Here is a 72,089-nt window from a genome sequence, read left to right as displayed (position 1 = left end):
AAGGATGTAACATTTTCAAATGTTAGTAGTCCTATTTAATTTCTAACTGGAATCTTTTCATTCTAAAGAGTATTATACTGCATTACCGGATCATATGCAAAATATTTTGTTAACAAAATTGGTTATGTAATTGAAACATAGTTTTGGATACAAAATCTAAATAAATTACTTTGTTTCTGCGTTTAATGTTCTAGTGTGTTTGGCTGGCTGGAAGGGCGATTCATGTGATCAAGGTAACGTTTCAGTTGTTTAGACCACATATATGTAGCAAAAATATTATTGATTTTGAGGATGGACGATATTTTTACATGGACAATACGGAAATACTGACATATTTAGGTGATGTTTTCATATAATTGCATCGGTTAAACAGAAAATCTAGCTTAATGTGGTAAAAACTATCTTACGATAAAAACTCACTGTTTCGATACTGCAATGCAAATAATAATAAAAAAAATCAAATATTTCTCATAATAAGAATTCCGAAAAACCCGAAGAAATCCAAAAATAAAATGGTTTGATTTTATGGAGGGGGGGATTAATATTGGAATCGGGTTGTCTGTTCATCTGTCTGTCGGAAGAAACATATTGTCCGGATATCTCCTGAACCGACGGGCTGATTCCAATGAAATTTCAAATATATATGGGGCGATTTTGACGTGCTTGTATGCCGGTATGCTGGCGGAAAACGGCAAAATTACTTGGTTGTGTCCGGAATATGCGCGTGCAATTTCGGCTCGTACCGATCGGCGTTATTTTGCGCCGGTTTGGAAACACCGGCACATCGGCAAAAACAAGGCGATTTCTTCAACAGAAAGGTGAGATTAAGTGAAAAGTTATAGAATTCATTTTTTTTTTTGCATTTTGTCATATTTATTGAAATATTTGATTGTATCGAAATAGTCATAGCATACAATATACGTATACAGTGGCGTTCAGGAAGCTTGTGCACACGTTAGAGGCGTTAATGTTGAATTTTATGTTGTAAATCGTGGTAAATTGAATCCAGACACAACGTTCATTACTTACATGTGTAGATATCAGCTTATCTAAAATATTTTTGTTTTGTGAAATAGTTACAATAAAACATTGTATTGGTGTTTATCTATGTGATGCCAGGCTTGCTTTTGTTCAAAATATCAAAATAGTGTTGTATTGATAGTTTTCGTTATTCAATCTATGTAAAACCATATAAACTGTCTGATTTGAGCTTTTTCGCATTGTTTGTTTTAAATGTCTATCACATTTGTAGATGATGATCAACTTGATCTATACGTCCCTACAGTGAATACGGATCACGCATCTACAGCTGATTAGTGGACTACACGAGCAGAAACAAATCTCCTGAGCGTGTATGATGAGATGGAAGCACTAGGACATCAAGTCAATAACGTGTCGCTTTGATGAGAGGCATTTATTAAAGTACTTCTGTTGTTTCGTTATGTTAGCAGTATGGCGATACGGGGTAAGAAGCCATCTGCTTATGGGATATGCTCCGTCTCCAATGGGGTGGTAATGGCTTTGGTGACAGAGTTCGTCTCTTTAATAATCACAGCTGAGACTTGCGTAGTACTTTAGAATCGTGTACTATTCCTGACCACCCATTGTTTACGTTCATGTATTGCATGTCCTGTTTACATCACCTTGTAATATTACTGAATGAAATCTGTGGATTGGTTGATTGAGGTTCGATTGCAATATGACAGCCATATAAGCATCGATAATGTTTGGGAAATTATGCGCTCCTATCTCATCAACTTTGTTGGCTATTTCTTAGATTTCATTGTATGCTGAAAATCTAATAAATTTGTCCATAACGCGGTTATTGAGGACATTTATCACGGTTAAAAAAATGAATTCGGTTACACCAAACCTGTCGCGTATTTCAAGGACCGTCTCTTTGGATGCGAAATACCTGTTATCAAAATTGCTTTTCATGAGGACCTTCCGATCGACCTCCCTGGTAAAGTCTGCGTGCAATCGGGACATTCGAAACGTTTGAAGGTCTCTGGTAAATACTGATGCATTGTGGATTCAAACAATTTTCAGTCTTGTTACGCTTTTTCCTGGATCTGAAGAGACATACATACAATATTTTAGCTCACCTGGTCCAAAACACCAAAGTGAGCTTATACTATACCATGGGGTCCGCCGTCCGTCCGTCAGTCCGTCCGTCAACCATTACCTTGTGACCACAAAAGATGAGTAAACATCAACCAAATTTGATGAAACTTTGTATGCTGGCAGATGTTGTCAGGGATCACGGACGAGTTCGAAAATAGGAATTATTCAACCGTAACTTATATAATTATTGCCTTTTGTCATACTATCATTATTGGACCTTGTAAACACAAAAACTTTAGTATATATCAACCAATTTGATGAAACTTTTTATGCAGTCAGATATCGTCAAGATCACGGGAAAATAGGAATTATTTAACAGTAACTTTTAGAATTATTGCCCTTTGTAAAATATCATTATAAACAGGAATGACAAGATCTAATTAACCTGTAGTTTGAACATAATTGCTGGAAGAGACAGTTCAAAAGTAGGAAAAGATTTGAAATATATAATTTAAATTAAAGTATTTTGTCATAATATCATCACCACACTATTAAAACGTATTACCATTATCATCATCATCAACACTTTATGACGTCAATCTAGCAAATATAAGAGTTACAGTTGTAAAAACGTGATTCTTATGACAGTAGACTACTGAATTCAAATACAATTCCCCATTGTATTTGAGCAGATACATTGGTATTTTGTGTAATGAGCACTTAATAAACTCTTTTTTCCAATATGATTTCAAGACTTGACGGTTTGATTTGACATCAATAAAATAAATGTATGCATTCACCAAACTGCTTTACATTTCTGATTATTTTCTTCCTGTCGTCATATTCCTGAAATATGGGAATGGATATTGCATAAATACAATTGATTGTACCCCAGTGCAAAATCGTTAAAAACTGGCTTTCATGTGATAAAGTGAAAAGTTACTAGATTCTACATCAACTTATTTTACTCTTCTTTACAATACTTCCGCTATATAAACAACATGTTAGCTGTATATTAAGCATATGACATCGACAAGCATCTCCAAAGCAGTGTAAACATATCTTCTTCTTCACCTTCCTCACACAACTCCTCTATACAAACTTAGGAAACTACGATTGTCCAAATCTGGTCTATGTCGGCCATATTGCAAGTGAGCCGGAATGTACGTGCCAGCGGCAAGCTCAAAACCGTCATATAAATGATCATGTAAAGATGTGCTTGCAGCTTTTTTCCCTCAAAAAAAGCGTTGCTTTGGTAACTTGTCACTGTGAACAGGTTTTCTGATAATCATTTTGACCACACAATAAAATTTTGTGCACAATCCAATTTGACCCAAACTACTAGATGTTATTTGTAGTACCTTTAGAGTTAGGTTTTCATCCAAACCTGTATCAAAATATTATCTTATGTAGTCTGTTTTATTTTCTAAGGAGTATGATTTGCTGCAAATTATGAATCAAAATATTCAGAGAAAATATACTCCATGGATATTTAACATCAAATTAAAAACAAAAACGTCGAATTGTTTAGTCACATTTTTAGCCGTGATAGATTTCTTTTGCAAACGATATACCCTTTTACGGTCCTTTTGGACCAAAAATATCTTGTTATTAGTTGGGTCATTATGTAAACTTAATATGGTAAAAATTTGGGAATGATCTGGGTCAGGTAATTGGTAATCTAAAGGTCAAATTTCCAGATGATGTAATTTTAGTAACATCACGTAACAAATACTTTAAAAAATGAAAAAAAAAAGAAAAAAAAAAGAAAGAAAGTTGTGACCTCAAATAAAGTGATAAAGAATTCGCAGTAAATATGTTACGCAAATTCAAAGATGCAAAATGTCGAAATTTCGAGTCATATTGTTAGCTGTTTCAGATTCCCAAGGAAGTGAAAAACCTACTTCCGATTCTTGTGCACCAAAATCATTTTGAAACTTGTAGGCGCATAATGTTTTCTTGATTTATTGAAAATTTCAAGAAATTTAATGACAAGTGAATTTACATGTAAAACAATATTGTATACAGTATTTCGAAAAAGCCATATTCAAATACAATGTTATTGATACGCTGTTTTTGGAATTTATCTTTAGTTTCTGATTTTTCAAATGATGATATAAATATTTTGATGAAAATTTTAATATGGTGCACAAGAACCGGAAGTGGGTGTATCATGTATATATTTTCTTTATCCTTTCAGTATAGATCGCCATGGTCAATTGGTTTTCTGTGTATTGTGAACAGATTACCAAAACCTTACGATTATAGAGTCAATCAATCCCATAATTTATGATATCAAGTAAAACTGACGACCTGAATAGGAATTGTACACACCTTATCCATGTACATGTATGTCTCTTGTCAACCCGTCAGTTTGATTATATTCTATTTGGAACGGAGTAAATCGATCTTTTATATTACTCTTCTTTTATTCACATGACATCTTTTTTTTATCTCAACGTATTTTATTGCTAAACACCTTATATAAACATATTTATATGGAACATATCGTAAAGTAAGACATTGTTAAGGTTGGTTCTCTGATCTCTGAAGCACTTTATGCCACAAATGATTTGGAATTCGCAAATAGATCGATGATGCAACTTTGCGGTCATATAATGACACATTTTTAGCAAATAACAATATTCAGATGTTACAGAAGTATGGTTTTTACTCAAATCTCAATTTTTGACATATATATATACTTCATTAAAAACCCGATCTTGTTTAGGTCGAAACATAACAATTTGCGCCATAGATCTTTATACAAAAGGTATTTACAATGCTTTTCCTTAAAACTGATGAATATCTCACATTTGATCATATACATACACTGTATTTCTGATGAACTTATCATATACAAATGTAATGTTATCTGTACAGTCAGTATAGGCTACACTGATAACAGGCCTTCTGTTACCCAGTTTATATCACATTTACACAAGTTTGGTACCTTGTGTATTACATAGGTTGACCCCTGAGAACAATGTACATTGTTATAAAAGCAAAATCACTTCAAAATACTAAAAATTCTAATAATTTGTAAACTGTTTTGGTACAAGATAGATTAGATGAACATTTTGTAAGGGAAATAAAACCTAACGATCGATATACCTAATCATTATGAACAAAAGTGTGCCACCTTGAAGTTGTAATAAAAGATTTTGTTTGATATTTTGTCAGTTTGTGATGAACGTAAATTCGGACAAGGCTGTAACCAGACCTGTCACTGTGCTACGTCTGACTGTAGTAAACAAAATGGAACGTGTATCAGTCCAGGGTGCTCCTCTGGCTGGCAGGGGGTTGCTTGTGATAACGGTAATTATTCTGCTGTTGTTTTTGTAGGTAAATGTACATTATATCATAAAGTTACATTTCGATTAAGAAATGTAAATAGTCCAATACTTGTGCCATTTCAATATATTCAATATCTGGGTAAGGCGTGTAAGATATTGTTAAGATATTTTTACGTTAATGATCGTACTGATTTCACCTCTTATTATACTATAGTTACACCGACTTTGATCTCATCCAAAACTCCTAATGAAAACCTTTGTTAGTTGTTCTCATGTAAAATCACAAACGTGACTCAATTCTTGTGTTTTGTACTTTGTAATATACAACTATTATTTGTTTGCAAAAGCTTGTGACCACGGGAAATATGGACAAGGCTGTAACAAGGACTGTCATTGTGCTAAATCAGACTGTAACAAACCAACAGGAACATGTACATCGCCAGGATGTTACGCTGGCTGGAAAGGCGATACATGTGGTGAAGGTAGTGTCAATCATAAAGAGTTAAAAACCAAACATATTTAACAATCGTTAAAAAAATATGAAAATGTTTATAACGGACAATTATGCAGACATGCATGCAATATTGACAATATGAAATTTTCTGAATTTCTTGTGAGTCTTCTTTCCATATATTTTCAGTCTAAGATAACCGCACAGGTACATTCGAACAAGGCCGTAGTAGACCTGTAAATGTGCAAAATTTGTTCGTACAAACAAAATGGAAGTTGAATAACTCAAGGGAGTTACTTTTTCTGACAGGGCGATGTTTGTTTTAAAGGTGGTTTTTGTTTAGAAATAGCCCCAATGAAAATAAAATACGATATGTCAAGTTACTGTTATATCTGATATACGTGTTAATAGCAGCACCGAAAATATTTTTTTATTAGTTGGCTTATTATGTAAACTTATTATGGTAAAAATTTGGGAATAATCTGGGATAGGTAAATTTGTAATTTTAAGGTCAAACAAGATGCTCTAATTTGTGTAACATCGCATAAAGATTGGATATCATTACTTCAAGTCAAAAACATTTTATGTGGTTGAATGAACTTATTGTCTAAAACGTATGATTTAGTGCTAATTATGACCTCGAATAAAGATATAAAAACTACGCAATAGATATGTAACACAAATTCAAAGACACACAATGTCGAAATTTTGAGTCATATTTTTAGCTGGTTCATATTTCCAGGAAAGTGATAAACCTACTTCCGGTTCTTGTGCACCAAAATATTTTGCATCTTTTTGGCACATAAAGTTTTCCTGATTTATTGAAAATTTCAAGAAATTTTATGAGAAGTGAATTTGTATATAAAACAATATATGCAAAGTGTCAGTATCTCGAATTCGCCATGTTCAAATACAATGTTATTGATACGGCTGTTTTTGAAATGTATCTATAGTTTCTGATTTTTCAAATGATGATATAAATATTTTGATGAAACTTTTGATATGGTGTACCAAACGCGGAGGTATATCATTAACATCTTTTCTTTATCCTTTCCGCATAGATAACCATGGTCATTTGGTTTTCTGTGAACTGTGAACGGATTACGAAAACCTTACGTTTATATAGTCAATTATTTTAGTATACTTTCCCTATTTATAACAAAAAACAAACAATGAATTTGGATTTAAATGACCGCAGCCTCATTTAATATGAAACGTATACAGCCTCAGAATATGGCGAGCAGGCTTATCAATTTATGAATTTAGTATGACAATGGCCGCAGCCAAAACTTAGTATTACAATTGCATGCAAAGGCAACGACACATGTTAAATGTCTACCCGCAGGTACCCGGACATAAAGCGCCTTGCCTTCTGACCTAGCAGATTTTGCCAGCACTTGTAAAAAACCTGTATGGTACATAAATGTATATGTATATATATATCTTATTTCTGTACTCACAAACATACAAACAAAAACAAACATAGATGTTCATACACATGGCACATGGACACACACCACCTCGCACACATACTTACGCTTGCAAACATACATACACATACACTTTCAAACACACGCTTACATACATAATTAATTTGTACATGTAAACAAAGATAAAAAACAGAGAAAAGAAGGGAAAGAGAAAGGAGAGGGGGAGGGAGATCCAAAAATAGTGATGTAGATATCAAAGTAAAATAATTTAATTCGAAAACTGCTTTACGAAAATTGAACATAGATTCGACACTGCCATGAAGAAAATATTCAGTATAGCTCTAATAATGGCATCCGTTTCTTCCAATTATTTTCAAAAATCATTTTTTGTGTACATTATTCCCTTCGTTGATATATTTTTGAACAGTAAAATGATCCTTGATATCATTAACAAGAGCTGTTAGATTTAAAGCTTTGTTGAAGCATCTTTTTTTTTTTATATATATAGTATTTAATTATGATAATGATTTCATTATCAACAGGGTTGGCATATGAAGATAATAAATACATGTAGAAAAAGCAATAAACAATATATCAACTAAGTTTTCAAATTCCTGTAATAATTCTTGTACACATACACATTCCCAGAGCAAATGCGTTACTTTCTCTGGTTCACTATCACAGAATGAACATAAAGGACTTGCACTTATATGTGTTTAAAATGGAAAAGCATTTGTGACTAGAATATCGTGAATAATTCTCAGTTGAAACCATTGTAACTTTGAACTGCGGGAAACATTAAACGGAATTTTATAGATTTTTTCCCAATTTGTCTTCATTCAAGTAGAAGTGTTGTTCCTGCCATTTCCTAACTCCGGTTGGTATTTCCTAACTCCGCCATAGATATTTATACAAGCGGTATTTACAATGCTTTTCCTTAAAACTGATGAATATCTCACATTTGATCATATACATACACTGTATTTCTGATGAACTTATCATATACAACTGTAATGTTATCTGTACAGTCAGTATAGGCTACACTGATAACAGGCCTTCTGTTACCCAGTTTATATCACATTTACACAAGTTTGGTACCTTGTGTATTACATAGGTTGACCCCTGAGAACAATGTACATTGTTATAAAAGCAAAATCACTTCAAAATACTAAAAATTCTAATAATTTGTAAACTGTTTTGGTACAAGATAGATTAGATGAACATTTTGTAAGGGAAATAAAACCTAACGATCGATATACCTAATCATTATGAACAAAAGTGTGCCACCTTGAAGTTGTAATAAAAGATTTTGTTTGATATTTTGTCAGTTTGTGATGAACGTAAATTCGGACAAGGCTGTAACCAGACCTGTCACTGTGCTACGTCTGACTGTAGTAAACAAAATGGAACGTGTATCAGTCCAGGGTGCTCCTCTGGCTGGCAGGGGGTTGCTTGTGATAACGGTAATTATTCTGCTGTTGTTTTTGTAGGTAAATGTACATTATATCATAAAGTTACATTTCGATTAAGAAATGTAAATAGTCCAATACTTGTGCCATTTCAATATATTCAATATCTGGGTAAGGCGTGTAAGATATTGTTAAGATATTTTTACGTTAATGATCGTACTGATTTCACCTCTTATTATACTATAGTTACACCGACTTTGATCTCATCCAAAACTCCTAATGAAAACCTTTGTTAGTTGTTCTCATGTAAAATCACAAACGTGACTCAATTCTTGTGTTTTGTACTTTGTAATATACAACTATTATTTGTTTGCAAAAGCTTGTGACCACGGGAAATATGGACAAGGCTGTAACAAGGACTGTCATTGTGCTAAATCAGACTGTAACAAACCAACAGGAACATGTACATCGCCAGGATGTTACGCTGGCTGGAAAGGCGATACATGTGGTGAAGGTAGTGTCAATCATAAAGAGTTAAAAACCAAACATATTTAATAAATCGTTAAAAAATATGAAAATGTTTATAACGGACAATTATGCAGACATGCATGCAATATTGACAATATGAAATTTTCTGAATTTCTTGTGAGTCTTCTTTCCATATATTTTCAGTCTAAGATAACCGCACAGGTACATTCGAACAAGGCCGTAGTAGACCTGTAAATGTGCAAAATTTGTTCGTACAAACAAAATGGAAGTTGAATAACTCAAGGGAGTTACTTTTTCTGACAGGGCGATGTTTGTTTTAAAGGTGGTTTTTGTTTAGAAATAGCCCCAATGAAAATAAAATACGATATGTCAAGTTACTGTTATATCTGATATACGTGTTAATAGCAGCACCGAAAATATTTTTTTATTAGTTGGCTTATTATGTAAACTTATTATGGTAAAAATTTGGGAATAATCTGGGATAGGTAAATTTGTAATTTTAAGGTCAAACAAGATGCTCTAATTTGTGTAACATCGCATAAAGATTGGATATCATTACTTCAAGTCAAAAACATTTTATGTGGTTGAATGAACTTATTGTCTAAAACGTATGATTTAGTGCTAATTATGACCTCGAATAAAGATATAAAAACTACGCAATAGATATGTAACACAAATTCAAAGACACACAATGTCGAAATTTTGAGTCATATTTTTAGCTGGTTCATATTTCCAGGAAAGTGATAAACCTACTTCCGGTTCTTGTGCACCAAAATATTTTGCATCTTTTTGGCACATAAAGTTTTCCTGATTTATTGAAAATTTCAAGAAATTTTATGAGAAGTGAATTTGTATATAAAACAATATATGCAAAGTGTCAGTATCTCGAATTCGCCATGTTCAAATACAATGTTATTGATACGGCTGTTTTTGAAATGTATCTATAGTTTCTGATTTTTCAAATGATGATATAAATATTTTGATGAAACTTTTGATATGGTGTACCAAACGCGGAGGTATATCATTAACATCTTTTCTTTATCCTTTCCGCATAGATAACCATGGTCATTTGGTTTTCTGTGAACTGTGAACGGATTACGAAAACCTTACGTTTATATAGTCAATTATTTTAGTATACTTTCCCTATTTATAACAAAAAACAAACAATGAATTTGGATTTAAATGACCGCAGCCTCATTTAATATGAAACGTATACAGCCTCAGAATATGGCGAGCAGGCTTATCAATTTATGAATTTAGTATGACAATGGCCGCAGCCAAAACTTAGTATTACAATTGCATGCAAAGGCAACGACACATGTTAAATGTCTACCCGCAGGTACCCGGACATAAAGCGCCTTGCCTTCTGACCTAGCAGATTTTGCCAGCACTTGTAAAAAACCTGTATGGTACATAAATGTATATGTATATATATATCTTATTTCTGTACTCACAAACATACAAACAAAAACAAACATAGATGTTCATACACATGGCACATGGACACACACCACCTCGCACACATACTTACGCTTGCAAACATACATACACATACACTTTCAAACACACGCTTACATACATAATTAATTTGTACATGTAAACAAAGATAAAAAACAGAGAAAAGAAGGGAAAGAGAAAGGAGAGGGGGAGGGAGATCCAAAAATAGTGATGTAGATATCAAAGTAAAATAATTTAATTCGAAAACTGCTTTACGAAAATTGAACATAGATTCGACACTGCCATGAAGAAAATATTCAGTATAGCTCTAATAATGGCATCCGTTTCTTCCAATTATTTTCAAAAATCATTTTTTGTGTACATTATTCCCTTCGTTGATATATTTTTGAACAGTAAAATGATCCTTGATATCATTAACAAGAGCTGTTAGATTTAAAGCTTTGTTGAAGCATCTTTTTTTTTTTATATATATAGTATTTAATTATGATAATGATTTCATTATCAACAGGGTTGGCATATGAAGATAATAAATACATGTAGAAAAAGCAATAAACAATATATCAACTAAGTTTTCAAATTCCTGTAATAATTCTTGTACACATACACATTCCCAGAGCAAATGCGTTACTTTCTCTGGTTCACTATCACAGAATGAACATAAAGGACTTGCACTTATATGTGTTTAAAATGGAAAAGCATTTGTGACTAGAATATCGTGAATAATTCTCAGTTGAAACCATTGTAACTTTGAACTGCGGGAAACATTAAACGGAATTTTATAGATTTTTTCCCAATTTGTCTTCATTCAAGTAGAAGTGTTGTTCCTGCCATTTCCTAACTCCGGTTGGTATTTCCTAACTCCGCCATAGATATTTATACAAGCGGTATTTACAATGCTTTTCCTTAAAACTGATGAATATCTCACATTTGATCATATACATACACTGTATTTCTGATGAACTTATCATATACAACTGTAATGTTATCTGTACAGTCAGTATAGGCTACACTGATAACAGGCCTTCTGTTACCCAGTTTATATCACATTTACACAAGTTTGGTACCTTGTGTATTACATAGGTTGACCCCTGAGAACAATGTACATTGTTATAAAAGCAAAATCACTTCAAAATACTAAAAATTCTAATAATTTGTAAACTGTTTTGGTACAAGATAGATTAGATGAACATTTTGTAAGGGAAATAAAACCTAACGATCGATATACCTAATCATTATGAACAAAAGTGTGCCACCTTGAAGTTGTAATAAAAGATTTTGTTTGATATTTTGTCAGTTTGTGATGAACGTAAATTCGGACAAGGCTGTAACCAGACCTGTCACTGTGCTACGTCTGACTGTAGTAAACAAAATGGAACGTGTATCAGTCCAGGGTGCTCCTCTGGCTGGCAGGGGGTTGCTTGTGATAACGGTAATTATTCTGCTGTTGTTTTTGTAGGTAAATGTACATTATATCATAAAGTTACATTTCGATTAAGAAATGTAAATAGTCCAATACTTGTGCCATTTCAATATATTCAATATCTGGGTAAGGCGTGTAAGATATTGTTAAGATATTTTTACGTTAATGATCGTACTGATTTCACCTCTTATTATACTATAGTTACACCGACTTTGATCTCATCCAAAACTCCTAATGAAAACCTTTGTTAGTTGTTCTCATGTAAAATCACAAACGTGACTCAATTCTTGTGTTTTGTACTTTGTAATATACAACTATTATTTGTTTGCAAAAGCTTGTGACCACGGGAAATATGGACAAGGCTGTAACAAGGACTGTCATTGTGCTAAATCAGACTGTAACAAACCAACAGGAACATGTACATCGCCAGGATGTTACGCTGGCTGGAAAGGCGATACATGTGGTGAAGGTAGTGTCAATCATAAAGAGTTAAAAACCAAACATATTTAATAAATCGTTAAAAAATATGAAAATGTTTATAACGGACAATTATGCAGACATGCATGCAATATTGACAATATGAAATTTTCTGAATTTCTTGTGAGTCTTCTTTCCATATATTTTCAGTCTAAGATAACCGCACAGGTACATTCGAACAAGGCCGTAGTAGACCTGTAAATGTGCAAAATTTGTTCGTACAAACAAAATGGAAGTTGAATAACTCAAGGGAGTTACTTTTTCTGACAGGGCGATGTTTGTTTTAAAGGTGGTTTTTGTTTAGAAATAGCCCCAATGAAAATAAAATACGATATGTCAAGTTACTGTTATATCTGATATACGTGTTAATAGCAGCACCGAAAATATTTTTTTATTAGTTGGCTTATTATGTAAACTTATTATGGTAAAAATTTGGGAATAATCTGGGATAGGTAAATTTGTAATTTTAAGGTCAAACAAGATGCTCTAATTTGTGTAACATCGCATAAAGATTGGATATCATTACTTCAAGTCAAAAACATTTTATGTGGTTGAATGAACTTATTGTCTAAAACGTATGATTTAGTGCTAATTATGACCTCGAATAAAGATATAAAAACTACGCAATAGATATGTAACACAAATTCAAAGACACACAATGTCGAAATTTTGAGTCATATTTTTAGCTGGTTCATATTTCCAGGAAAGTGATAAACCTACTTCCGGTTCTTGTGCACCAAAATATTTTGCATCTTTTTGGCACATAAAGTTTTCCTGATTTATTGAAAATTTCAAGAAATTTTATGAGAAGTGAATTTGTATATAAAACAATATATGCAAAGTGTCAGTATCTCGAATTCGCCATGTTCAAATACAATGTTATTGATACGGCTGTTTTTGAAATGTATCTATAGTTTCTGATTTTTCAAATGATGATATAAATATTTTGATGAAACTTTTGATATGGTGTACCAAACGCGGAGGTATATCATTAACATCTTTTCTTTATCCTTTCCGCATAGATAACCATGGTCATTTGGTTTTCTGTGAACTGTGAACGGATTACGAAAACCTTACGTTTATATAGTCAATTATTTTAGTATACTTTCCCTATTTATAACAAAAAACAAACAATGAATTTGGATTTAAATGACCGCAGCCTCATTTAATATGAAACGTATACAGCCTCAGAATATGGCGAGCAGGCTTATCAATTTATGAATTTAGTATGACAATGGCCGCAGCCAAAACTTAGTATTACAATTGCATGCAAAGGCAACGACACATGTTAAATGTCTACCCGCAGGTACCCGGACATAAAGCGCCTTGCCTTCTGACCTAGCAGATTTTGCCAGCACTTGTAAAAAACCTGTATGGTACATAAATGTATATGTATATATATATCTTATTTCTGTACTCACAAACATACAAACAAAAACAAACATAGATGTTCATACACATGGCACATGGACACACACCACCTCGCACACATACTTACGCTTGCAAACATACATACACATACACTTTCAAACACACGCTTACATACATAATTAATTTGTACATGTAAACAAAGATAAAAAACAGAGAAAAGAAGGGAAAGAGAAAGGAGAGGGGGAGGGAGATCCAAAAATAGTGATGTAGATATCAAAGTAAAATAATTTAATTCGAAAACTGCTTTACGAAAATTGAACATAGATTCGACACTGCCATGAAGAAAATATTCAGTATAGCTCTAATAATGGCATCCGTTTCTTCCAATTATTTTCAAAAATCATTTTTTGTGTACATTATTCCCTTCGTTGATATATTTTTGAACAGTAAAATGATCCTTGATATCATTAACAAGAGCTGTTAGATTTAAAGCTTTGTTGAAGCATCTTTTTTTTTATATATATAGTATTTAATTATGATAATGATTTCATTATCAACAGGGTTGGCATATGAAGATAATAAATACATGTAGAAAAAGCAATAAACAATATATCAACTAAGTTTTCAAATTCCTGTAATAATTCTTGTACACATACACATTCCCAGAGCAAATGCGTTACTTTCTCTGGTTCACTATCACAGAATGAACATAAAGGACTTGCACTTATATGTGTTTAAAATGGAAAAGCATTTGTGACTAGAATATCGTGAATAATTCTCAGTTGAAACCATTGTAACTTTGAACTGCGGGAAACATTAAACGGAATTTTATAGATTTTTTCCCAATTTGTCTTCATTCAAGTAGAAGTGTTGTTCCTGCCATTTCCTAACTCCGGTTGGTATTTCCTAACTCCGCCATAGATATTTATACAAGCGGTATTTACAATGCTTTTCCTTAAAACTGATGAATATCTCACATTTGATCATATACATACACTGTATTTCTGATGAACTTATCATATACAACTGTAATGTTATCTGTACAGTCAGTATAGGCTACACTGATAACAGGCCTTCTGTTACCCAGTTTATATCACATTTACACAAGTTTGGTACCTTGTGTATTACATAGGTTGACCCCTGAGAACAATGTACATTGTTATAAAAGCAAAATCACTTCAAAATACTAAAAATTCTAATAATTTGTAAACTGTTTTGGTACAAGATAGATTAGATGAACATTTTGTAAGGGAAATAAAACCTAACGATCGATATACCTAATCATTATGAACAAAAGTGTGCCACCTTGAAGTTGTAATAAAAGATTTTGTTTGATATTTTGTCAGTTTGTGATGAACGTAAATTCGGACAAGGCTGTAACCAGACCTGTCACTGTGCTACGTCTGACTGTAGTAAACAAAATGGAACGTGTATCAGTCCAGGGTGCTCCTCTGGCTGGCAGGGGGTTGCTTGTGATAACGGTAATTATTCTGCTGTTGTTTTTGTAGGTAAATGTACATTATATCATAAAGTTACATTTCGATTAAGAAATGTAAATAGTCCAATACTTGTGCCATTTCAATATATTCAATATCTGGGTAAGGCGTGTAAGATATTGTTAAGATATTTTTACGTTAATGATCGTACTGATTTCACCTCTTATTATACTATAGTTACACCGACTTTGATCTCATCCAAAACTCCTAATGAAAACCTTTGTTAGTTGTTCTCATGTAAAATCACAAACGTGACTCAATTCTTGTGTTTTGTACTTTGTAATATACAACTATTATTTGTTTGCAAAAGCTTGTGACCACGGGAAATATGGACAAGGCTGTAACAAGGACTGTCATTGTGCTAAATCAGACTGTAACAAACCAACAGGAACATGTACATCGCCAGGATGTTACGCTGGCTGGAAAGGCGATACATGTGGTGAAGGTAGTGTCAATCATAAAGAGTTAAAAACCAAACATATTTAATAAATCGTTAAAAAATATGAAAATGTTTATAACGGACAATTATGCAGACATGCATGCAATATTGACAATATGAAATTTTCTGAATTTCTTGTGAGTCTTCTTTCCATATATTTTCAGTCTAAGATAACCGCACAGGTACATTCGAACAAGGCCGTAGTAGACCTGTAAATGTGCAAAATTTGTTCGTACAAACAAAATGGAAGTTGAATAACTCAAGGGAGTTACTTTTTCTGACAGGGCGATGTTTGTTTTAAAGGTGGTTTTTGTTTAGAAATAGCCCCAATGAAAATAAAATACGATATGTCAAGTTACTGTTATATCTGATATACGTGTTAATAGCAGCACCGAAAATATTTTTTTATTAGTTGGCTTATTATGTAAACTTATTATGGTAAAAATTTGGGAATAATCTGGGATAGGTAAATTTGTAATTTTAAGGTCAAACAAGATGCTCTAATTTGTGTAACATCGCATAAAGATTGGATATCATTACTTCAAGTCAAAAACATTTTATGTGGTTGAATGAACTTATTGTCTAAAACGTATGATTTAGTGCTAATTATGACCTCGAATAAAGATATAAAAACTACGCAATAGATATGTAACACAAATTCAAAGACACACAATGTCGAAATTTTGAGTCATATTTTTAGCTGGTTCATATTTCCAGGAAAGTGATAAACCTACTTCCGGTTCTTGTGCACCAAAATATTTTGCATCTTTTTGGCACATAAAGTTTTCCTGATTTATTGAAAATTTCAAGAAATTTTATGAGAAGTGAATTTGTATATAAAACAATATATGCAAAGTGTCAGTATCTCGAATTCGCCATGTTCAAATACAATGTTATTGATACGGCTGTTTTTGAAATGTATCTATAGTTTCTGATTTTTCAAATGATGATATAAATATTTTGATGAAACTTTTGATATGGTGTACCAAACGCGGAGGTATATCATTAACATCTTTTCTTTATCCTTTCCGCATAGATAACCATGGTCATTTGGTTTTCTGTGAACTGTGAACGGATTACGAAAACCTTACGTTTATATAGTCAATTATTTTAGTATACTTTCCCTATTTATAACAAAAAACAAACAATGAATTTGGATTTAAATGACCGCAGCCTCATTTAATATGAAACGTATACAGCCTCAGAATATGGCGAGCAGGCTTATCAATTTATGAATTTAGTATGACAATGGCCGCAGCCAAAACTTAGTATTACAATTGCATGCAAAGGCAACGACACATGTTAAATGTCTACCCGCAGGTACCCGGACATAAAGCGCCTTGCCTTCTGACCTAGCAGATTTTGCCAGCACTTGTAAAAAACCTGTATGGTACATAAATGTATATGTATATATATATCTTATTTCTGTACTCACAAACATACAAACAAAAACAAACATAGATGTTCATACACATGGCACATGGACACACACCACCTCGCACACATACTTACGCTTGCAAACATACATACACATACACTTTCAAACACACGCTTACATACATAATTAATTTGTACATGTAAACAAAGATAAAAAACAGAGAAAAGAAGGGAAAGAGAAAGGAGAGGGGGAGGGAGATCCAAAAATAGTGATGTAGATATCAAAGTAAAATAATTTAATTCGAAAACTGCTTTACGAAAATTGAACATAGATTCGACACTGCCATGAAGAAAATATTCAGTATAGCTCTAATAATGGCATCCGTTTCTTCCAATTATTTTCAAAAATCATTTTTTGTGTACATTATTCCCTTCGTTGATATATTTTTGAACAGTAAAATGATCCTTGATATCATTAACAAGAGCTGTTAGATTTAAAGCTTTGTTGAAGCATCTTTTTTTTTTATATATATAGTATTTAATTATGATAATGATTTCATTATCAACAGGGTTGGCATATGAAGATAATAAATACATGTAGAAAAAGCAATAAACAATATATCAACTAAGTTTTCAAATTCCTGTAATAATTCTTGTACACATACACATTCCCAGAGCAAATGCGTTACTTTCTCTGGTTCACTATCACAGAATGAACATAAAGGACTTGCACTTATATGTGTTTAAAATGGAAAAGCATTTGTGACTAGAATATCGTGAATAATTCTCAGTTGAAACCATTGTAACTTTGAACTGCGGGAAACATTAAACGGAATTTTATAGATTTTTTCCCAATTTGTCTTCATTCAAGTAGAAGTGTTGTTCCTGCCATTTCCTAACTCCGGTTGGTATTTCCTAACTCCGCCATAGATATTTATACAAGCGGTATTTACAATGCTTTTCCTTAAAACTGATGAATATCTCACATTTGATCATATACATACACTGTATTTCTGATGAACTTATCATATACAACTGTAATGTTATCTGTACAGTCAGTATAGGCTACACTGATAACAGGCCTTCTGTTACCCAGTTTATATCACATTTACACAAGTTTGGTACCTTGTGTATTACATAGGTTGACCCCTGAGAACAATGTACATTGTTATAAAAGCAAAATCACTTCAAAATACTAAAAATTCTAATAATTTGTAAACTGTTTTGGTACAAGATAGATTAGATGAACATTTTGTAAGGGAAATAAAACCTAACGATCGATATACCTAATCATTATGAACAAAAGTGTGCCACCTTGAAGTTGTAATAAAAGATTTTGTTTGATATTTTGTCAGTTTGTGATGAACGTAAATTCGGACAAGGCTGTAACCAGACCTGTCACTGTGCTACGTCTGACTGTAGTAAACAAAATGGAACGTGTATCAGTCCAGGGTGCTCCTCTGGCTGGCAGGGGGTTGCTTGTGATAACGGTAATTATTCTGCTGTTGTTTTTGTAGGTAAATGTACATTATATCATAAAGTTACATTTCGATTAAGAAATGTAAATAGTCCAATACTTGTGCCATTTCAATATATTCAATATCTGGGTAAGGCGTGTAAGATATTGTTAAGATATTTTTACGTTAATGATCGTACTGATTTCACCTCTTATTATACTATAGTTACACCGACTTTGATCTCATCCAAAACTCCTAATGAAAACCTTTGTTAGTTGTTCTCATGTAAAATCACAAACGTGACTCAATTCTTGTGTTTTGTACTTTGTAATATACAACTATTATTTGTTTGCAAAAGCTTGTGACCACGGGAAATATGGACAAGGCTGTAACAAGGACTGTCATTGTGCTAAATCAGACTGTAACAAACAAACAGGAACATGTACATCGCCAGGATGTTACGCTGGCTGGAAAGGCGATACATGTGGTGAAGGTAATGTCAATCATAAAGAGTTAAAAACCAAACATATTTAATAAATCGTTAAAAAATATGAAAATGTTTATAACGGACAATTATGCAGACATGCATGCAATATTGACAATATGAAATTTTCTGAATTTCTTGTGAGTCTTCTTTCCATATATTTTCAGTCTAAGATAACCGCACAGGTACATTCGAACAAGGCCGTAGTAGACCTGTAAATGTGCAAAATTTGTTCGTACAAACAAAATGGAAGTTGAATAATTCAAGGGAGTTACTTTGTTCTGGCAGGGCGATGTTTGTTTTAAAGGTCGTTTTTGTTTAGAAATAGCTCCAATGAAAATAAAATACGATATGTCAAGTTACTGTTATATCTGATATACGTGTTAATAGCAGCACCGAAAATATTTTTTATTAGTTGGCTTATTATGTAAACTTATTATGGTAAAAATTTGGGAATAATCTGGGATAGGTAAATTTGTAATTTTAAGGTCAAACAAGATGCTCTAATTTGTGTAACATCACATAACAATTGGATATCATTACTTCAAAGTCAAAAACATTTTATGTGGTTGAATGAACTTATTGTCTAAAACGTATGATTTAGTGCTAATTATGACCTCGAATAAAGATATAAAAACTACGCAATAGATATGTAACACAAATTCAAAGACACACAATGTCGAAATTGTGAGTCATATTTTTAATGGTTCATATTTCCAGGAAAGTGATTAACCTACTTCCGGTTCTTGTGCACCAAAATATTTTGCATCTTTTTGGCACATAATGGTTTCTTGATTTATTGAAAATTTCAAGAAATTTTATGAGAAGTGAATTTGTATATAAAACAATATATGCAAAGTGTCAGTATCTCGAATTCGCCATGTTCAAATACAATGTTATTGATACGGCTGTTTTTGAAATGTATCTATAGTTTCTGATTTTTCATATGATGATATAAATATTTTGATGAAACTTTCAATATGGTGCACAAAACTCGGAGGTGGGTATATCTTTAACATCTTTTCTTTATCCTTTCCGCATAGATCGCCATGGTCATTAGGTTTTCTGTGAACTGTGAATGGATGACCAAAACCTTACGTTGATATAGTCAATCAATACCATATGATATCAAGTAAAACTGACGACCTGAATAGAAATTTTTCACACCTTATCCATGTATGTCTCTTGTCAACCCGGCTGTTTGCTTACATTTTTTTTGAAACGGAGTAAATCGATCTTTTATTTTACTTCTTGTTTTATCTACAAGACATTTGTTTTATCTCAGCGTATTTTTATGCTAAACACCGTATGTAAAGTATATCTTTATTGTTGAAAATATTATTCAAATATAACCAGAAAAAAAATGTAAACCAGCGCATCAGAGGACCACTTTTAAGGTATAGGATTCTAGCTGTCTTTTGGAACATATAATAAAATAAGACATTGTTAAAATTGGTTCTCTTATCTCCGGAGCGTGTTTTTGGTCACAAATGATTTAGAATTCGCAAAAAGATCGATGATGCAACTTTACGCTCATAAATTGAAATATCAAATGCAATTGACGAACCCATTTTTCGCAATTAACAATATTCACATGTTACAGATGTATGGTTTGTACTCAAATCTCAGTTTTTGACATATATATATATGCTTCATTGAAAACCCGATCTTGTTTATTAAAGTTTTTCAACAATGAACATACGATACAATTACTCTTTTACAAACTCACAGAAATATACACAAAAACCTTATTTATATATATCAATTGCTTGCTCTCACATACAGAAACATTATGATATTCTCATGCATATATTTGTATTTTGTAGTTTAAAATGATTTTCAATGAATAGGTCTAATACAACTATTATTTGTTTGCAAAAGATTGTGACCACGGGAAATATGGACAAGGCTGTAACAAGGACTGTCATTGTGCTAAATCAGACTGTAACAAACAAACAGGAACATGTACATCGCCAGGATGTTACGCTGGCTGGAAAGGCGATACATGTGGTGAAGGTAATGTCAATCATAAAGAGTTAAAAAAACAAACATATTTAATAAATCGTTAAAAAATATGAAAATGTTTATAACGGACAATTATGCAGACATGCATGCAATATTGACAATATGTTGTATTAAAATTTTCTGAATTTCTTGTGAGTCTTCCTACCATATATTTTCAGTCTAAGATAACCGCACAGGTACATTCGAACAAGGCCGCAGTAGACCTGTAAATGTGCAAAATTTGTTCGTACAAACAAAATGGAAGTTGAATAATTCAAGGGAGTTACTTTGTTCTGGCAGGGCGATGTTTGTTTTAAAGGTCTTTTTTGTTTAGAAATAGCTCCAATGAAAATAAAATACGATATGTCAAGTTACTGTTATATCTGATATACGTGTTAATAGCAGCACAGAAAATATTTTTTTATTAGTTGGCTTATTATGTAAACTTATTATGGTAAAAATTTGGGAATAATCTGGGATAGGTAAATTTGTAATTTTAAGGTCAAACAAGATGCTCTAATTTGTGTAACATCACATAACAATTGGATATCATTACTTCAAAGTCAAAAACATTTTATGTGGTTGAATGAACTTATTGTCTAAAACGTATGATTTAGTGCTAATTATGACCTCGAATAAAGATATAAAAACTACGCAATAGATATGTAACACAAATTCAAAGACACACAATGTCGAAATTTTGAGTCATATTTTTAGCTGGTTCATATTTCCAGGAAAGTGATAAACCTACTTCCGGTTCTTGTGCACCAAAATATTTTGCATCTTTTTGGCACATAATGGTTTCTTGATTTATTGAAAATTTCAAGAAATTTTATGAGAAGTGAATTTGTATATAAAACAATATATGCAAAGTGTCAGTATCTCGAATTCGCCATGTTCAAATACAATGTTATTGATACGGCTGTTTTTGAAATGTATCTATAGTTTCTGATTTTTCATATGATGATATAAATATTTTGATGAAACTTTCAATATGGTGCACAAAACTCGGAGGTTGGTATATCTTTAACATCTTTTATTTATCCTTTCCGCATAGATCGCCATGGTCATTAGGTTTTCTGTGAACTGTGAATGGATGACCAAAACCTTACGTTGATATAGTCAATCAATACCATATGATATCAAGTAAAACTGACGACCTGAATAGAAATTGTTCACACCTTATCCATGTATGTCTCTTGTCAACCCGGCTGTTTGCTTACATTTTTTTTGAAACGGAGTAAATCGATCTTTTATTTTACTTCTTGTTTTATCTACAAGACATTTGTTTTATCTCAGCGTATTTTCATGCTAAACACCGTATGTAAAATATATCTTTATTGTTGAAAATATTATTCAAATATAACCAGAAAAAATATGTAAACCAGCGCATCAGAGGACCACTTTTAAGGTATAGGATTCTAGTTGTCTTTTGGAACATATAATAAAATAAGACATTGTTAAAGTTGGTTCTCTTATCTCCGGAGCGTGTTTTTGGTCACAAATGATTTAGAATTCGCAAAAAGATCGATGATGCAACTTTACGCTCAAAAATTGAAATATCAAATGCAATTGACGAACCCATTTTTCGCAATTAACAATATTCACATGTTACAGATGTATGGTTTGTACTCAAATCTCAGTTTTTGACATATATATATATATACTTCATTGAAAACCCGATCTTGTTTATTAAAGTTTTTCAGCAATGAACATACGATACAATTACTCTTTTACAAACTCACAGAAATATACACAAAAACCTTATTTATATATATCATTTGCTTGCTCTCACATACAGAAACATTATATGAAATTCTCATGCATATATTTGTATTTTGTACTTTAAAATGATTTTCAATGAACAGGTCTAATACAACTATTATTTGCTTGCAAAAGATTGTGACCACGGAAAATACGGACAAAGCTGTAACAAGGACTGTCATTGTGCTAAATCAGACTGTAACAAACAAACAGGAACATGTACATCGCCAGGATGTTACGCTGGCTGGAAAGGCGATACATGTGGTGAAGGTAATGTCAATCATAAAGAGTTAAAAAACAAACATATTTAATAAATCGTTAAAAAAAACACCAAAACCCCGAAAATGCTCATAACGGACAGTTACAAACAACTTCATGACTCGTGCCCTGACCGCGGGCCTCGAACTCATGATCTACCTTACAGCGGACGAGGGAAACTCCCATTTGGGGAATTCCCGCCTTTTTCTACCTGTTGTCCATCCTATTTTAGTAGGGATATATATGTTTGTTCTTCAAACCTTATTACGCTAATCTATATTTTTGCTTATAGAAAGTATAGCCACCCTATAAGTTTATTAATGAAACCCACCCCTGAATACCTCGGGGCACATTCCCTTGGAGAGTTGGTTTGCATGAGGCAGCAGCCGATTGACTGCAGCTGTTTGGCTGTATGGTTTGTGTGAGTGCATTTTGTCGGTTTGTGACGAGTCATCCTGGTGCAGTCACCCGGTTGTCGTTGCCCAGGTGGAAATTTTCGACCGCTATTTTGTTTTGTTTTTAATGTTTATATTATGCATTCCTGCATAAATACATTTGTATTGTTAAGATGTTTGTTCGATTTCATTAAAACAGGCTACTTTTGGTCAGTGTTGTGGGATTTGCCACCCGAGATTGTCGCTGCTGCCCATTGTTTGGGCTGAAATTTGCGGGACGAGGTGAGCCTACCGCGTTCAAAGGCGGGAACAAAGTCTTTCACTGCATAGGGCGGGTGCCGGAGCACCGGTTCAACTCGCGATGTTACTTTGTTAAACCCTTTCGCTGTATTGTTTGTTTGTTTATTTATTTGCTTTTGCCGTCCGTGCACTACCAGGGATGTGTTCTGGTTGATTTTGGTGGTTGTTTTTGCAGCATGATTATATCTATTGTTGTTGGTGCCCACTGTGTTTGTGTAGCTGCTCCATGTTCTATGTGTGTGTGTGATTGTTTGCAGTTTGCTTGTGTCCTGATGAAGGGGTAGATTGCTTCAAAAATTCGACAATTCACTTGCCTGTACTGTCGTTATTACTACTTGACAAATGATCTATTTCTAGTAAGTCGCATCGAATGAACATCTGTTTGTTAAGATCCAGTACCTATATAGGATTATATCGTAGTTATTACTTACCAGACTGTACAAGGCTGTAATAAGGACTGCCATTGTGCTAAATCAGACTGTAACAAACAAACAAACAAACAGGAACGTGTACATCGCCAGGATGTTAAACTGCCTGGAAAGGCGATACCTGTGGTGTCTATCATATCGAAGAAATAAAGGAAATAACACAGAGAAGTCAAAACATATTAGAACAAAGGATATAATATATATTTATATATATATCTAAAACTTAGCAACACAAATGACGAAGGAAGACAACTTTTTGACTCCAGCCCTGACCGGGCCTCGAACCCACGATCTACGGCACCCAATCGCCTAGTAGCCAGAAATAACCGCAGCTTCTACCGCCGCGCCACATCGGCGTTCTTAATAAAAGAACGTTTCAATGGCGCAGTGATGGTCCGCCCGATACCCTGACATGATCTTTGTGGAAGTCGTCTATAAATTGATATGAATACCTGGATCGCAATGTATTTACATGCATGGATACGAATTGTACATATATTATATATATATTTCTCTCGGTAAAACTACATATATATATGCATACCATTAAGGTTGCGATTTTTTTTTGAAATTACCTTAATTGATTGTTGGTTTTCTTACCATATATTTTCAGTCTGTGATAACAGTACATTTGGACACGGTTGTAACCAGAGATGTCACTGTGCTTCATCCGACTGTAATAAACAAAATGGAACGTGTATAACTCCGGGATGCTCATCTGGCTGGACGGGTGATGCTTGTAATAAAGGTGACTTAATTGATATTGCATTTAAGGATGATACATTGTAGCTCTAACAAAAAATCATAAGATATGAAATCTGTTGTTAGATCTTAAACACCATTTAGTATTAACATTAATTCTACAAACACTAAAAATGAATGCAACTGTATCCGCATTAAGGTAATCACCGTATCACAGACAAGTATTTTCATATTTAAAATGAGACTATTAATGCATGCATTTCAGTGCTTTACTCTAGCATTCTGCCTGAATAGGACTTTATTTCTTCATCAAATCAACCTCCGCAATTGTAAATACTCATTCGACCTTTATCGTCGCATGTGTCTAAGTGATATTACATTGTAGGTATGATTAATGATATTTATATCTACATAAATCGTTAAAATTGCTTCCAATAGGAACATTACAGGTGTAGTTTACCAAATGAAATAAGCCCATACATAATTTTGTTTTCTCATAACTGCGGGTGTATTACTGTTTTATCTTAATCTCAGCAATGTTTTCCGTGGTGGTATTGCTCAGCTATCCATGAAATCAAGCCTTCAAATATGATTGTGGCGTCACAATGAAAAAATATGAAGTGACTTCATTAAATGAACAAAATACTGTACTCCAATTAAGAATGAACGTCATTTTATGAAAACATGCTGATCTATAATTAAAAAAGGAAAACAGGAAATTTTGCGCAACCATAATGTGCTTTTTAGGGATATGGATTTATCTATTTCCTGTGGAGTTTTCTTGGAAATCAAAGTGTTTTTTTTTATGAATTCTCGAAATAACGTTATGTGTGAATGCATAATAAGCAAAATTGAGATATAGAATACTTTGTAAGAAAAACAATACTTTTTATGTGGTTATGAAGGATATGACATACCTCGGGGTGCCTACCTTGGGTAGATTGCCTATATATATAATATATAACTGTTATCTGTTATGTAAAGCTTGTGATTACGGTACATTCGGACGAAAATGTCAACAGAACTGTCACTGTGCTACATCTGACTGTAACAAACAAATCGGAACGTGTATAACCCCGGGGTGTTACTCTGGCTGGAAGGGTGTAACATGTGGTGAAGGTAAATAAAATTTAAGCTTTATTAAGTCTGATGTATACAATGATTTCCTTTTGCAACAGCTGTCTAGAGAAAGATGCATAATATAGGTATACTCTGGTGATAACTTTTAACGAAATATTGAATTCTTTCTTAAATAGATTGGTCTCTGCAGTTATTTGAATTTATTACCCAAAAGGTCTCTTCCATATGTTTTAGTTTGTGATAACGGTACATTCGGCCAAGGTTGTATCCAGAAATGTTACTGTGCCTCATCAGACTGTGATAAACAAAATGGAACGTGTGTAAATCCGGGATGTATCTCTGGCTGGACGGGTAGTGCCTGCGATCTAGGTATATACACATTTAATTATTTCCATATTAATATAAACTAACATAAGTTTATATGAATACAATCATAAATAGTATACTGAAACAAAAGACCAATGTCCAGAACGAATATTTTTAAATGTATAAAAATCATTAATGATAAGAATGATTACTTAGTATCTCTACTAAAATGAAATGCATCAAAAGTTCGTTATCTACACAAGGCACAGACATGTGTGCTGCTATTTTAAAACTGATTTCAGAAACATGTTTTTGCCTGTTTGAAGCCGATGAATATGCTTTAATGAAAGTCTCACATTGTTTTTAGTTTTGTAAATTCAAAAGTTTTATAAGCTGGTCTTACTTGAAACATATACAAATAGAACTAAAAATTGTTCTGAATGAATGAGACAGATATTACTTAATCTATATATTATAACGGTTATTCTCAAATTATACAAAACATACATTTATAACACAATTTTGACTTGTTTTGTAATTGACAGAAACTATGGTCGCTGACAGGGTGCCAATATTCTGTTAATCTAAAAACTTTATTACACCGGTTAAACGCATATCATCGTTCTCTAGGTTATCGAAATTTTAAGCTATCCATGCATGGGGTGGGGGTGGGGAGAGGTTAGAGTGGGGGTTGTTATCCAATGTCTTCTAACTAATTCAATGATTTATAATTCATTCAATACTGCATGCAGGGCCCAGTTATTCAAAACGTGATAAGGCTAATCACATTTTAACAATTTTTAAATCCTGATAAAATTATTTCTGGTAAAACTAACTTGACACAATTTAAGGAAACTATGACAATCCTCAGTTTTTTATTACTTGTATTTTCTTACGCGCGCGCACACACAAACACACACACACACACACACGCACACACACACACACACACACACACACACACACACACACACACACACACACACACACAGGATTGAAGTAAAACAATGATAATAATTTCACTAATCAAATGAATAAGTGAATCACCTTTTGAACGACTGGGTTCAGGTAATTGCAAACTAAATGATACCGAGATATAGTTTCACTTGTTTAGAAATGAACCAATGTTGTAATAATCCAGGACTGTCTGCGGATAGCATGCCAGATAACAGTGGCATCATAGGAGGAAGTGTTTCTGCCATAGTTGCTGTCTTGGTTGTCATTGTGATAGTTGTTCTTGTTGTCCGGTGAGTTTTATCAGACACTTCCGATTTTTATGTAGACGTACCACCAACACGGACTCAGACGCAAAATACCGCTGAATTGGAGGTCACATTTTTTTTCGTCTGTGTTGTGTTGCACTTTGCCTACGATAGAGTTCTATAAATGTGTATATATTATATATATATTAACCAAATTATTGTTTCTATTTAAGTCTAAGCAACTTATATATATATTATTTTTGTAATGTGGAGTCGGTTGCATGAAGCCAGTATGTTGAGAAATATTTATAAATTCTGATAAACTGGCCATACGTCATTATACACATATCCTACACAAAGGTATATACGACAAAGTTTAGGTATTGGGGCACATCATGAACAAATTAAAAATAAACAAATTCTCTGAACTATCCTTGGTTACGTCGTATCATCAGAATTTGACTCCACCAACCAAAATATAACATTAAATAATGTTGTTGTAAAATGAAACAATGCCTTACCAGTACATGTACTGATGAAAATATAGGCATGTTGGGCACGTTTAACTTATATTTTCACAAAAAATTAACATGCTTTAAATTTGCAATGTATCTACAATAACATATTGAGTATCTGACCCTTGTGAAGTTATACTCTTTTGAGACGACGCCCAAATAAACAGTAGTCCGTGTATGCGGTTCGTCTGTCTGAAAATCGGAAATGTCTATTATTTGTATTACTATTTTAATATCAATTTCCAATACATATTTTCATTTTGTTGGGAATATTATTATTTGGACATCGAATGTTATCATGCTTTATCAATATTGGTGTATATTTCTTTCTTCAGAAGACGTAGACCACACAGAAAAGAAAGTCATATGGCTGCCATGACCACGTTAACAGGAACAGATTCGGGTAAAACAGGTCAGTTTTCCTACCAATCATGATAAATTATTTGGTATAATGCAATATCTAATCCTCTGTTCCTTTTAACAATCTCATGATATATCTAGAATCAATCATATCCTTGCCCACATTTCGTAACAACAAAGGATGATTTTACTTAGTCCGTTGTGACATGTCTTCCGTTCCCTGTCCATTTTGTGGACGTTGTATTATTTTCTCATGTTTTTACACATTACTATATCCTATAAGGGCGCGGAATTGGGAAACTGAGTAGGTGATCGAAAGGTCACTAGTTATAGTGTTATGTATCCAAGTTAGTACGTTATACAGCAGCGTGGACCAAATTGTGTACTATTAGCGTCAAATGGCATCTTCGGCTGTATAACCGATATACATGTAATGATACCATATAGCAGATGGCCGCATAGCTGCGTATAATTATTTGTGAACCGCTTAGAACTACTTGTGAACTACTTCGCTGGGTAATAACGGAACATAAGAACTTTAAATCAGTATTGATGAATGTTATATTCTGCGTTGTTTTCAAGTTTAGCTTTGTAAACAAATAATCTTTTTCTATGTTTTGCTAAACCATAATGAGAGGTAGTATTCACATTGTTTTATTTCTGAATTCTTTTTACCTTAAAAAACAATCAAACGCCTGTTTTTCTGTCCAAGGTGAAAACGTTTATGTAAATATTGTCCAAACACATACGAAGCCCACTCCTGAAGAGAAACTATCACATGTGAAAGATACTGACATAGACGAGGACGAGATTATTTATGTAAACGGGCCTGTTGACATTGAAGTTCGAGGAGAGACAAAACTCTTTGTAGCTGACCTTAAGGATACTGTGAACGCCAAACACGCAAATGCCATGTACGAGGTAGAATTTAAGGTAAAAGAATGGAAGAGATTAAAAAAAGAAAAGAAAAAAAGTAGCAATCTATATAACGTGTTACTATATATGTCTTTAGGTGTGCAGTGTTGAATTTCCAGCTGAAACGAGATAATAGTACCACAGAAGCAAAACTACAATCTTATAACATTACGGTCCCATGAATTTTGCACTTGCTTGCAGTGGATTGATTTATGTTACCAATAGATATATTTTTTATTCATGCTATACATGTGCATATCTATAGACTTTTCATACAGTAAGTGAATTGAAGTTTTGTGTTTCACTGAGCGACAGTGTTTCTATTGATATGTTTCAGAGCTTATCGCATGGCTTGAAACATCCGCATGACGCATCAAAGCAGCCACAGAACTTACAACTGAATAGATTCAAAACAACATTCGCATGTAAGCTGGTTACGTAACATAAAGCAAAGTTTTAATCGATACTTACAGACTCACAAAAAGATGGTTAGGGATTGATCACAATAAACTCGCACGAGAAATACCCAAATGATAAAGGATAGATATGATCACGTCGGATGAAATTATTCGATGGCTATTTATACTGAGAAATCAAAACCAAAATTATTTTTTACATTCGATTTGTACGCTGTGGATACAATGTATATTGCAATTACACATGTACCATATTTAACAACATTCACTGAATCAAATTACATTGTAGATGACCATTCCAGAGTTGTGCTAAAGAAAGAGAAGAAGGGTTACACTGATTACATCAATGCTAATTATATTGATGTATGTATGAAACGATGCACGCATATACAATCTTTACATGTATATACAATATTTATGTGTCTATATAATATTTACATGTCTATAAAATATTTACCGTATAACAGGTATTTGAAATAGGTGTGGTTCTGTCTGGGCATTCAAATTCTTTATTCTTGGCTCAAAGTCAATTGAATACTGTTTTTACCTGCGTAGTGATGCAACTAGTTAGAAACAATTTTCAAACACATACATAATCTGTTATTTTGCGTTATCATTCATATTACGGGATGTTTCATCATTTGGCAAATATGAAACCTTTGGTATTTAGAAATGAAATCGATTGGCATTGTCCAAATCCTTTTAATGGTAAAACTGGTTCACTCTGATAATCATATTACTAAATCTAAGATACAGTTGAGTGTAGACTAAAGGTTACACCCAAGTGCACTCCGAGTGCACTCCATTTGGACTTGGAGTGCACTCCGTTTGGACTCCAGGTAAACTTGGAGTGCACTCCAAGTGGACTCCGAGTCTACCTGGAGTCCTAAAAGACACCATGCCTACCCCAGTTCTATAATCAGACTATATCATATATATATATATTAATACTTTGATGCTTTTAATATAATTTATATATAAATAGATAGATATTTACAAATCACGTATGTTCTGTTAATATTACTATTAACATTTGTTTAGTCTACTAGGAATATTTCTTTTATTATTAATACATGGTATTAATGCCTACATCTTAAATTTATATTTATTAAGATCCATAAAAGACAGTTATACAATTTATGCTATAATTAGGTTTCTATGAAAGTTAATTGCTTATTATTTCTTATTTCATTAAGATGTACGTAAATTGTATTTCATTTTATTAAGGAATTGAAAATTATTTCAATTAGAATATTTATTACTATACATATATCATGACTGTAAAGGAAGTTCAGATAATATATCTATATTATGTTATTGATTATTCAAAATATCGAAAGTTTACAGTATTTAATGAATTATGTATGTGTTTTTTTTATATAAGACATTCTCTACATATATGTACTCAATTCAGGCAAGTAATTATAAAATAAACAATCATTTTAGTTTATATAGGTTATATATTTAAATGTATCATTAGAAAAATATACATTTACAACTGTACATATTAACGAGCATTACCTAGTTAAATTAATATTCTGACATAACGTACACACAAGTATGTAGTTCTGGACTACCCATAATAAATGAAAGTATCTGTTTAATTGCTATTATTATTGGCCATGCATGACTGACTCTGGCCTGACACCCCTGATACTGTACCAGGTAAGTTTTAGGAGCCAGGTACAGGTACTGCCCTGGGTTCACAGAAATACCTGTGTCAAAACGGTCACTGTAGGGCTTCGAATGATGAAGCTGTGCAAAGCAGGGTCACAGAGTTATAACCTCAGGCCAATTAACAGAACAGTAAGATTATCTCCTGACTGAAGGAAAGGATTGTACATGTAGCTCCATTTGAGAGGCCTTAATCAGACCAAAATTACATGTATAAACGAAATACCAGTGTAATTAAGGTGGAAATGTCAAGATAAGTTGCAAAACCATTAACAAATTGGTTAACAGGTTTAAGAAGACAAACTCTATTGAAATGAAGTCATTCTTTACTGAAATTAGAAAGTAAAAATAAGCTGTTTCTTATTACATTGTAACCTGTCTAAACCGTAAGTGACAATGTTAAATGATACAAGTTAAAAAATTTTTAATGCAAATCAAATTAAGAAATGATACAGTTCTTATCTTGTTATATTCAAAAATATAAAGACATTGCTTCAAAAAATTAGTTGTAAAGAAAGAGATTAAAATTTAAAAAAATGAATAATTTCAGTGTAATTCAAAATGGTATAATGAATGTAAATTCACCATTTCCCAAAACCAACCTTATAGCCTTATACCCGTAATTCGTACACATTGTTCTCATCCAGGAAATAAGATTATAGAGCCCGAGGTACAATTTGCCTCAGGGCAGTTGGACGCCATGTACCATTTACCTGTAAAACTGACCTGTTGGAACTACATCGTTTTCCATTCCCATTCAGTCAATATCTATCATGATATGTGTCACTCATATATTGTATGTAACAGATACAGGTCATGAATGTACAATGGTTGTTCAAGCCAATTATAAAATCATAAAGTTAAATGTTCAAACTTAAAAAAATTGCATAAGGCCCGCTGCAATTGGTGTATGGAATGTTTGATAACTATTTACTTAACTCAAACATGAAAATTATACTAATCTATGTTGATTTACATATTGACCTCTAATACTCTATACATGCTTCCATTATATCATCAAAGACATAAAGTAATAGTACCAGTTTGAAATAATTTTTTTTCTCAAATATTTTTTTTTATATTAATGACTTATAACAGTTTTAATATTATAATACTGTGATAGGAATGGGCAATCATATAATTTCAAAAGTGTCAGATATCGACCGTCACAAGTCTGCACCTATATTCTATATGACCTTGGTATAGGTCAGCCTGAGTTTCCTCTAGCCTTGACACCATACCAGACATGGTGTCAATGCCAGAGGAAACTCGGGTTAGGTAAAGGTAAGGTGTGATGACCAGTTTCCATCTAACAATTAAGGGGGTCTTTATCTAGTTAGATGACTGTGTGTACACCTGTCCAGATCTTCACACCTTATGAGGTAAACTTGGAGGAAGGGGTCATTATTGGGGTCAGTGTAATCACGCTTGATATACAGGTAAATATTGACCTGGAAGTTGGGGGGGGGGGGGGGGGGGGGGGGTGTATCTGATCTAACTGTTAAAAGAACTCCATGTATGACCTGGATTTAATGAGGCAGGCATAACAAAAAAAAAGTTGGTTTACCAAATAGAAATGTAAGTCTGATGTTAAACTGTAAATCAAAATTAGACATTAGATCCAGAATATGCTATCAAGGTGATAAAAAAACTTTCTTTTTTGTTGTATGTTAAGATAAATATAAACTGTTGGAAGAAAAGTATTTGAAATATATTAAAAACAGTACTTAGTACTTCGAGTACAAGTTATGTCTAGTACACAATCAAACTCTACATTTTGAGAGACCACAATCAACTTGCCGAATACATTTTTGTTTATTGCCAATTTTTCTACTAATTGACGTGGCTTGTTAAAACTCTTCAAATCAAAGGAATGCTATCATACATTTTTCAACAAAGTGCCAGATCTATTCATTTTATATAGGGTTAACTAATAGAAAAAATCAATTATATTAGATGCTGTTAGTTAACCAACGAAAAATGAACCACCAAAATAATAAGATGATATATACAAAGAAAAAAAAGTAACACATATCTTATTGTTACATGTTTAAGGAGTCTTATGATGTATAAACATTATGTATATATGTACTTGGTTACAGGTACATGTGATACATGTGGACCCAGGTAGGATTGGGGCCTGATAGGACTCCAGGTAAACTTGGAGTGCATTCCGAGTGCACTCCAAGTTTACCTGGAGTCCAAACGGAGTGCACTCCGAGTGCACTTTGTGTAACCTTTAGTCTACACTCAACTGTAGATGACGAACTTGACTTAAACGAAACTTTTATATAATAATTGTTAATTCGACATGGTCACATATTGAGACAACCACTTCAGTGATATAGTCGTGTGCTAGACTTTAACACAAAGTACAATATCTGCTAATGTATCCAGTCCGATGGGCGCCAATTATAAAAAGTATAAGTACACATAAAAGGTAACTATTGGTTTGGTAACTCCGGCTCGAAGATTTCAGGGTACACTGTTCATACTCAAATAGGTCAAAGCATCACATTTAAGACATTATTTTAACAAATCATTTTATTCGATAACAAAATGTAAGTTTATGAAATATATATATGTATAATAACCCTGTACCTTTTTTTTATTTTTATACTTATAAAGGGAATTGGGATTCAAAAGGCATATATTGCAACGCAAGGTAAGTAAACACTTAATGGTAATTGGGTCGTTTCAAAAGTACGTGTACAACTTCGAATGCATACCTGATGGAAATGTCATGAAAGTTGCTTGATTATAGTTGTGCTACAGTTATGTCAAACCGGGATTAATCTATTTAACATGCATGATATTATCTACATATATATCGTGATTGTATGATGTAATAGAACTGAACTGAAAAATAGATTATAATTTATATAAGCTGATATATTTCAAAACAATAGATTAAACATTAAACAGAAGCACGATTGACCGCACAAAGAAAACATCATCCGAAATTTCATTTTCAGCAGTACATAAATCCCATGCTACGTTCCGTTGTCTATGACAGGAAGAACCTGGGATACATACGAATCACTTTATATTGTAGCTAAACATGTTTTGAAAAGCACTAGTTATTATTGCTTTACAGATGTTTTGGTTTCTCGGTCCCAACCACAAACTCAAATATTAAAATAAATATCAGATATCTCATAATTTGTGAAAAAACGTAATGATTGATCGAACAATCTCACACAAATCCTGATGTCCATCTCTTTTTTTCAGGTCCAAAGTCTGGGACAATGGAGGATTTCTGGAGAATGGCTTGGCAAAATAGCTGTGAAAGAATTGTCATGCTTGCAAATTTGGTAGAAATGGGCAAGGTTATACATCGTTTTGATACAAAAAATAAACATTTTTGAATGAGAAATTCTGATATCGGCCTTAAAGTGGTTCCTCGGTAGGTTTTATCGTATCAATCTAAACACCTACTTAGGGAAACATGTCTGAAATAACACCAAAATATTTCGACAATCTGTCATATCCCTAGATATGCCTTGTTATACCGATTGAATCGTGTGAGTAAAATCAGTATAAAACGTTATCATCGCTATCCAAACCATATTCAACCAATTATAATATCAGATCTCATCATCTTAACATGAGCATATCTCATTCTTTCCTTTGTATTGAGTTTACTTTCAATTTTTTTGTTCAAAAGGCTACGTGCGGCACAGGCTTGTTATATGTATTTTTAGAATATAATGAATTAATAATAAACTGCTATATATAGATGTTTTTTGATGATGAACAATAGGAAAGACACATGTGAACATAATTGCAGTTTAACTTCCAACAGAGCATATCCCTAAACCGAATCCTATATTGAGATATTTCGGAGCCAATACTGTTAGGAAATAATAAAACCTAACTTGGCCAATATCAAATCCATGATTTCAGCAAAGTTTGCTTTCAGAATTACAGATTGCGTTGAAGTATCGAGTCATGTGCTACGGAATCCTGCGGTTACTCATGCTCCGGAATTTTGAATTTTCTATAAATATTTTAAACACCAAATAAAAAAAAAAAAAAAAAAAAAAGATAAAAAAAATGATATAGATGTAAATAATACTCGCCAATATTAACGATGCAATATATTTATTGATTCTCGAATGATATGATCATACTTTTTTAGGTTAAGTGTAGTACCTACTGGACAGGAGATGACGGCCATCCTCTAGAAATGGGACTGTTCCAAGTGACACTACAGGAAGAGGTAGCGTACGCCTACTATACCATCCGGAAACTTGTAGTGAAAAACAAACAGGTAATGTCAAATAGAATCTATTTTCATCTTGAAAAAGGCAAACATATCACATGGATAAGATACGAAATTTGACCAATTTCTATTTTCTGAAATCAGCACAACGTGGTTGATGTTGCTCACATGTCATCGATGTTACAGACAAACAGCACCAGACGAATCATACAATACCACTTCACAAGGTGGCCAGATCATGGAGTTCCTGAACCTTTCGAACTCCTCCAGTTTTACAAGCGGGTGAACAGTGGGCATACAGCGCATAAAGGTCCCTTGATTGTACACTGCAGGTATGTATGTTTTTTAGTTTACATTTCCATTGTTTGCGTATATATTACATTGTAAAGGATGAAATACCAACAAACAATATCGTCTTACTCTCTTTTCCTCAAATGGGTATTGTATGATGGATGTCATAAATTATTGTTCACACAAAAATATCATTATCGTATCGCACTACCAATAACATAAAGAGGTATGTGCTTATCGAGAATAACACACTGTGCTTATTGTAAAATGTTTATCTTTCATGAATAACGATGGAAATCATAAAGATGTAATACTGAGCCTTGGTCTATACTTAAACCATTTATTTAGCGCCGGTATCGGCCGAACAGGTAGTTATATTGGACTGGATGCATTAATGAAACAAGGAACAAGCAGTGTAGAAATCGACGTGTTTGATTACACTGAAATGATGCGAAAGGACAGAATGAATATGATACAAACAGCGGTAAGATTTCTTGGTTTTATCGATATTATCGAGGCTGTGTCATCAATATTTTATGCGGATGTCGAAATAGAGAATTATGGCTTTCAAATCGGGAATACACAATCTTGTGCTAAAAATAATTCACTTCAATCGATGATGTATATTTTACTTGTAGAAAACAACATTAGCAAGTAAACTAAATCAATACTGGTATCTGTTGATAGCAAAAAATGTTAGTATTGTCTGGCTAAATGAATGCATTCTTCTCACGTAATGTTGTTAGTTCGGCAATATGTTATATCTTGTACCATTTACCAGTTAGGCACTTTTATTTTGAATTATTATCCTAGATAAAGTATATTCACATTTCATTCCGATGATAAATCTAAAGCCGGATATTGTTTAAGTCTTGATATGTTGTGTTGTTGTATTACAGAAGCAGTATGAAATGCTTCATTTTGTCTTGTTGGAGGGTTTAACAGTGATGACTTCAAGCATGTCAAAGACAGACTTTTGCAGAGTCCTCACAGACATGCTTGAGGATAATATACCAGCGCAGCAGTATGCAGTAAGTTAAACACCATGAATATATATCTATACTGTCAACATTCCCACCTGGGGAGTATCGTTGATATATGATTGTCTATCTTAAAAATAACATATATAGTTCCTGTCATTACGTTCATTCATTGTTGATATCATTGATATAATTATTTTAGTATAAACCCAACCTTTATATTGCAAAGTGGAAGCTGGATATGCATGCTCATTATATTGTTATCATTATAAAGTTTTTTCGTCACTTGAAGAAATACTATAATAATGTCATTAATGAAAAACAGTATAAATATATACTATGATATATGTAAAAGGAGCGGCTTTTCACCTCAAACCGACACCGAAATATTTATACCCAGGTTCGGTGATCTTGGGTCCGTCAGGGTCTTTACATTCTTCTACATTCTGGGTCATAATTTGTACGTGAAGTCTGGCAAATAAACACAAACTCTAGATATATAAAGTTCAGATAGTTTTTTAGGATACCACTAAAAACTATGTAAAAATATAGAGACACAGGGACAAATTATACAATTCTGTCACACACTCAACACACATACTATAGGACAACATGACAGTAGTTTAGTAAACTAGCGGCTACATGGCCATACTATAAACGATAGTACACAAAACTACTGACAGTGAGTGTTACCATAACAGTCGGTTAAAGGGTTTCATTCTGACTACACGAGTCATGGAGAGCTGAGCAAGGCAGTCCTATAGGGAACAACCAACCTTTTGAAAAAATAGATTTTTGAAACAGCCCCTGTGTATAGAAAGTTGAGCCAAGGATGAAATGTCTGGCAGCCACTGATTGGCCGGTATGTTATGAAGCGAGAAAATAGATATGTAGCCTGATAGGTAACTATCAATAAGAAATGTTGATATTAATTATTTCGTAAGTCCGATTGATTTTTTCCCCAAAAGTTCAGGTAATAATAATTTACAGGTAAACATTTAAGATTTCTGAGAAATTTTACTGCGAAATACTCATTTTCAAAATGGCTACCCTGGAGAAAATTTTAGCTGAAGGACCCAACTTTTTTTTTGGATTAGGTGTTATATCAGACCCTAAACTTTTGTTATAAACCATAATTGTCATATTGAATTCAAGAATTGGAATGAAATACTTCAAAACGTTAACACTAAAGTCTATGGGAAAACAATTGGTTGGTTGGTCTCTATAGCGAGCTACCGCATATGACATTTTGTGCCATCCAGCGTCCCTGGAAACCAGATGATGGGACCGACTAGCACATTTTCGGATGGGATTCTCATCTTCGAGGAATTGTAGCAGAATTTAGAGAGGAATTTAGATTCAGGGGGGATTTATAATAAAAATATGACCCATGTAGAGTTACATGGAGGACCATAGACCAGGGAAGATACGGACATACATTTTGTATTTCAATGGTAGCGGTATATAGCGTGACTCGGGGTCCGGTGGTATGTCTGGTTGTACTGCTGGCACTACCCCGGTTCAATGTATGGGTGTGTGTCTGGTTGTTTTGTTGTCACTACCCCGATTCGGTATTCGGTGATGTGTTTGGTTGTTCTGTTGTCACTACCCCAGTTCAGTGTTTGGTAATATAGCTGGTTGTTTTGTTGTCACTAGCCCGGTTCAGTGTCCTGTGTCTGTGTTTCGACTCTTTTATCTAGATATCGACTCTAATCCTGATTTTTTTTCTCGACCGGCCTTTTTTACCTTCATTTTTTACAAAAAGTCCAGAAATTTGGGGGTTGAGGAGATAACATTGAATTATCTCCCCCTGATCTTTATTATATATCTTATTTGTTTATATTTCTGAGTAGCACGATATCTATACTCGGCTATTAACCAAAAGCCATCACTTTAAATTCAAAGCTTATCAAGATATTAAAATTAACATTTCGAAATTAATTCAATTTTAATGTCGTTTTCTCTTAAGAATTTCATCTCCGGTACCGATAGAAGAATTAACCTACTAGCCTAAGACTTGCAGTCAGGCACTGCATATTTTAATAGCATATCCTATGGTTCTATCCTGTTCCAGAAAAGTTATATTTGAAAAATGTGAAAGATGCTATAGCGAACTACCGCATATGACATTTTGTGCCATCCAGCGTCCCTGGAAACCAGATGATGGGACCGACTAGCACATTTTCGGATGGGATTCTCATCTTCGAGGAATTGTAGCAGAATTTAGAGAGGAATTTAGATTCAGGGGGGATTGATAATGAAAATATGACCCATGTAGAGTTACATGGAGGACCATAGACCAGGGAAGATACGGACATACATTTTGTATTTCAATGGTAGCGGTATATAGCGTGACTCGGGGTCCGGTGGTATGTCTGGTTGTACTGCTGGCACTACCCCGGTTCAATGTATGGGTGTGTGTCTGGTTGTTCTGTTGTCACTACCCCGATTCGGTATTCGGTGATGTGTTTGGTTGTTCTGTTGTCACTACCCCAGATCAGTGTTTGGTAATATAGCTGGTTGTTTTGTTGTCACTAGCCCGGTTCCGTGTCCTGTGTCTGTGTTTCGACTCTTTTATCTAGATGTCGACATTAATCCTGATTTTTTTTCTCGCCCGGACTTTTTTACCTTCATTTTTTACAAAAAGTCCAGAAATTTGGGGGTTGAGGAGATAACATTGAATTATCTCCCCCTGATCTTTATTATATATCTTATTTGTTTATATTTCTGAGTAGCACGATATCTATACTCGGCTATTAACCAAAAGCCATCACTTTAAATTCAAAGCTTATCAAGATATTAAAATTAACATTTCGAAATTAATTCAATTTTAATGTCGTTTTCTCTTAAGAATTTCATCTCCGGTACCGATAGAAGAATTAACCTACTAGCCTTAGACTTGCAGTCAGGCACTGCATATTTTAATAGCATATCCTATGGTTCTATCCTGTTCCAGAAAAGTTATATTTGAAAAATGTGAAAGATGCTATAGCGAACTACCTTATATGACATTTTGTGCCATCCAGCGTCCCTGGAAACCAGATGATGGGACCGACTAGCACATTTTCGGATGGGATTCTCATCTTCGAGGAATTGTAGCAGAATTTAGAGAGGAATTTAGATTCAGGGGGGATTTATAATGAAAATATGACCCATGTAGAGTTACATGGAGGACCATAGACCAGGGAAGATACGGACATACATTTTGTATTTCAATGGTAGCGGTATATAGCGTGACTCGGGGTCCGGTGGTATGTCTGGTTGTACTGCTGGCACTACCCCGGTTCAATGTATGGGTGTGTGTCTGGTTGTTCTGTTGTCACTACCCCGATTCGGTATTCGGTGATGTGTTTGGTTGTTCTGTTGTCACTACCCCAGATCAGTGTTTGGTAATATAGCTGGTTGTTTTGTTGTCACTAGCCCGGTTCCGTGTCCTGTGTCTGTGTTTCGACTCTTTTATCTAGATATCGGCTCTAATCCTGATTTTTTTTCTCACCCGGCCTTTTTTACCTTCATTTTTTACAAAAAGTCCAGAAATTTGGGGGTTGAGGAGATAACATTGAATTATCTCCCCCTGATCTTTATTATATCTTATTTGTTTATATTTCTGAGTAGCACGATATCTATACTCGGCTTATCACCAAAATCCATCACTTTAAATTCAAAGCTTATCAAGATGTTAAAATTAACATTTCGAAATTAATTCAATTTTAATGTCGTTTTCTCTTAAGAATTTCATCTCCGGTACCGATAGAAGAATTAACCTACTAGCCTTAGACTTGCAGTCAGGCACTGCATATTTTAATAGCATATCCTATGGTTCTATCCTGTTCCAGAAAAGTTATATTTGAAAAATGTGAAAGATGCTATAGGGACCACGGAACCAAATCAAAAATAGAATGTGGGTTTTCCCCGTTTGGGCAGAAGATTTAATAGGAAGGTGAATACATCGGGGCCTACTGATTGGATATTAAGATGAGAGAAGTTTCCAAAGTTTTAATATGTGGGTCGGGCAATACATATAGATGTAAAATATATAGAAAAACAGTCATTTTTTTGCTAGCCTGTTTTTGTCAGGGGGAGGTAAGTAAGTGTGCATTTTGTTATTAATTTAGATGAATTTTTGGTGCTGATTTCAATACAAGATGGCGGCCCCCATATAAAAAAAGTTCAAATTGGTAGAATTTTTTATAATTCCATTTAGAGGTTTCCGAGATGACATACTTCAAAATTATTGCTACTGGACCAGTGTTGAAAACTCCATTTAAGCAGTACAGTGATAAACGTTAACATTACCGTCTATGGGAAATCATTTGGTTCCGTGGTCCCTATAGGGAGCTACGGGATTTGACATTTTATGCCGTTCAGCGTCCCTGGACACCAGATTACGGGACCGATCTGAACATATTCGGCTGGTATTTTCATCATGGAGATATTTTGGCAGAATTTAAGCAGGAAATTAGATTCTGAGCTTGTTTATAATGAAAATATGGGCCTGTGTACAGTGTAAAGGGGGCCATAGACCAGGTTAATAGGAAAATATAGTATTTATTTCAATGGTAGCTGTATAACGCGTGTTTCGTAGTCCCGTGGTGTGTCTGGTTGTTCTGTAGTCAGTACCCCGGTTCGATTTGTGGTGTTTTTTCTGGTTGTACTCTTGACTCTAGCCCGGTTCGGTGTTCGGTGATGTGATTGGTTGTTCTGTTGTCACTACCCCGGTTCGATTTCTGGTGGTTATTTTGGTAGTTTTGTTGTCCCTAGCCCGGCCCACTGTCCTGTGTGTGTGTTTGACTCAATTATATACAAAAATGCTCTTGTCCTAGGTTTTTTTTAAGATAAAGGCGAGAAATAAGGGGGGTGGGGAGATAGTATGGAGTTATCTGCCCTTGATCTTCAGGGTATTTCTTATTTGTTTATATTTTTCAGTAGTACAATATCAATACTCTTATATGACCAAAAGACATCTATCTGGATTTAAAATTCAGCAAGATATTTCTATTTTAACTAAAAATTTGTTTCAATTTTTATGTCCTTTTCTAATACGAATCTCCATCTCCGGTACCAATAGAAGACTTGACCTACCAGCCCAAGACTTGCAGCCAGCCACTTCCTATTTGGACATCATACCCTATGGTCCTATCCTGTCCCAGAAAAGTTAAATTTGAAAAATGTGTACGATTCTATAGGGACCACGGAACCAAATAAAAAATAGAATGTGGGTTTTCCCCGTTTGGGCAGAAGATTTAATAGGAAGGTGAATACATCGGGGCCTACTGATTGGATATTAAGATGAGAGAAGTTTCCAAAGTTTTAATATGTGGGTCGGGCAATACATATAGATGTAAAATATATAGAAAAACAGTCATTTTTTTGCTAGCCTGTTTTTGTCAGGGGGAGGTAAGTAAGTGTGTATTTTGTTATTAATTTAGATGAATTTTTGGTGCTGATTTCAATACAAGATGGCGGCCCCCATATAAAAAAAGTTCAAATTGGTAGAATTTTTTATAATTCCATTTAGAGGTTTCCGAGATGACATACTTCAAAATTATTGCTACTGGACCAGTGTTGAAAACTCCATTTAAGCAGTACAGTGATAAACGTTAACATTACCGTCTATGGGAAATCATTTGGTTCCGTGGTCCCTATAGCGAACTACCTTATATGACATTTTGTGCCATCCAGCGTCCCTGGAAACCAGATGATGGGACCGACTAGCACATTTTCGGATGGGATTCTCATCTTCGAGGAATTGTAGCAGAATTTAGAGAGGAATTTAGATTCAGGGGGGATTGATAATGAAAATATAACCCATGTAGAGTTACATGGAGGACCATAGACCAGGGAAGATACGGACATAATTTTGTATTTCAATGGTAGCGGTATATAGCGTGACTCGGGGTCCGGTGGTATGTCTGGTTGTACTGCTGGCACTACCCCGGTTCAATGTATGGGTGTGTGTCTGGTTGTTCTGTTGTCACTACCCCGATTCGGTATTCGGTGATGTGTTTGGTTGTTCTGTTGTCACTACCCCAGATCAGTGTTTGGTAATATAGCTGGTTGTTTTGTTGTCACTAGCCCGGTTCCGTGTCCTGTGTCTGTGTTTCGACTGTTTTATCTAGATAATGGCTCTAATCCTGATTTTTTTTCTCGCCCGGCCTTTTTTACCTTCATTTTTTACAAAAAGTCCAGAAATTTGGGGGTTGAGGAGATAACATTGAATTATCTCCCCCTGATCTTTATTATATATCTTATTTGTTTATATTTCTGAGTAGCACGATATCTATACTCGGCTATTAACCAAAATCCATCACTTTAAATTCAAAGCTTATCAAGATATTAAAATTAACATTTCGAAATTAATTCAATTTTAATGTCGTTGTCTCTTAAGAATTTCATCTCCGGTACCGATAGAAGAATTAACCTACTAGCCTTAGACTTGCAGTCAGGCACTGCATATTTTAATAGCATATCCTATGGTTCTATCCTGTTCCAGAAAAGTTATATTTGAAAAATGTGAAAGATGCTATAGCGAACTACCGCATATGACATTTTGTGCCATCCAGCGTCCCTGGAAACCAGATGATGGGACCGACTAGCACTTTTTCGGATGGGATTCTCATCTTCGAGGAATTGTAGCAGAATTTAGAGAGGAATTTAGATTCAGGGGGGATTTATAATGAAAATATGACCCATGTAGAGTTACATGGAGGACCATAGACCAGGGAAGATACGGACATACATTTTGTATTTCAATGGTAGCGGTATATAGCGTGACTCGGGGTCCGGTGGTATGTCTGGTTGTACTGCTGGCACTACCCCGGTTCAATGTATGGGTGTGTGTCTGGTTGTTCTGTTGTCACTACCCCGATTCGGTATTCGGTGATGTGTTTGGTTGTTCTGTTGTCACTACCCCAGATCAGTGTTTGGTAATATAGCTGGTTGTTTTGTTGTCACTAGCCCGGTTCCGTGTCCTGTGTCTGTGTTTCGACTCTTTTATCTAGATATCGGCTCTAATCCTGATTTTTTTTCTCGCCCGGCCTTTTTTACCTTCATTATTTACAAAAAGTCCAGAAATTTGGGGGTTGAGGAGATAACATTGAATTATCTCCCCCTGATCTTTATTATATCTTATTTGTTTATATTTCTGAGTAGCACGATATCTATACTCGGCTTATCACCAAAATCCATCACTTTAAATTCAAAGCTTATCAAGATATTAAAATTAACATTTCGAAATTAATTCAATTTTAATGTCGTTTTCTCTTAAGAATTTCATCTCCGGTACCGATAGAAGAATTAACCGACTAGCCTTAGACTTGCAGTCAGGCACTGCATATTTTAATAGCATATCCTATGGTTCTATCCTGTTCCAGAAAAGTTATATTTGAAAAATGTGAAAGATGCTATAGCGAACTACCGCATATGACATTTTGTGCCATCCAGCGTCCCTGGAAACCAGATGATGGGACCGACTAGCACATTTTCGGATGGGATTCTCATCTTCGAAGAATTGTAGCAGAATTTAGAGAGGAATTTAGATTCAGGGGGGATTTATAATGAAAATATGACCCATGTAGAGTTACATGGAGGACCATAGACCAGGGAAGATACGGACATACATTTTGTATTTCAATGGTAGCGGTATATAGCGTGACTCGGGGTCCGGTGGTATGTCTGGTTGTACTGCTGGCACTACCCCGGTTCAATGTATGGGTGTTTGTCTGGTTGTTCTGTTGTCACTACCCCGATTCGGTATTCGGTGATGTGTTTGGTTGTTCTGTTGTCACTACCCCAGTTCAGTGTTTGGTAATATAGCTGGTTGTTTTGTTGTCACTAGCCCGGTTCCGTGTCCTGTGTCTGTGTTTCGACTCTTTTATCTAGATAATGGCTCTAATTCTGATTTTTTTTCTCGCCCGGCCTTTTTTTCCTTCATTTTTTTTACAAAAAGTCCAGAAATTTGGGGGTGGAGGAGATAACATTGAATTATCTCCCCCTGATCTTTATTATATCTTATTTGTTTATATTTCTGAGTAGCACGATATCTATATTCGGCTATTAACCAAAAGCCATCACTTTAAATGCAAAGCTTATCAAGATATTAAAATTAACATTTCGAAATTAATTCAATTTTAATGTCGTTTTCTCTTAAGAATTTCATCTCCGGTACCGATAGAAGAATTAACCGACTAGCCTTAGACTTGCAGTCAGGCACTGCATATTTTAATAGCATATCCTATGGTTCTATCCTGTTCCAGAAAAGTTATATTTGAAAAATGTGAAAGATGCGATAGCTAGCTACCGCATATGACATTTTGTGCCATCCAGCGTCCCTGGAAACCAGATGATGGGACCGACTAGCACATTTTCGGATGGGATTCTCATCTTCGAGGAATTGTAGCAGAATTTAGAGAGGAATTTAGATTCAGGGGGGATTGATAATGAAAATATGACCCATGTAGAGTTACATGGAGGACCATAGACCAGGGAAGATACGGACATACATTTTGTATTTCAATGGTAGCGGTATATAGCGTGACTCGGGGTCCGGTGGTATGTCTGGTTGTACTGCTGGCACTACCCCGGTTCAATGTATGGGTGTGTGTCTGGTTGTTCTGTTGTCACTACCCCGATTCGGTATTCGGTGATGTGTTTGGTTGTTCTGTTGTCACTACCCCAGTTCAGTGTTTGGTGATATATCTGGTTGTTTTGTTGTCACTAGTCCGGTTCCGTGTCCTGTGTCTGTGTGTCGACTCTTTTATCTAAATAATGGCTCTAATTCTGATTTTTTTTCTCGCCCGGACTTTTTTTCCTTCATTTTTTACAAAAAGTCCAGAAATTTGGGGGTGGAGGAGATAACATTGAATTATCTCCCCCTGATCTTTATTATATCTTATTTGTTTACATTTCTGAGTAGCACGATATCTATACTCGGCTATTAACCAATAGCCATCACTTTAAATTCAAAGCTTATCAAGATATTAAAATTAACATTTCGAAATTAATTCAATTTTAATGTCGTTTTCTCTTAAGAATTTCATCTCCGGTACCGATAGAAGAATTAACCTACTAGCCTTAGACTTGCAGTCAGGCACTGCATATTTTGATAGCATATCCTATGGTTCTATCCTGTTCCAGAAAAGTTATATTTGAAAAATGTGAAAGATGCTATAGAGAACTACCGCATATGACATTTTGTGCCATCCAGCGTACCCGGAAACCAGATGATTGGACCGACTAGCACATTTTCGGATGGGATTCTCATCTTCGAGGAATTGTAGCAGAATTTAGAGAGGAATTTTGATTCAGGGGGGATTTATAATGAAAATGTGACCCATGTAGAGTTACATGGAGGACCATAGACCAGGGAAGATACGGACATACATTTTGTATTTCAATGGTAGCGGTATATAGCGTGACTCGGGGTCCGGTGGTATGTCTGGTTGCACTGCTGGCACTACCCCGGTTCAATGTATGGGTGTGTGTCTGGTTGTTCTGTTGTCACTACCCCGATTCGGTATTCGGTGATGTGTTTGGTTGTTCTGTTGTCACTACCCCAGTTCAGTGTTTGGTAATATAGCTGGTTGTTTTGTTGTCACTAGCCCGGTTCCGTGTCCTGTGTCTGTGTTTCGACTCTTTTATCTAGATAATGGCTCTAATCCTGATTTTTTTTTTTCGCCCGGCCTTTTTTTCCTTCATTTTTTACAAAAAGTCCAGAAATTTGGGGGTGGAGGAGATAACATTGAATTATCTCCCCCTGATCTTTATTATATCTTATTTGTTTATATTTCTGAATAGCACGATATCTATACTCGGCTATTAACCAAAAGCCATCACTTTAAATTCAAAGCTTATCAAGATATTAAAATTAACATTTCGAAATTAATTCAATTTTAATGTCGTTTTCTCTTAAGCATTTCATCTCCGGTACCGATAGAAGAATTAACCTACTAGCCTTAGACTTGCAGTCAGGCACTGCATATTTTGATAGCATATCCTATGGTTCTATCCTGTTGCAGAAAAGTTATATTTGAAAGATGTGAAAGATGCTATATAGCGAGCTACCGCATATGACATTTTGTGCCATCCAGCGTCCCCGGAAACCAGATGATTGGACCGACTATCACATTTTCCGATGGGATTCTCATCTTCGAGGAATTGTAGCAGAATTAAGAGAGGAATTTAGATTCAGGGGGGATTTATAATGAAAATATGACCCATGCAGAGTTACATGGAGGACCATAGACCAGGGAAGATACGGACATACATTTTGTATTTCAATGGTAGCGGTATATAGCGTGACTCGGGGTCCGGTGGTATGTCTGGTTGTACTGCTGGCACTACCCCGGTTCAATGTATGGGTGTGTGTCTTGTTGTTCTGTTGTCACTACCCCGATTCGGTATTCGGTGATGTGTTTGGTTGTTCTGTTGTCACTACCCCAGTTCAGTGTTTGGTGATATATCTGGTTGTTTTGTTGTCACTAGCCCGGTTCCGTGTCCTGTGTCTGTGTTTCGACTCTTTTATCTAAATAATGGCTCTAATCCTGATTTTTTTTCTCGCCCGGCCTTTTTTTCCTTCATTTTTTACAAAAAGTCCAGAAATTTGGGGGTGGAGGAGATAACATTGAATTATCTCCCCCTGATCTTTATTATATATCTTATTTGTTTATATTTCTGAGTAGCATGATATCTATACTCGGCTATTAACCAAAAGCCATCACTTTAAATTCAAAGCTTATCAAGATATTAAAATTATCATTTCAAAATTAATTCAATTTTAATGTCCTTTTCTCTTAAGAATTTCATCTCCGGATAGCATAGCCTATGGTTCTATCCTGTTCCAGAAAAGTTATATTTGAAAAATGTGAAAGATGCTATATAGCGAGCTACCGGATATGATATTTTGTGCCTTCCAACGTCCTTGGAAACCAGATGATGGGACCGACTATCACATTTTCGGATGGGATTCTCATCTTCGAGGAATTGTAGCAGAATTTAGAGAGGAATTTAGATTCAGGGGGGATTTATAATGAAAATATGACCCATGTAGAGTTAAATAGAGGACCATAGACCAGGGAAGATACGGACATACATTTTGTCTTTCAATGGTAGCGGTATATAGCGTGACTCGGGGTCCGGTGGTATGTCCGGTTGTACTGCTGGCACTACCCCGGTTTAATGTATGGGTCTGTGTCTGGTTGTTCTGTTGTCACTACCCCGATTCGGTATTCGGTGATGTGTTTGGTTGTTCTGTTGTCACTACCCCAGTTCAGTGTTTGGTGATATATCTGGTTGTTTTGTTGTCACTAGCCTGGTTCCGTGTCGTGTGTCTGTTTTTCGACTCTTTTATCTAGATAATGGCTCTAATCCTGATTTTTTTTTTCTCGCCCGGCCTTTTTTTACTTCATTTTTTACAAAAAGTCCAGAAATTTGGGGGTGGAGGAGATACCATTGAATTATCTCCCCCTGATCTTTATTATATCTTATTTGTTTACATTTCTGAGTTGCACGATATCTATACTCGGCTATTAACCAAAAGCCATCACTTTAAATTCAAAGCTTATCAAGATATTAAAATTAACATTTCGAAATTAATTCAATTTTAATGTCGTTTTCTCTTAAGCATTTCATCTCCGGTACCGATAGAAGAATTAACGTACCAGCCTTAGACTTGCAGTCAGGCACTGCATATTTTGATAGCATATCCTATGGTTCTATCCTGTTCCAGAAAAGTTATATTTGAAAAATGTGAAAGATGCTATAGCGAGCTACCGCATATGACATTTTGTGCCATCCAGCGTTCCCTGGAAACCAGATGATGGGACCGACGATCACATTTTCGGATGGGATTCTCATCTTCGAGGAATTGCAGCAGAATTTAGAGAGGAATTTAGATTCAGGGGGGATTTATAATGAAAATATGACCCATGTAGAGTTACATGGAGGACCATAGACCAGGGAAGATACGGACATACATTTTGTATTTCAATGGTAGCGGTATATAGCGTGACTCGGGGTCCGGTGGTATGTCTGGTTGTACTGCTGGCACTACCCCGGTTCAATGTCTGGGTGTGTGTCTGGTTGTTCTGTTGTCACTACCCCGATTCGGTATTCGGTGATGTGTTTGGTTGTTCTGTTGTCACTACCCCAGTTCAGTGTTTGGTAATATAGCTGGTTGTTTTGTTGTCACTAGCCCGGTTCCGTGTCCTGTGTCTGTGTTTCGACTCTTTTATCTAGATATCGGCTCTAATCCTGATTTTTTTTTCTCGCCCGGCCTTTTTTTCCTTCATTTTTTACAAAAAGTCCAGAAATTAGGGGGTGGAGGAGATAACATTGCATTATCTCCCCCTGATCTTTATTATATGTCTTATTTGTTTATATTTCTGAGTAGCACGATATCTATACTCGGCTTTTAACCAAAAGCCATCACTTTAAATTCAAAACTTATCAAGATATTAAAATTAACATTTCGAAATTAATTCAATTTTAATGTCGTTTTCTCTTAAGCATTTCATCTCCGGTACCGATAGAAGAATTAACCTACTAGCCTTAGACTTGCAGTCAGGCACTGCATATTTTGATAGCATATCCTATGGTTCTATCCTGTTGCAGAAAAGTTATATTTGAAAGATGTGAAAGATGCTATATAGCGAGCTACCGCATATGACATTTTGTGCCATCCAGCGTCCCCGGAAAGCAGATGATTGGACCGACTATCACATTTTCCGATGGGATTCTCATCTTCGAGGAATTGTAGCAGAATTAAGAGAGGAATTTAGATTCAGGGGGGATTTATAATGAAAATATGACCCATGCAGAGTTACATGGAGGACCATAGACCAGGGAAGATACGGACATACATTTTGTATTTCAATGGTAGCGGTATATAGCGTGACTCGGGGTCCGGTGGTATGTCTGGTTGTACTGCTGGCACTACCCCGGTTCAATGTATGGGTGTGTGTCTTGTTGTTCTGTTGTCACTACCCCGATTCGGTATTCGGTGATGTGTTTGGTTGTTCTGTTGTCACTACCCCAGTTCAGTGTTTGGTGATATATCTGGTTGTTTTGTTGTCACTAGTCCGGTTCCGTGTCCTGTGTCTGTGTTTCGACTCTTTTATCTAAATAATGGCTCTAATCCTGATTTTTTTCTCGCCCGGCCTTTTTTCCTTCATTTTTTACAAAAAGTCCAGAAATTTGGGGGTGGAGGAGATAACATTGAATTATCTCCCCCTGATCTTTATTATATATCTTATTTGTTTATATTTCTGAGTAGCATGATATCTATACTCGGCTATTAACCAAAAGCCATCACTTTAAATTCAAAGCTTATCAAGATATTAAAATTATCATTTCAAAATTAATTCAATTTTAATGTCCTTTTCTCTTAAGAATTTCATCTCCGGATAGCATAGCCTATGGTTCTATCCTGTTCCAGAAAAGTTATATTTGAAAAATGTGAAAGATGCTATATAGCGAGCTACCGGATATGATATTTTGTGCCTTCCAACGTCCTTGGAAACCAGATGATGGGACCGACTATCACATTTTCGGATGGGATTCTCATCTTCGAGGAATTGTAGCAGAATTTAGAGAGGAATTTAGATTCAGGGGGGATTTATAATGAAAATATGACCCATGTAGAGTTAAATAGAGGACCATAGACCAGGGAAGATACGGACATACATTTTGTCTTTCAATGGTAGCGGTATATAGCGTGACTCGGGGTCCGGTGGTATGTCCGGTTGTACTGCTGGCACTACCCCGGTTAATGTATGGGTCTGTGTCTGGTTGTTCTGTTGTCACTACCCCGATTCGGTATTCGGTGATGTGTTTGGTTGTTCTGTTGTCACTACCCCAGTTCAGTGTTTGGTGATATATCTGGTTGTTTTGTTGTCACTAGCCTGGTTCCGTGTCGTGTGTCTGTTTTTCGACTCTTTTATCTAGATAATGGCTCTAATCCTGATTTTTTTTTTCTCGCCCGGCCTTTTTTTACTTCATTTTTTACAAAAAGTCCAGAAATTTGGGGGTGGAGGAGATACCATTGAATTATCTCCCCCTGATCTTTATTATATCTTATTTGTTTACATTTCTGAGTTGCACGATATCTATACTCGGCTATTAACCAAAAGCCATCACTTTAAATTCAAAGCTTATCAAGATATTAAAATTAACATTTCGAAATTAATTCAATTTTAATGTCGTTTTCTCTTAAGCATTTCATCTCCGGTACCGATAGAAGAATTAACGTACCAGCCTTAGACTTGCAGTCAGGCACTGCATATTTTGATAGCATATCCTATGGTTCTATCCTGTTCCAGAAAAGTTATATTTGAAAAATGTGAAAGATGCTATAGCGAGCTACCGCATATGACATTTTGTGCCATCCAGCGTTCCTGGAAACCAGATGATGGGACCGACGATCACATTTTCGGATGGGATTCTCATCTTCGAGGAATTGCAGCAGAATTTAGAGAGGAATTTAGATTCAGGGGGGATTTATAATGAAAATATGACCCATGTAGAGTTACATGGAGGACCATAGACCAGGGAAGATACGGACATACATTTTGTATTTCAATGGTAGCGGTATATAGCGTGACTCGGGGTCCGGTGGTATGTCTGGTTGTACTGCTGGCACTACCCCGGTTCAATGTCTGGGTGTGTGTCTGGTTGTTCTGTTGTCACTACCCCGATTCGGTATTCGGTGATGTGTTTGGTTGTTCTGTTGTCACTACCCCAGTTCAGTGTTTGGTAATATAGCTGGTTGTTTTGTTGTCACTAGCCCGGTTCCGTGTCCTGTGTCTGTGTTTCGACTCTTTTATCTAGATATCGGCTCTAATCCTGATTTTTTTTTCTCGCCCGGCCTTTTTTTCCTTCATTTTTTACAAAAAGTCCAGAAATTAGGGGGTGGAGGAGATAACATTGCATTATCTCCCCCTGATCTTTATTATATGTCTTATTTGTTTATATTTCTGAGTAGCACGATATCTATACTCGGCTTTTAACCAAAAGCCATCACTTTAAATTCAAAACTTATCAAGATATTAAAATTAACATTTCGAAATTAATTCAATTTTAATGTCGTTTTCTCTTAAGAATTTCATCTCCGGATAGCATAGCCTATGGTTCTATCCTGTTCCAGAAAAGTTATATTTGAAAAATGTGAAAGATGCTATATAGCGAGCTACCGCATATGATATTTTGTGCCTTCCACCGTCCTTGGAAACCAGATGATGGGACCGACTATCACATTTTCGGATGGGATTCTCATCTTCGAGGAATTGTAGCAGAATTTAGAGAGGAATTTAGATTCAGGGGGGATTTATAATGAAAATATGACCCATGTAGAGTTAAATAGAGGACCATAGACCAGGGAAGATACGGACATACATTTTGTCTTTCAATGGTAGCGGTATATAGCGTGACTCGGGGTCCGGTGGTATGTCTGGTTGTACTGCTGGCACTACCCCGGTTCAATGTATGTGTGTGTGTGTCTGGTTGTTCTGTTGTCACTACCCCGATTCGGTATTCGGTGATGTGTTTGGTTGTTCTGTTGTCACTACCCCAGTTCAGTGTTTGGTGATATATCTGCTTGTTTTGTTGTCACTAGTCCGGTTCCGTGTCCTATGTCTGTGTTTCGACTCTTTTATCTAGATATCGGCTCTAATCCTGATTTTTTTTTCTCGCCCGGCCTTTTTTTCCTTCATTTTTTACAAAAAGTCCAGAAATTAGGGGGTGGAGGAGATAACATTGAATTATCTCCCCCTGATCTTTATTATATGTCTTATTTGTTTATATTTCTGAGTAGCACGATATCTATACTCGGCTATTAACCAAAAGCCATCACTTTAAATTCAAAGCTTATCAAGATATTAAAATTAACATTTCGAAATTAATTCAATTTTAATGTCGTTTTCTCTTAAGCATTTCATCTCCGGTACCGATAGAAGAATTAACCTACTAGCCTTAGACTTGCAGTCAGGCACTGCATATTTTGATAGCATATCCTATGGTTCTATGCTGTTGCAGAAAAGTTATATTTGAAAAATGTGAAAGATGCTATATAGCGAGCTACCGCATATGACATTTTGTGCCATCCAGCGTCCCCGGAAACCAGATGATTGGACCGACTATCACATTTTCCGATGGGATTCTCATCTTCGAGGAATTGTAGCAGAATTTAGAGAGGAATTTAGATTCAGGGGGGATTGATAATGAAAATATGACCCATGTAGAGTTAAATAGAGGACCATAGACCAGGGAAGATACGGACATACATTTTGTCTTTCAATGGTAGCGGTATATAGCGTGACTCGGGGTCCGGTGGTATGTCTGGTTGTACTGCTGGCACTACCCCGGTTCAATGTATGGGTGTGTGTCTGGTTGTTCTGTTGTCACTACCCCGATTCGGTATTCGGTGATGTGTTTGGTTGTTCTGTTGTCACTACCCCAGTTCAGTGTTTGGTGATATATCTGGTTGTTTTGTTGTCACTAGTCCGGTTCCGTGTCCTGTGTCTGTGTTTCGACTCTTTTATCTAGATATCGGCTCTAATCCTGATTTTTTTTTCTCGCCCGGCCTTTTTTCCCTTCATTTTTTACAAAAAGTCCAGAAATTTGGGGGTGGAGGAGATAACATTGAATTATCTCCCCCTGATCTTTATTATATGTCTTATTTGTTTATATTTCTGAGTAGCACGATATCTATACTCGGCTATTAACCAAAAGCCATCACTTTAAATTCAAAGCTTATCAAGATATTAAAATTAACATTTCGAAATTAATTCAATTTTAATGTCGTTTTCTCTTAAGCATTTCATATCCGGTACCGATAGAAGAATTAACCTACTAGCCTTAGACTTGCAGTCAGGCACTGCATATTTTGATAGCATATCCTATGGTTCTATCCTGTTGCAGAAAAGTTATATTTGAAAAATGTGAAAGATGCTATATAGCGAGCTACCGCATATGACATTTTGTGCCATCCAGCGTCCCCGGAAACCAGATGATGGGACCGACGATCACATTTTCGGATGGGATTCTCATCTTCGAGGAATCGTAGCAGAATTTAGAGAGGAATTTAGATTCAGGGGGGATTTATAATCAAAATATGACCCATGTAAAGTTACATGGAGGACCATAGACCAGGGAAGATACGGACATACATTTTGTATTTCAATGGTAGCGGTATATAGCGTGACTCGAGGTCCGGTGGTATGTCTGGTTGTACTGCTGGCACTACCCCGGTTCAATGTATGGGTGTGTGTCTGGTTGTTCTGTTGTCACTACCCCGATTCGGTATTCGGTGATGTGTTTGGTTGTTCTGTTGTCACTACCCCAGTTCAGTGTTTGGTGATATATCTGGTTGTTTTGTTGTCACTAGTCCGGTTCCGTGTCCTGTGTCTGTGTTTCGACTCTTTTATCTAGATATCGGCTCTAATCCTGATTTTTTTTCTCGCCCAGCCTTTTTATCCTTCATTTTTAGCTCACCTGGACCGAAGGTCCGGTGAGCTTATGCCATGGTGCAGCGTCCGTCGTCCGTCGTCCGTCGTCCGGCGTCCGGCGTCCGTCGTCCGTCGTCCGTCCGTCAACATTTGCTTCAAATCGCTACTAGTCAAAAGTTCTTATTGGATTTTGACCAAATTTGGTCAGAAACATCCTTGGCAGAGGTGGATCAGATTTTGCATAAATGGTGGCTCTGACCCCCAAGGGGCCTGAGGGGCGGGGCCCAATAGGGGAAATTGAGGCAATTCCTTTAAATCGCTACTAGTCATAAAGTTATGAATGGATTTGAACCCAATTTGGTCAGAAACATCCTTTGGGGAAGGGGAACAGATTTTGCATAAATGGTTACTCTGACCCCCAAGGGGCCAAAGGGGCGGGGCCTAATGGGGAGATAGAGGTAATTCCTTAAAATCGCTACTAGTCATAAAGTTATGAATGGATTTGAACCCAATTTGGTCAGAAACATCCTTTGGGGAAGGGGAACAGATTTTGCATAAATGGTGACTCTGACCCCCAAGGGGCCAAAAGGGCGGGGCCTAATGGGGAAATAGAGGTGATTCCTTCAAATCGCTACTAGTCATAAAGTTATGAATGGATTTGAACCCAATTTGGTCAGAAACATCCTTTGGGGACGGGGAACAGATTTTGCATAAATGGTTACTCTGACCCCCAAGGGGCCAAAGGGGCGGGGCCCATTAGGGGAAATAGAGGTAATTCCTTCAAATCGCTACTAGTCATAAAGTTATGAATGGATTTGAACCCAATTTGGTCAGAAACATCCTTTAGGAAAGGGGAACAGATTTTGCATCAATGGTGACTCTGACCCCCAAGGGGCCTGAGGGGCGGGGCCCAATAGGGGAAATAGAGGCAATTCCTTTAAATCGCTACTAGTCATAAAGTTATGAATGGATTTGAACCCAATTTGGTCAGAAACATCCTTTGGGGATGGGGAATAGATTTTGCATAAATGGTGACTCTGACCCCCAAGGGGCCAAAGGGACGGGGCCTAATGGGGAAATAGAGGTAATTCCTTCAAATTGCTACTTGTCATAAAGTTATTAATGGATTTGAACCCAATTTAGTAAGAAACATCCTTTGGGGAAGGGGAACATATTTTGCATAAATGGTGACTCTGACCCCTAAGGGGCCAAAGGGGCGGGGCCTAATGGGGAAATAGAGGTAATTCCTTCAAATTGCTACTAGTCATAAAGGTATGAATGGATTTGAACCCAATTTGGTCAGAAACATTCTTATGTGAAGGGGAACAGATTTTGCATAAATGGTTACTCTGACCCCCAAAGGACCAAAGGGGCGGGGCCTAATGGGGAAACAGAGGTAATATCTTTAAATCGCTACTTGTCATAAAATTATGAAAAGATTTGAACCGAATTTGGTCAAAATCATCATTGGGGGAAGGGGAACAGATTTTGCATAAATGGTGACTCTGACCCCCAAGGGGCCAAAGGGGCGGGCCCCATATGGGAAATAGAGGTAATTCCTTTAAATCGCTACTAGTCATAAAGTTATGAATGGTTTTTAACGCAATTTAGTAAGAAACATTCTTTGGGAAAGGGGAACAGATTTTGCATAAATGGTGACTCTGACACCCAAGGGGCCAAAGAGGCGGGGCCCCATATGGGAAATAGAGGTAATTCCTTTAAATCGCTACTAGTCATAAAGTTATGAATGGTTTTTAACGCAATTTAGTAAGAAACATCCTTTGGGAAAGGGGAACAGATTTTGCATAAATGGTGACTCTGACCCCAAGGGGCCAAAGGGGCGGGGCCTAATGGGGAAATAGAGGTAATTCCTTCAAATCGCTACTAGTCATAAAGTTATGAATGGATTTGAACCCAATTTGGTCAGAAACATCCTTTAGGAAAGGGGAACAGATTTTGCATAAATGGTGACTCTGACCCCAAGGGGCCAAAGGGGCAGGGCCTAATGGGGAAATAGAGGTAATTCCTTCAAATCGCTACTAGTCATAAAGTTATGCTTGGATTTATACCCAAATTGGTCAGAAACATTCTTATGTGAAGGGGAACAGATTTTGCATAAATGGTGACTCTGACCCCCGAGGGGCCAAAGAGGCGGGGCCCCATATAGGAAATAGAGGTAATTTCTTTAAATCACTACTAGTCATAAAGTTATAAATGCATGTTGTAAACTCAGAGAGTCTGGACTTCATTATTTCTTTAAAGCAGTTGGGATCCCCACGCTATAACCATAAATAGCATTGTTTGAGGTTAACAAACAAAAGGAATTGAACATGAACATTATTTTGACATTTCGTCAAATCCAACCAGGTGAGCGATACAGGCCCCATGGGCCTCTTGTTTACAAAAAGTCCAGAAATTAGGGGGTGGAGGAGATAACATTGAATTATCTCCCCCTGATCTTTATTATATCTTATTTGTTTACATTTCTGAGTAGCACGATATTTATACTCGGCTATTAACCAAACGCCATCACTTTAAATTCAAAGCTTATCAAGATATTAAAATTAACATTTCGAAATTAATTCAATTTTAATGTCGTTTTCTCTTAAGCATTTCATCTCCGGTACCGATAGAAGAATTAACCTACTAGCCTTAGACTTGCAGTCAGGCACTGCATATTTTGATAGCATATCCTATGGTTCTATCCTGTTGCAGAAAAGTTATATTTGAAAAATGTGAAAGATGCTATATAGCGAGCTACCGCATATGACATTTTGTGCCATCCAGCGTCCCCGGAAACCAGATGATTGGACCGACTATCACATTTTCCGATGGGATTCTCATCTTCGAGGAATTGTAGCAGAATTTAGAGAGGAATTTAGATTCAGGGGGGATTTATAATGAAAATATGACCCATGTAGAGTTACATGGAGGACCATAGACCAGGGAAGATACGGACATACATTTTGTATTTCAATGGTAGCGGTATATAGCGTGACTCGGGGTCCGGTGATATGTCTGGTTGTACTGCTGGCACTACCCCGGTTCAATGTATGGGTGTGTGTCTTGTTGTTCTGTTGTCACTACCCCGATTCGGTATTCGGTGATGTGTTTGGTTGTTCTGTTGTCACTACCCCAGTTCAGTGTTTGGTGATATATCTGGTTGTTTTGTTGTCACTAGCCCGGTTCCGTGTCCTGTGTCTGTGTTTCGATTCTTTTATCTAGATAATGGCTCTAACCCTGATTTTTTTTTCTCGCCCAGCCTTTTTTTCCTTCAGTTTTTACAAAAAGTCCAGAAATTTGGGGGTGGAGGAGATAACATTGAATTATCTCCCCCTGATCTTTATTATATCTTATTTGTTTACATTTCTGAGTAGCACGATATCTATACTCGGCTATTAACCAAAAGCCATCACTTTAAATTCAAAGCTTATCAAGATATTAAAATTAACATTTCGAAATTAATTCAATTTTAATGTCGTTTTCTCTTAAGCATTTCATCTCCGGTACCGATAGAAGAATTAACCTACCAGCATTAGACTTGCAGTCAGGCACTGCATATTTTGATAGCATATCCTATGGTTCTATCCTGTTCCAGAAAAGTTATATTTGAAAAATGTGAAAGATGCTATAGCGAGCTACCGCATATGACATTTTGTGCCATCCAGCGTCCCTGGAAACCAGATGATGGGACCGACTATCACATTTTCGGATGGGATTCTCATCTTCGAGGAATTGTAGCAGAATTTAGAGAGGAATTTAGATTCAGGGGGTATTTATAATGAAAATATGACCCATGTAGAATTACATGGAGGACCATAGACCAGGGAAGATACGGACATACATTTTGTATTTCAATGGTAGCGGTATATAGCGTGACTCGGGGTCCGGTGGTATGTCTGGTTGTACTGCTGGCACTACCCCGGTTCAATGTATGGGTGTGTGTCTGGTTGTTCTGTTGTCACTACCCCGATTCGGTATTCGGTGATGTGTTTGGTTGTTCTGTTGTCACTACCCCAGTTCAGTGTTTGGTAATATAGCTGGTTGTTTTGTTGTCACTAGCCCGGTTCCGTGTCCTGTGTCTGTGTTTCGACTCTTTTATCTAGATAATGGCTCTAATCCTGATTTTTTTTCTCGCCCGGCCTTTTTTTTCCTTCATTTTTTACAAAAAGTCCAGAAATTTGGGGGTGGAGGAGATAACATTGAATTATCTCCCCCTGATCTTTATTATATCTTATTTGTTTATATTTCTGAATAGCACGATATCTATACTCGGCTATTAACCAAAAGCCATCACTTTAAATTCAAAGCTTATCAAGATATTAAAATTAACATTTCGAAATTAATTCAATTTTAATGTCGTTTTCTCTTAAGCATTTCATCTCCGGTACCGATAGAAGAATTAACCTACTAGCCTTAGACTTGCAGTCAGGCACTGCATATTTTGATAGCATATCCTATGGTTCTATCCTGTTGCAGAAAAGTTATATTTGAAAGATGTGAAAGATGCAATATAGCGAGCTACCGCATATGACATTTTGTGCCATCCAGCGTCCCCGGAAACCAGATGATTGGACCGACTATCACATTTTCCGATGGGATTCTCATCTTCGAGGAATTGTAGCAGAATTTAGAGAGGAATTTAGATTCAGGGGGGATTTATAATGAAAATGTGACCCATGTAGAGTTACATGGAGGACCATAGACCAGGGAAGATACGGACATACATTTTGTATTTCAATGGTAGCGGTATATAGCGTGACTCGGGGTCCGGTGGTATGTCTGGTTGTACTGCTGGCACTACCCCGGTTCAATGTATGGGTGTGTGTCTTGTTGTTCTGTTGTCACTACCCCGATTCGGTATTCGGTGATGTGTTTGGTTGTTCTGTTGTCACTACCCCAGTTCAGTGTTTGGTGAATATATCTGGTTGTTTTGTTGTCACTAGCCCGGTTCCGTGTCCTGTGTCTGTGTTTCGACTCTTTTATCTAGATAATGGCTCTAATCCTGATTTTTTTTTCTCGCCCGGCCTTTTTTTCCTTCATTTTTTACAAAAAGTCCAGAAATTTGGGGGTGGAGGAGATAACATTGAATTATCTCCCCCTGATCTTTATAATATCTTATTTGTTTATATTTCTGAGTAGCACGATATCTATATTCGGCTATTAACCAAAAGCCATCACTTTAAATTCAAAGCTTATCAAGATATTAAAATTAACATTTCGAAATTAATTCAATTTTAATGTCGTTTTCTCTTAAGCATTTCATCTCCGGTACCGATAGAAGAATTAACCTACCAGCCTTAGACTTGCAGTCAGGCACTGCATATTTTGATAGCATATCCTATGGTTCTATCATGTTCCAGAAAAGTTATATTTAAAAAAATGTGAAAGATGCTATAGCGAGCTACCGCATATGACATTTTGTGCCATCCAGCGTCCCCGGAAACCAGATGATTGGACCGACTAGCACATTTTCGGATGGGATTCTCATCTTCGAGGAATTGTAGCAGAATTTAGAGAGGAATTTAGATTCAGGGGGGATTGATAATGAAAATGTGACCCATGTAGAGTTACATGGAGGACCATAGACCAGGGAAGATACGGACATACATTTTGTATTTCAATGGTAGCGGTATATAGCGTGACTCGGGGTCCGGTGGTATGTCTGGTTGTACTGCTGGCACTACCCCGGTTCAATGTATGGGTGTGTGTCTGGTTGTTCTGTTGTCACTACCCCGATTCGGTATTCGGTGATGTGTTTGGTTGTTCTGTTGTCACTACCCCAGTTCAGTGTTTGGTAATATAGCTGGTTGTTTTGTTGTCACTAGCCCGGTTCCGTGTCCTGTGTCTGTGTTTCGACTCTTTTATCTAGATAATGGCTCTAATCCTGATTTTTTTTTTCGCCCGGCCTTTTTTTCCTTCATTTTTTACAAAAAGTCCAGAAATTTGGGGGTGGAGGAGATAACATTGAATTATCTCCCCCTGATCTTTATTATATCTTATTTGTTTATATTTCTGAATAGCACGATATCTATACTCGGCTATTAACCAAAAGCCATCACTTTAAATTCAAAGCTTATCAAGATATTAAAATTAACATTTCGAAATTAATTCAATTTTAAGGTCGTTTTCTCTTAAGAATTTCATCTCCGGTACCGATAGAAGAATTAAACTACCAGCCTTAGACTTGCAGTCAGGCACTGCATATTTTGATAGCATATCCTATGGTTCTATCCTGTTCCTGAAAAGTTATATATGAAAAATGTGAAAGATTCTATATAGCGAGCTACCGCATATGACATTTTGTGCCATCAAGCGTCCCTGGAAACCAGATGATGGGACCGACTATCACATTTTCGGATGGGATTCTCATCTTCGAGGAATTGTAGCAGAATTTAGAGAGGAATTTAGATTCAGGGGGGATTGATAATGAAAATATGACCCATGTAGAATTACATGGAGGACCATAGACCAGGGAAGATACGGACATAAATTTTGTATTTCAATGGTAGCGGTATATAGCGTGACTCGGGGTCCGGTGGTATGTCTGGTTGTACTGCTGGCACTACCCCAGTTCAATGTATGGGTGTGTGTCTGGTTGTTCTGTTGTCACTACCCCGATTCGGTATTCGGTGATGTGTTTGGTTATTCTGTTGTCACTACCCCAGTTCAGTGTTTGGTGATATATCTGGTTGTTTTGTTGTCACTAGCCCGGCTCCGTGTCCTGTGTCTGTGTTTCGACTCTTTTATCTAAATAATGGCTCTAATCCTGATTTTTTTTCTCGCCCGGCCTTTTTTTCCTTCATTTTTTACAAAAAGTCCAGAAATTTGGGGGTGGAGGAGATAACATTGAATTATCTCCCCCTGATCTTTATCATATATCTTATTTGTTTATATTTCTGAGTAGCACGATATCTATACTCGGCTATTAACCAAAAGCCATCACTTTAAATTCAAAGCTTATCAAGATATTAAAATTAACATTTCGAAATTAATTCAATTTTAATGTCGTTTTCTCTTAAGCATTTCATCTCCGGTACCGATAGAAGAATTAACCTACTAGCCTTAGACTTGCAGTCAGGCACTGCATATTTTGATAGCATATCCTATGGTTCTATCCTGTTGCAGAAAAGTTATATTTGAAAGATGTGAAAGATGCTATATAGCGAGCTACCGCATATGACATTTTGTGCCATCCAGCGTCCCCGGAAACCAGATGATTGGACCGACTAGCACATTTTCGGATGGGATTCTCATCTTCGAGGAATTGTAGCAGAATTAAGAGAGGAATTTAGATTCAGGGGGGATTTATAATGAAAATGTGACCCATGTAGAGTTACATGGAGGACCATAGACCAGGGAAGATACGGACATACATTTTGTATTTCAATGGTAGCGGTATATAGCGTGACTCGGGGTCCGGTGGTATGTCTGGTTGTACTGCTGGCACTACCCCGATTCAATGTATGGGTGTGTGTCTTGTTGTTCTGTTGTCACTACCCCGATTCGGTATTCGGTGATGTGTTTGGTTGTTCTGTTGTCACTACCCCAGTTCAGTGTTTGGTGATATATCTGGTTGTTTTGTTGTCACTAGCCCGGTTCCGTGTCCTGTGTCTGTGTTTCGACTCTTTTATCTAGATAATGGCTCTAACCCTGATTTTTTTTTCTCGCCCGGCCTTTTTTTCCTTCATTTTTTACAAAAAGTCCAGAAATTTGGGGGTGGAGGAGATAACATTGAATTATCTCCCCCTGATCTTTATAATATCTTATTTGTTTATATTTCTGAGTAGCACGATATCTATACTCGGCTATTAACCAAAAGCCATCACTTTAAATTCAAAGCTTATCAAGATATTAAAATGAACATTTCGAAATTAATTCAATTTTAATGTCGTTTTCTCTTAAGCATTTCATCTCCGGTACCGATAGAAGAATTAACCTACCAGCCTTAGACTTGCAGTCAGGCACTGCATATTTTGATAGCATATCCTATGGTTCTATCATGTTCCAGAAAAGTTATATTTGAAAAATGTGAAAGATGCTATAGCGAGCTACCGCATATGACATTTTGTGCCATCCAGCGTCCCCGGAAACCAGATGATTGGACCGACTAGCACATTTTCGGATGGGATTCTCATCTTCGAGGAATTGTAGCAGAATTTAGAGAGGAATTTTGATTCAGGGGGGATTTATAATGAAAATGTGACCCATGTAGAGTTACATGGAGGACCATAGACCAGGGAAGATACGGACATACATTTTGTATTTCAATGGTAGCGGTATATAGCGTGACTCGGGGTCCGGTGGTATGTCTGGTTGTACTGCTGGCACTACCCCGGTTCAATGTATGGGTGTGTGTCTGGTTGTTCTGTTGTCACTACCCCGATTCGGTATTCGGTGATGTGTTTGGTTGTTCTGTTGTCACTACCCCAGTTCAGTGTTTGGTAATATAGCTGGTTGTTTTGTTGTCACTAGCCCGGTTCCGTGTCCTGTGTCTGTGTTTCGACTCTTTTATCTAGATAATGGCTCTAATCCTGATTTTTGTTCTCGCCCGGCCTTTTTTTCCTTCATTTTTTACAAAAAGTCCAGAAATTTGGGGGTGGAGGAGATAACATTGAATTATCTCCCCCTGATCTTTATTATATCTTATTTGTTTATATTTCTGAATAGCACGATATCTATACTCGGCTATTAACCAAAAGCCATCACTTTAAATTCAAAGCTTATCAAGATATTAAAATTAACATTTCGAAATTAATTCAATTTTAAGGTCGTTTTCTCTTAAGAATTTCATCTCCGGTACCGATAGAAGAATTAAACTACCAGCCTTAGACTTGCAGTCAGGCACTGCATATTTTGATAGCATATCCTATGGTTCTATCCTGTTCCTGAAAAGTTATATATGAAAAATGTGAAAGATTCTATATAGCGAGCTACCGCATATGACATTTTGTGCCATCAAGCGTCCCTGGAAACCAGATGATGGGACCGACTATCACATTTTCGGATGGGATTCTCATCTTCGAGGAATTGTAGCAGAATTTAGAGAGGAATTTAGATTCAGGGGGGATTGATAATGAAAATATGACCCATGTAGAATTACATGGAGGACCATAGACCAGGGAAGATACGGACATAAATTTTGTATTTCAATGGTAGCGGTATATAGCGTGACTCGGGGTCCGGTGGTATGTCTGGTTGTACTGCTGGCACTACCCCAGTTCAATGTATGGGTGTGTGTCTGGTTGTTCTGTTGTCACTACCCCGATTCGGTATTCGGTGATGTGTTTGGTTATTCTGTTGTCACTACCCCAGTTCAGTGTTTGGTGATATATCTGGTTGTTTTGTTGTCACTAGCCCGGCTCCGTGTCCTGTGTCTGTGTTTCGACTCTTTTATCTAAATAATGGCTCTAATCCTGATTTTTTTTCTCGCCCGGCCTTTTTTTCCTTCATTTTTTACAAAAAGTCCAGAAATTTGGGGGTGGAGGAGATAACATTGAATTATCTCCCCCTGATCTTTATCATATATCTTATTTGTTTATATTTCTGAGTAGCACGATATCTATACTCGGCTATTAACAAAAAGCCATCACTTTAAATTCAAAGCTTAACAAGATATCAAAATTATCATTTCGAAATTAATTCAATTTTAATGTCGTTTTTTCTGAAGAATTTCATCTCCGGTACCGATAGAAGAATTAACCTACCAGCCTTAGACTTGCAGTCAGGCACTGCATATTTTGATAGCATAGCCTATGGTTCTATCCTGTTCAGAAAAGTTATATTGAAAAATGTGAAAGATGCTATAAAGACTTTCCATCTGACTGGCGAACTAGACAGGTGTACCGGCTTATATAGACAACCGCGGCAATCGCACGTGCAATATTCGCGCCAAATTACATGTACTCGGAACACTTCCGCTGTCAAATGACTAAGGAATTCCGATTAGTATAAACAGCCGGTATATCGAACAATACACTCGTAACTTGTAAGTAGACAGTCACCATATAATTTACTCAATAAAGTTTCATAAATTTCCTGAACTTTTACGTATACTTGATAATATAATCAAAATTTTTCGATGTTTGAATTGTGTATCGTATATTTAAATCCCATTGATTCATTTATTATAACGAGTAATTACAATAGTATAATGTTTAAACGAATTGTAGGTCCTTAACAATGCAAAACCCGAATACAGTACCAGAGAGTATAAGTCAGCTTTATCAAACAAAGACAAAAAAAAGAACCGATCAATTTTGGCAGGTATGTATTTTGTGTCTCACTCCTGATTCGCGAACAAGGTTAAACGATTTTGATATTGTAGAAATAAGAAAATTGAAAACATGGATTATATACTATTGCTTTGCAACAAATACATTTACATAATCAAGATAATAAAATAAATAAATTATAAAATAACGCACTAAGATTATAATGACAACATGTGAAAATGTTTTTATTGTAATGTTACAGTCGAAAAGTATAAGATCCGCCTTATGACGACCACGTCAGGGTATATCGACGCAGTGAACATCCCGGTATGAAAATCTTCGTTTTCAACTTTATTTTACTCATCGAGGAATAAATACATTTTCCATTTTTGGGAGAACAGTTCGAGCGGTCGTTCAGGTATCATTACTGGAACATTAGTTTGTGAAGAAATAAATTGTTCCTTATCACAATTAAATTTCTAACCAAATTGTATTGGTAATCTCTTCTTGAATTGATCTGTCAGGGATATAGAACCCCGTACGGCTACATCATTACCCAGCATCCTCTGGACAACACTGCCACTGACTTCCTGTCGCTGATTGCCCAGGAACGATCGGACACGGTTGTGTCCATCGGTAACTTAAAGGTGGGAACAAGTGTTATTTTTAGATAAGATTTCTAAGACTATTTTCTCCCCGCCCCCGCCCCCTCCCCCCCTAATAACATTGTTTAGCACTTGCTTACTATCATAACGAGTGAAAATGAAAATTATATCCATGCAAGGAAAAATAGTTCTTCGGACTTTGGGTCAAGATATTGATTCGCTAATCCTTCACCTTTTTTTATCAGCCTCGTATAAAGAAAATATTTGTTTTGATATCCTGTAATTATAATGCTGAATTCCGAATTCGGACAGATACATTCGGGGTAAGGTTCGCAGAATTGAGACACTTGGGATATAGATGAAAGAAATATTTTTCTCTCTCGAAGACAACTGATTAAAATAAATGCATAGAGTATGAAAACATATCATGCACAGTTTTTTTTTAATATATGTTCTATATTTAATCATTTATTTCCATTGTCCGATTACTCAAATTTGTTCAGCTGGGAGATGTTTAGTTTAGGCTGAGGGAATGTTGGTATCCACAAGCCCTGCGCTAGACATACGAAAAAATTATGCCCCTTCAATTTGATATGTTATTGATTTAGCTTGTCATTAATATTATTCATAAGACCGATCAGTCTATAATCATGATAGACGAATCACAAAGGGATACACATTTTAAAATATCCTCTTACAAAATATTTCGCACGTAATTTCATTCGTTTCATCATTTTAAGAACAAGCCGTGTTGGCCAGCAACAAAGGGAACTAGAGCAAAATTTGGCAACTTTCTTGTTACAACCAGTCACTGCGATTCCCATTCAGTAGGATCTGAGCGTGTCGAGGAAAAGAAGTTAACAATAGAAAACAAAGTAAGTACTGTATTATTTGAACACATCCATAGTCGAATCATTCACATTATAAAGATATTTAATATTCAACACATTGCTCACTTAAGAGTTAATATATACAAGTTCAGGAGAAAAATCAAACAGAAAATTAATTCAAAATAAAACTTTGAATTTGCCATGCGTGATACTTTGTATGAAGTACATGAGCTTAGGTTGTAGATAACCAATTCTCTTTAAACAGGAAATAGGAACCGACATAAAGATAACCCTTTTCGAAACTCCGTCCTGGGGGATGTCATTGCCCGGGTCTAGCTTTATGCTAGAATTGATACAAGTCATTCAATCTAGGCGAGGGATAGATGCAGCTTCTGTTATCATCACCTGCAGGTCAGATATAAGTTCGTGATTTGATATAACAAAATGATTGAAAGTAATAGACAACCACTGACCACCAAGAATGTATATATATAAATAACTTCACAATGAGAAAGGCAATAAGATGTTAGACACATTAAGACTAGTCTGAATGACTCTCCATCCAGTTGTTCTAATCACAGAGACCTTACAACCTTATTATTAAATTCCAGTGACGGTTTCACTGTTATATTATGTTAATGATTGTGCCTTTCAACATAGTTCAGAGAGGCGTTATTTTCATATTAAATTTCAATGAAAGTACTTTATGCATCATTTTGTTGATACCCCCATGTTTATTTTGTATAATTTCAGAAATGGTACCATGTAACTGTATAATTTACGAGGTTATATCGCGTTTATTTTATTGCAGGTCCGTTACTATATCAATCGGCAAAAGTTCCGGCCTATCACAAGCAGACTTAACACGAACAAACCGCAGCCTCCCAAAACACACATACGCACTCACTCATACGCATGCATATCGCAAACACGGGAGGCCGTCCTTAAATGACCCTAGCTGTTAATACACTGTAGGTTAAACAAATAAAACCAAGCCAAACCAAACCGTTACTATATCTCAGTATATACTTTCAGTGATGGAGCGACAGAGAGTGGTCTCGTATGTACCATGTGTAATGTTATAGAACGCTTAGAAATTGATGGTGATGTAGACATCATGGCGGCGGCCAGACAGCTACAGATCCGGAGACCACAATGTCTTCCCAACAAGGTAATATATGCAAAACATTTGTCAATTCCACCTCTTTTATTACGGTAAAACTAAGTAGCATAAGGAAATACAGGGAAACTCAGAGAATATATCCGTCCTATTTGTCTGTAAGAGGCTAAGGAAGTTAAGGATACCATGGGAGGTGCAAGTTAACTATTTCATTTTTTTTTAAATTGAATTAATGAAGCAAAACACTACCAGATAGTATAGTTATGTTTTAAGCTAAATACGTTTTATGAATAAATTGTGTTTTCGAAAAAAAGAGAATATACGCAGGTTAACAAACGTGCATTAAAGGAATATTACCACAGATACACTTGCTATAGGACAAGGGAATAATACCGTATATCCCGAAGGGAATGTTTGCTATCTATCAAGAAATGTAAAATGAATGAATATATAAATGAATTGAAATATATCGGTTATCATATCATATGGTGATAAGCTATCATTGTCGATAACGTTGTAAGCAAAGATTGAATAAAATTAATCTTTTTCAGTAAAGCGTTTACGTTAAATCTATACAAGCTAGATTATATATTCAGTGTTGCTGATTTATTCATACAATCCTCGTTATTTATCTATCTATCTATATATATTTTATTATATTGCAGGACCAGTACGTGTTTTGCTATACATTAGTAAAAGACTATCTCGAGGCGAACACAGTCTATGCAAATGTGTGAAGATGTGATCAAATATTCATACGATATGGACAATTGTATATCTTATTATGAAGTGCGCGGTATAGTCCATTACGATGGTTCCAATGGATTGCAAATGTTTGGAGATGCGCATTTTCTGTCAAATGTGATGGTCAAACAAATGTTCGCAGAATTAGCCTGTCAAATATAACTTAATTGACCATCTCACGCCCCCGGTAGTGTATAACAGATGTTTGAACCTCATCGTGATATGCAGGGTTTTCCCTCATCGGCATAATAATATAACTTACCAACAAAAGTAAAATTGTATTGCATATTATATTATTTCACCATACATGTTTAATTAATCGATTGGTATTTTATTAATGCAACAACATTTAACAAATGTTTTTTTTTTAAATTGAAACTGCAGTCAAACATTTTACAGACAAGTATTTATCAGTCAAATCAAAATGTATATAGGCATATGCAATGACATCTTGATACAATATGAAAGAATTATTTCAAACAGCATGTGTTTGAAATGACCCCTTGTTTTCATTTTAAAACAAATCTATATTACTACTGGACCGTGTCATTTAATAAATATATCACGTTCGTATGCTTATGGACAAATGTATTATATTGATACAAGGGAAACGTAGATGAAAGACTCATATATGATTTACTCTTCACATAAAATATGATATACTTGGTTGAAGCAATTTTTAAATTTCAAATACATAGTTGTCTGCTCTAAGGTGAAAATGATCGCATTCTTCAACCTGATAAGCTGTGGTTTCATTTTGGCAATCACTACAAAGCTAAATTAAAACATGTTTTTTTATACTAAAACAAAATCGAACCCGAAAACAAATAGTTCCATAGAATAAAGTGTAGTATTGTATTGAAGTAATGTATCAAAATAAAATGCAAATCAAACATATCCAAATATATCTTTCGCTTCAGGTTGTGGGGCGTATTATGCTTTTTTATCTAAATACTTCATATTTCGTTCATATCTTTACCCGAATGATTTATCAATTCTGACAATGCATATTTTCGGAGAATTGACGTTGTCTGGGTAAAATTACCAATATTCATAAAAAAAAGTATTAGATTTAGCTACAGTATTATTATTGTCTTATTTTTAGTAATTTTCATTACTTATAACCTTTGTGCTGTTTTTCTTTAATGAGTTTACATTATGTATTTAATATTACTGCGCTTTATTTGTTCACTTCAACTGTTTCAATTGATGCATTATTCCATCAGTCAATTATCACGCTTGACTCCAGTAGGGACCCATGCTCAGCCTGCCTCCAAGGCAACGTTTGTATGTTGAATTGCATAACACATTGTAGCTTAGAATATTTAACGAGTCTTATATAATTCCTTTCTTCGCGAAGGTGATGATTATTTAGTAGCCATGCATCCCCCCAATTAAACAAAAACTTATTTTGTATTGATTTATTCGATAAGTATATATGCTTAGTACTCTGGACGAATTGTCTAACTGAAGAAGTATTTGAGTTTGAATAAGACATGAAATGCTTGACGATGGAGTGTAGAATACCAGTATCAAAGAGTATCAAAGAACCAGAACAGAAATTAGATAGCCTTTTATCTAAGCTGATATATACCTAATTACGTTAAACTAGCTAATGCATATTTTCGGAGAATTGACGTTTTCTGGGTAAAATTACCAATATTCATAAAAAAGTATTAGATTTAGCTACAGTATTATCATTGTCTTATTTTTAGTAATTTTCATTACTTATAACCTTTGCGCTGTTTTTCTTTAATGAGTTTACATTATGTATTTAATATTACTGCGCTTTATTTGTTCACTTCAACTGTTTCAATTGATGCATTATTCCATCAGTCAATTATCACGCTTGACTCCAGTAGGGACCCATGCTCAGCCTGCCTCCAAGGAAACGTTTGTATGTTGAATTGCATAACACATTGTAGCTTAGAATATTTAACGAGTCTTATATGATTCCTTTCTTCGCGAAGGTGATGATTATTTAGTAGCCATGCATCCCCCCAATTAAACAAAAACTTATTTTGTATTGATTTATTCGATAAGTATATATGCTTAGTACTCTGGACGAATTGTCTAACTGAAGAAGTATTTGAGTTTGAATAAGACATGAAATGCTTGACGATGGAGTGTAGAATACCAGTATCAAAGAGTATCAAAGAACCAGAACAGAAATTAGATAGCCTTTTATCTAAGCCGATATATACCTAATTACGTTAAACTAGCTACATTGCAATTGGTGAAGATAAGTAACTCGTTAGCGTAATCATTATATAGATATTTCGAAAGAATGAGATAATGGACCATATGACCATTACTTTTGTTGACTGAATATCATCACTTTTGTTTCCTCGCAGCTCAAATTCACGTCAAGACACAGCGTTTCTAATATTTCCCTCCTTTCTAGGTAGCATGCAGTTTTACAAGAAGCTTGAATAGTAAAGAATGCGGGAAAAGGAGTGATACAGTTTCAATGCCATATTGATATCTCAAATTTATTTAGTGATATCACTAGGGCATAAGGTTGATATCACAAACTTATTACAGATACAAACCATAATAAGTCAGTAATAAACTGTATAATACACAGGCGTGTCATTTTGTTATTGTGACATTATCTCATCACCATCCTTTTTCGCTTAAATAGAATGGTGTGTATAAAGAGACAATTTTGTATCCACGCTGTTGGGGTTGTTGCATTATTCAGATAACTTAAGGTTTTCTATTACGCTTGCGACAGGTGGTAACTTAAGTGTGTCATGCTGCACCACTCAGTGATATTAATCAATAATTTTTGTTTTTAGAGGCAATGATGATATACTTGTGATTGACATGATATTGGTAATCTCTGGATCTTGATATGTTATAAACTTTGCACGCTTTTTACACTTTTCACAATAAAATAGTTATATACTTATCGTTATTATCTATCTTATTAATTCCCTTTCTTTTCTTATTGGATTGACAACTTACCTTTCATTTTAACATACATGTACCATTCGATTTCCAGTAAGGAATTCAACATTACTATAAAGAAATCATTTTTGAGCTAAATATAACATTATATCATTTTTGGATAATCTGAAAAAGGATATGGTGCTTTAATATTACTACAGCCAGATGCTATGGCGGGCGATGATAATCCACATTTTCGGACAATGATTTGCTAATATGCACCGATGTATCGTTTAATTCCTAATAGGATATTGAGAAAACAAAATCTACAAATATTCTTCAACAAATGATGATAATATATGTACTCAATAAACATATCTTGCAGATTTAAAGGTTATACTCTAAACATTTAAAAAAAATTGCCAACTTAAACAATAAGCCATAGATTCCATAAACAAAAATTCAAATATTATTTTTTTGTTAGCCGATCCATCACTCTGTGGGTCGTAGTGCCTAAAATGAGAGAGAGAGAGAGAGAGAGAGAGAGAGAGAGAGAGAGAGAGAGAGAGAGAGAGAGAGAGAGAGAGAGAACTACATGTTTTCAGTTTTTATAGAAAAAAACTCAACATATACTTAAGGCGCGCTCTAATACGTACAGTATCGATATAATAAAAGGAAACCAAGTTACAACACTTAATATTATGCATACTCCATTTATGAATACTATGACATACAGCTGTATAACTCGGTTAAATATTGAAGGTTTTGTAATCGTATATATGCACTAGCTGTTAACAAGAACGGAGTTATCGTACTGTCTTATCACCAGGAAGCATTTTTGCAGCTGGGTGGAATATAGTATTTTGATAGTTGGGATTGAAAATGAAATAAGGAAGGATAGGACATGGTGAAATTCAAAGGGCAACACAAGGATATATAAGTACTTAGATTATTAAAGATGAATATATTTGGGAATGGGAAATAACGAGTGAAACTCTAACATTACAGCTAGGAGTGTCATTTATAGTCAATTATCACATATGATTTGATATGGTTGTAATTTAGCACAAAGGTTTTGACACGTGACCATTCATATCCGTATAACGAAGTGAAAAATAAATGTTGAATTTGTAATCAAATTGCTTGAGTAATGACAACGAGCATCAAAGTAAATGTCACCTTGGACTGAATCGATTATAAAAGTGTTTTTTTCTCTCCCTAGAATCAGGACAACAACAACCATAAATATATACGAATAACATTTATTACATCCAACGACAGTAAGTAGTAACATGGCAATAGTAAAAACATAA

The 72,089-nt window shown here is 35.5% G+C and overlaps 2 protein-coding genes across 2 annotated transcripts in view; both read left to right on the top strand.

Annotated features, from left to right (window-relative positions):
- Positions 1–30,076, top strand: part of LOC117326446 (multiple epidermal growth factor-like domains protein 10) — a 52,873-nt gene extending 22,797 nt beyond the window's left edge. The window contains exons 6-21 of the mRNA XM_033883195.1: positions 5,248–5,382; positions 5,708–5,842; positions 8,570–8,704; positions 9,030–9,164; positions 11,892–12,026; positions 12,352–12,486; positions 15,212–15,346; positions 15,672–15,806; positions 18,533–18,667; positions 18,993–19,127; positions 21,000–21,134; positions 23,022–23,156; positions 27,497–27,602; positions 28,408–28,484; positions 29,145–29,365; positions 30,053–30,076. Of these exons, the coding sequence (XP_033739086.1) occupies positions 5,248–5,382; positions 5,708–5,842; positions 8,570–8,704; positions 9,030–9,164; positions 11,892–12,026; positions 12,352–12,486; positions 15,212–15,346; positions 15,672–15,806; positions 18,533–18,667; positions 18,993–19,127; positions 21,000–21,134; positions 23,022–23,156; positions 27,497–27,602; positions 28,408–28,484; positions 29,145–29,365; positions 30,053–30,076 (2,048 nt within the window). The remainder of the gene's footprint in view (positions 1–5,247; positions 5,383–5,707; positions 5,843–8,569; positions 8,705–9,029; positions 9,165–11,891; positions 12,027–12,351; positions 12,487–15,211; positions 15,347–15,671; positions 15,807–18,532; positions 18,668–18,992; positions 19,128–20,999; positions 21,135–23,021; positions 23,157–27,496; positions 27,603–28,407; positions 28,485–29,144; positions 29,366–30,052) is intronic.
- Positions 30,077–35,601: 5,525 nt separating this feature from the next.
- Positions 35,602–65,259, top strand: LOC117326445 (tyrosine-protein phosphatase 99A-like). The gene is made up of 7 exons (XM_033883194.1): positions 35,602–35,710; positions 35,849–35,994; positions 36,302–36,437; positions 36,853–36,984; positions 64,544–64,637; positions 64,848–64,912; positions 65,110–65,259. Exons 1-7 carry the CDS (start codon positions 35,627–35,629, stop codon positions 65,257–65,259), a joined length of 807 nt encoding a protein of 268 aa, XP_033739085.1. The 5' UTR covers positions 35,602–35,626.
- Positions 65,260–72,089: the final 6,830 nt, after the last annotated feature.

Source organism: Pecten maximus, chromosome 4 (genome assembly GCF_902652985.1).
Source record: "Pecten maximus chromosome 4, xPecMax1.1, whole genome shotgun sequence".
Lineage (NCBI taxonomy): Eukaryota > Metazoa > Mollusca > Bivalvia > Pectinida > Pectinidae > Pecten > Pecten maximus.
Note: the sequence above shows the minus strand (reverse complement) of the source record. Positions and strands in the feature narration are given on the sequence as shown.

What these genes read in the sequence shown, in the direction of transcription:
- LOC117326445 (XM_033883194.1), top strand. Translation starts at nt 35,627, where the DNA reads ATGGGACTGTTCCAAGTGACACTACAGGAAGAGGTAGCGTACGCCTAC. An exon ending in CCCTTGATTGTACACTGCAG is followed by an intron (nt 35,995 to 36,301) that starts GTATGTATGTTT and finishes CCATTTATTTAG; the next exon opens with CGCCGGTATCGGCCGAACAG. An exon ending in TGAATATGATACAAACAGCG is followed by an intron (nt 36,438 to 36,852) that starts GTAAGATTTCTT and finishes GTTGTATTACAG; the next exon opens with AAGCAGTATGAAATGCTTCA.